Source organism: Onychomys torridus, chromosome 6 (genome assembly GCF_903995425.1).
Source record: "Onychomys torridus chromosome 6, mOncTor1.1, whole genome shotgun sequence".
Classification (NCBI taxonomy): domain Eukaryota; kingdom Metazoa; phylum Chordata; class Mammalia; order Rodentia; family Cricetidae; genus Onychomys; species Onychomys torridus.
This window is the reverse complement of record NC_050448.1, coordinates 32,692,217-32,753,164: the sequence shown is the minus strand read 5'-3', so window position 1 is coordinate 32,753,164 and position 60,948 is coordinate 32,692,217. Positions and strand designations below refer to the sequence as shown.

The 60,948-nt window shown below is 44.5% G+C and overlaps 2 protein-coding genes across 3 annotated transcripts; one reads left to right on the top strand and one right to left on the bottom strand.

Annotated features, from left to right (window-relative positions):
- Positions 1-349: 349 nt before the first annotated feature.
- Positions 350-24,493, bottom strand: Proser1 (proline and serine rich 1). Its single transcript, XM_036191079.1, has 13 exons — positions 23,854-24,493; positions 21,100-21,165; positions 19,248-19,316; positions 18,448-18,542; positions 12,879-12,972; positions 10,486-10,596; positions 9,077-9,160; positions 7,926-8,004; positions 7,138-7,233; positions 6,854-6,898; positions 2,503-4,183; positions 2,052-2,202; positions 350-1,598 (listed from the first exon to the last, which is right to left on the bottom strand). The coding sequence occupies exons 1-13, from the start codon at positions 23,896-23,898 to the stop codon at positions 1,476-1,478; spliced, it is 2,739 nt and encodes a 912-aa protein (XP_036046972.1). The 5' UTR covers positions 23,899-24,493; the 3' UTR covers positions 350-1,475.
- Positions 24,494-24,845: 352 nt separating this feature from the next.
- Positions 24,846-37,009, top strand: Nhlrc3 (NHL repeat containing 3). Of its 2 annotated transcripts, XM_036191149.1 has the most exons (7): positions 24,846-25,118; positions 25,699-25,851; positions 26,391-26,538; positions 29,627-29,827; positions 30,839-30,930; positions 33,832-33,944; positions 34,335-37,009. In XM_036191149.1, exons 1-7 carry the CDS (start codon positions 25,035-25,037, stop codon positions 34,585-34,587), a joined length of 1,044 nt encoding a protein of 347 aa, XP_036047042.1. In that variant the 5' UTR covers positions 24,846-25,034; the 3' UTR covers positions 34,588-37,009. The 2 variants fall into 2 exon arrangements, with proteins under 2 accessions (XP_036047042.1, XP_036047043.1); XM_036191150.1 differs by lacking the exon at positions 26,391-26,538 and having other exon boundaries at positions 25,706-25,832.
- Positions 37,010-60,948: the final 23,939 nt, after the last annotated feature.

Sequence of the window (60,948 nt, the reverse complement as noted above, 5' to 3'; positions counted from 1 at the left end):
GAGAGAGAGAGAGAGAGAGAGAGAGAGAGAGAGAGAGAGAGAGATTACTCATTCAGTAACTTTCTTAAAGGCCAACACATATAAGACTGATACAATCTTGAATGTGGGCTTGAAAAGGATAAATGATAACTTGGTATTGGTCTGTGCTTGAAGAGACTTGTCTATTCCAAGTGTTGGTCATCATGTGAATTTTATATAAGATTTTATCTAAGGGCCTGGGCAATCAGTATGCTAAATGGAGTTTCAAATAAATTTGGACAAAAATATTCAATATATTAGCCCTAGAAATTAGAAAAACTAAGCAGCCTATCTACTTAGCATAAAATAAAACATGCCAACATCTGTCATATCCATAAATTTATTTTAAAAAATGTTAAAAACTAACCATACGGGATTATTCAATATACTTAAAAAGTTTGTTCCCCATGTCGAAGGAAAATACATGTGCAACATCTTCCAGACACCGTCTTTATAAAAGCAGAGCTTCTAGATGTTGAGCTGTACGACAGTAGAGTCTATGGTTTACATTCTTTACTTCCCCTCCCCCTAATGTGGCAGACACTGTTCAGGATGATGGTGGGTCACACTCCTCCACCACAGGTCTGTGATGCTCACTGCACTGACAGAGTGAGTCTCCTCTATTGCTGTACAGTTATTTCAGATGAGGGTATGAGTAGAAATCCATCCCATGATTGTAAACATTCACCAAGAGCTTCCAGGGTACAAGGAGCAATAGTGGTGGCCGGGGGATCACTTGTGGCCATTACTGTTGAGATCATGAAAAATGCTTTGCAAAATTATTCTAAGCCTCTCTTACTTGTATATCTGTAAGAAGGTAGTTCTGGGTATACACTTTTGGTTGAAAACACCTGAAAGTCATTCTGAAGACTACAATAAGTTTTTACTTTCTTGGAATATATTGAGTTAAATTCAGCAGTATGTATGATTATTAATAACAAATTAAAAGTAACAATGTGTCTCAAGTTCCCCTTTGTGAATATATATTGAGTATTGCATTCCAGCTGATGCTAACTGGAGCCCACACATGCATCTGTAGAATAGCAACTCCCCCAGGGCCACATGAGTGAGGCACAACTATCACTTCTGTCCATGGAGGCAATACGAGCAGATTTAAGGCTGTATTCGGCTATGAAGAGTTCCATCTCCTCTTTAATAGTAGATCACACATGTAATTCAAAACTCTGTAGGATAGGAGGTGAAAAGTCCCCACACACTTTAAAATACTATTCTCCATACAATTCATTGTCAACATATTTACATATATAGGAGTGGGGATACTGATAACTTACAACCTCTTTAAAAATGCAACCTGAACAATTCTAAACTCTGTCCCAGTATCCCTAAGAGTAAGTACTCTCTTTTAGACTACTGGTCAATTTCATATGTCAGATTGCTCATTGCAGTTCTTGGGCAAATTTCATGTTGTTCCCAAGAAGAATAAACATGTTTAAAATTCACTGCCATCCACTTTGGGATAGACCTGGTTGCAAAGAAAATGGTGTTCCAGGTGTGGAAGGATAGTTAGGGAACCCGTCTGGTTGGGCTGGGTAGCTCTCCAGAGCAGACGCCGAATGGACCTGCAGGAAAAGGCACACATAGTTAGCAGAGCCACAGTTCACCGCGCCTGGACCGGCTCCCACCCACATACAACCAGACAAAAAGGGATGAGTGGACAAAAGACTATTTAAAAAATGTTAGGAGGTGGGTTTTGTAGCAACAAGTTGCCTTACTGATCATTATAGCTTAAGTATAAGACAAATTAAATTGTAATTGTCCTGACTTCTCATTTTAATAAGTCTCCAAATTGAGATTTCAAAACAAAACAAAACCTGGAAATGGGAGAAACAATTCACTCATTTGGCTCCCACTATCTTTGTTACTTCTGAAAGGAGATAAGTAGAACTTGTGAATTTGGGGAAAGCTCACTGTTAATCACACCAAACTCCGACGTTCTGGTAAGTCCCATCCCTGTGCACACTGAGCTGTCAAGCCGGTTCACCCCTTACCATCTTCCTCCAGACACTGCATACCTGCTGTAACAGAGCCGACTGTGCGGCTGCGCTGTGCTGCAACTCTTGCAGGGACGACTGCGAAGGAGTCTGGGAAAACCCAGGGATGCCTGGGAGGGACAGAAGGCCTGGAAATACAGAGCTACCCGCAGCTTGGAGTCCAGATGACAAGCTGAAAACAATCAGGAGAAAAACAGGTCAAATTGCAGAGAGAAGAGGGAAAAGCTGCTTTGTTAAGAAGCAGCTTGAAGATGGTAAAAGCAAGCAAACAAATCAGCTGACACTCCTGTGAGACAGAACCTCGAAGTGAGCCACTCACTGCCGTAAAACTTACTCAGCGCGGTAACACTTTAAGCAAACCAAGGGATCGCTCTACGGAACATGGCCGAGGAGTCATGGAACATTCTGGGCACTGGTCTTCTATCCTCCCACCCATCCGTGACCTGAACCTGTCTGCAACCCAGTCACGTACCCTGCTTGTGCCACCAGGGCGGAGTTGAAGTTGGAACTGAAGGCCGAAGCAAACCCGGGGAGGACAGGCGCAGGTGATGGGGCCGAGGCGGCCACCGGCAGTGGGGTGACCGCTACTGTGGAGGGCGCCTGCAGCCCCGGGAACGAGGGTAGCGCGGGGGCACCACTTGGGGCACTGGAGACAGGGAAGCCAGGGTAGGAGGGGTTAGAGGCGGGCAGCGGGCCCTGGGTGACCGCGAAGAGGGAAGGCACCGCTGTGGACAGGTTGAGTGGGAAGGCTGCAGGTGAGGCATTGGAGGTGGGCAGCACGGGGCGCATGGTCGCAGAGCTGGGATGTGCAGCTGCAGATGTGGTGGTCGACGGTCCCGCGAGGGACACGGCAGGATTGAGGGAGGGACTGCCGGGTAGAGGGAAACTGTTGGTCAACGAAGTGAAAGGGGGAAGGGCAGTGAACACTGGAGCAATGGGAGTGGAGGATGCATGTGGGGGAAGGGACATAGAACCAGCCAGGGGGTTGCTCAGGCTGGAGAGCCCGGACAGTGCAGGGTTAAGGCAAGTGGACACACTGATGGGCACTGAGGTCGTGGGGTATCCGCGGCCCAGAGCACCTGACAAGCTCAAGGTACTGCGAGCAGGAGTCCCGGGATGAGCCGGGCCTTTGAAGGCCGAGGGAGGGGGGCTCGTGGGCTCACTTTTGATCATAACGGGTACAGGTGCTGCAGCAGGGGTGGATGAGATGCCACCTGCATGGGGACCGTGCAGAAGCGAGCCTGAGGAGCCACAGCTGACTGGCACTGCTGTGGAGGAGGGGGTAGCCAACGGAGACTGTGCAGGCAGAACTGGAGCTGCAGAGGTGGCGCTGGCCACAGGGGACTGCAGGCCCGGGAACATGGCCATCCCTGGGGTGGAAGACCTCTGTGCGGCTGCAACAGCCGCAGAGGCATAGCACTTGTTAGTGGCTGAGGCAGGAGGATCCGAGTTTTGATTGGGAAGAGAGGATAATGAAGCCAGCCCACTTGTGACCGCGGACGACAAGGCAGAGGAATTGATTAAGTGGGTGTCGTTTGATGTGAGGAAGCCTTTTAAGGCAGACAGAAGAGGGCTGTTTACAGCATGTGGACCTGCAGCACCGGCAATCACGGAAGGAGTCGGGGTGGCTATGCCATGGGATGCCGGCGGGAAGGGCAAAGGCAGACCCGCAAAGACCGATGACAGGGAAGCCGTGCTTGGGTTACTGGCTGACCCAGCGGTGGAGCTGGCTGAGGAGTGGCTGGTGAACGGGCCACAAGTGGAAGCAAATGTCTCACTGGACGCCAGTGTGACCCGTGGTGTCGAGTTGGCCTGAGGGGACGGGGTGGGGGTGGCAGAAGGACCTGGCAGTGGCACTAGGCCAGAAAAAATGGAAGGGACAGGAGCAGGTGTAGTGCTGTGGGCGGAAGTAACAGGTGTCCCGGGCACCGAGGGAGTCCGGATCACAGTCGGGTTCGGTGTGGATGGCTGAGGCACTGGGAACACCGGAAGAGCAGTGTTGGGAGCACTCATTCCGGCCCCAGGGGCAGCGGCTGACGCGGATGGATGGTTTACTGCCTTGACTGGGGACACAGCAGGGACAGGAGTCGCAGCCGGAGTCGAAGGATTGGAACCATGAGGGGAGAAGAGCTGACTTGCTGGAGTGGGAAACGCTGGGGAGAAAAGAGGCAGGGTTTACGCTGTGCTGGAGCGTCCAGTTTCAGAGAAACATACCCACATACCGGAGAGAACCACCGCAGACACGAACCTCAGCTAGGTGCCCTAGCCCAGCCTCGCTTTGGAGCTCCTGTGATCGGGAGGACAGCCATGCCCTGCCTGTGCCAGCCCATCAGCGAGGAAGCCTGGAGGGGCTCGAAATCATTGCTCTTCTACATTTCTGCTTTATAAAAGCTGGAAGCACTTGGAAGTGATGAGGCACAGGCTTCACCCTGGAACCCTCACTGTGGAGAGTCCTTCTCCAGAGGTCTGAACACACGCACGGTCTCCCACCTCAGGACCTGTGGGGCCCACCGCCTGTGTTTGCACACACTGACCAATGTACACCAGCCCCTAAGCCTCACTCAGCCTGTCCTGGGGGCTCCCTCAAGTGTGACGCTGTGTCTAATTCATCCTCTACCTCAGGCCTCTGTGTTTTAGTAAGTTTGTGTCAGAGATGCATACAGGACCACCTTAGAGGACAGCTCCCAAACCACCGAAGAACTTGTTCTCAATATTATTTTGTGTTTGCTACACCATCCTTATTCCGATAAACCCTATGGATAATTAAAAGAAGGACTTGGGGGTGATTTGTTCAACTCTGTGATGAACAAAGATGAACTCAGGATGAGTTCAACTCTGTGTCCGAGGCAACCTAGACCATTCCTCCCTCTATAGTCTAACTACTTTCTAGGGAGTGAGACAGGATCCATGTGGAAAGCAGACTCTTGACCTGAGGATGCTCACATCAGTGTGTCGATGGCCTGGTGGAGGAGGCACTCAAAGGAAACACCAGAACCAGGCTACCGCTCACAACTTGAAGTGCAGAGAGGCCGTGCAGTTGGACTGGGCAACCCTTGACATGCTTTCAGAAAAGCACCATAAGAAAATTAACAATCTATAGTAGGAGAACTGCAAATTCAGAGCGACACCATATCCATCTTTCTCACTTAGGGGTATTTTTTTTTTTTTTTCCTGCTGGTGTAGGGGCTTAAACTCAAAGCCTTGCACATGTTAAGCACATATACTACCAGATCCATGTTGTAAGCAGTGATTTAATTTCATGAAAATAAGACTTATTTTAGAGTCACCATGAAAACGGATCTGTACTGTACTTTCTGTATGTGTTTTGTAAGAACTAGAATCATTAGGAAAGAAATATGGGCCTAAGTCTGAGTCTGTAAATAACACATCCATAGTGACCAGCAAGCATATGAAAACTCAGTCTTTTCACTGATATGCTGAGGACCACATACTTAATAACAAAGCTTGACTAAAAAGCAAGCAGGCCTTCCTACAGTTCCGGGGCTACTCCCACTGGAAATCTCTTAAACCACAAAGCAAAGGCTCTGTGTCATTAGCGTTTCCTGCAGTAAGCTACAAAGCAAAACCCCAATTACATGACAAATCATACATTCCTGTCATCTAATGTGGCTACTCACCAGCACACACACTCTCTCACACCTCACACTAGGTCAGTTATGCCCACAACCCCATCTGTCCTCACATCAATCCTCAGACCAACAATTCCATTTTATATATAAGTAAACTGAGGTTTGGTATGGCAAAGCCAGCATTTAAAGATCATATAGTTAAGCAGCTTCATTATAGAGAGCATATGTTGGCTGAATCCCCCGACATAGCAAAAACCACAGCACAACAAAAAATATCACAAGGCAAACACAAGTGATGGGGACCATGGTCTTACAACTACAGAGGTAGTCTTTATTACTATCTAGTAGTTTTAATAAGGGGGGATTTTTTTTTAATTATAAAACTAAATGTAAAAGTTTTAAAATTATTTCCAGCTGGGCAGTGGTGGCGCATGCCTTTAATCCCAACACTCAGGAGGCAGAGGCAGGTGGACCTGTGATTTCAAGGCCAGCCTGGTCTACAGAGTGAGATCCAGGACAGGCACCAAATCTACACAGAGAAACCCTGTCTCGAAAAACCAGAAAAAAAAAAAAATTCCATAAAGTTAAATGATTTGTTTACAAAGCTAGGTGGCTCCACAGTGACGGTGAGAAATACTGACATTTGTCTGGTTCACTCTGCACGTCCTCACCTTCACAGGGAGGGGGTGTTCCCACAGAGACTCCCCACCTTGGCATGGTAATCAGGTTTCAGAGCAGCTCTTCTCCCCGAGAATTCCAATTCCTTCCTCTGCAGAAAGCATCTCTTCCTGTGGCCCATCCATGACTGGGGATGAAGCTGCCACCAGGAGGCGCCACCAAGGCCACCTGTGTTCAGTCCCTTAGCTGCTCCAGAGCCCCTTAGCATTTTCCACATTAGGACTTACCAGACTTATTATCTGTCAGAAAGGATTATCTTTGTGTGCACATGAAAATCACCTTTCCCATATCAGAATGCTAAGTGAATATGGATGTACTTGGCACGTGACCGTTACATTTCAGAGTCTTGCAAACAGGACACAAAGTCACAAAATTAACTTAAATTCAGATAATATATGCGTTTTTTGAATGAAAATCTATCATATCAAGTCACTCTTAGCAGGTACGCATTACTCTACACATAGGAGCCTCTCCTGAGACACTCCAACATCCCAGCGAGGAACGGCCAACAATCATGACAGACAGCAATTGTCTTTGGGTCAGCTTGGTACTTACTTTGACTCTGTGTAGGTTTTGACTGACTGGAGAGGTCTTCATTGTCTATATAAAAATAAATGATTTCAAGCTTTAGTCAGATTATTCCCCATCATAATCACACATAGATATCAAAAAAGAAAAATCAAGACATAAATAAATAGACACCACTGAGAACACTGAAGGAAAAATAGAGGACACAAGAAAGACTCACATAACAGGTTGTTACCGTAGAGACACATTCACAGATAAATTAAGTGCACTAGGTGACTTATTTTAAACAGTCTGCTGCAGCAAGCTTTTACCTGTTCCTACCGGATTCGGAGTGTACGGAGGAGGAGGAGGGACACCTGGAGCTATCACATTGGCTAAGGGCACCAGACCTGCATTGTTATAAGCACCTAAACCAAAAACAGAATAGGAAAAGACAGAGAACTTAGTATCACTGGCTTCCAGTTAAATCTGTGCGAATACAGGTGTGCAGTTTATTTTAGACTGTCATGTCACAGAGATGCACCTCACACGAAGACAGTTTAAGTGAAGGCTGAGCAAGGGGAAGACAGGCCCTGCTGTACGTCCATTCTAGACAGCCTCTCAAAGATGAGGTGGGCTGAGCCTGCCCCACGGAAGTCAAAGTACATATACTTGACCTTTTCTAAATGCATTGATGATAACTCTGGAAACCAGCTAGGGCATTTAAAGCCATTTATCAAAGTGAAAATCCCTAATAATAAAGTGATTAAAACAATCTGCAATTAACTTAAATAATTAAACAATTAAATTAGGAAAACACCCTAAAAATAAACTATATTGCTGGGTGGCAGTGGTGCACACCTTTAATCCCAGCACTCAGGAGGCAGAGCCAGGTGAATCTCTGTGTGCTCGAGGCCAGTCTGATCGACATATCGAGATGGAGGACAGGCACCAAAACTACACAGAGAAACCCCGTCTTGAAAAACCAAAAAAACACCTATATCTTCAGCAGCTGGCCAGCAGCCAAATAAACTCTAAGTAATGAAGTGCTGCCCATTTCTCAAGCCTGTTTAGTTTCATGAACAGCAAGAAGAAACAGTGAAAACCAGAAAGTGCTTACTTGGTGCAATAGTTGCATGTGGCCGGCAAGGAGGTATCGGGTAGGGGACAGGTTTGTGTGGATTGTACGTTGAGGGAGGCTGGAAAGGGAAGCACAGTGGTTAGACATCACTAAGAAACATCTCCTGAAAAAGAAATACATGGTGCCTTTCGAAGCACCTTATCCTAAGAGGCTCAAGAAGCCCCAGTTAACAAAGCTTCCGACTAAGGAAGTAGGTTCTTATTCAATTCCAAAGGTATAGCTTGCCAAGCACGCTGTGTTCTGTTTATTTTAGCAATCTATCATCCTTAATCATCTCCGACAAAGGTAGACCTGACTCTGAACAGTAGGAGCCTTTCTGGTCCAGCCTAGGCCAGTCCCAGGAATTCCTATCTTCACTATGAAAGCATACAGAATCTTTAAAGTTTGGTCTCTCTGATACCTAATGACCTCAAGGGCAGTGTCCTCTTAACTTCATTGGAAACTTAGCACCAAGTCCAGCATTAGCACCTGGCCATTTGACATTTATTACACAATGAACTAGGAATTCAAGTGTTTGGTTCTTCTGAAACCTATAGATTCACAAGTACTTTCCTTTACAGTTGATGGCATTTACAGAATCTCAGGTATCCAAAGCTATACTAAACACTGTGTTCTACCCAGAGCGAGGAAGCAAGCAGGTGTCATTGGGCAAAGGGAGACACTGGGGAAGGGACCCTCTCCTCCCGGCCTCATGAACAGCCACCATGGACTCTCCTCTCAAGTGAATGGGTGGAGAATGCAAGGCCCCTATGGAGGCCACTAATAAGTACTTAAGCACCTCCTCCACTCAGGAGATCCCATTCTCTTGCTCCCTTGAAAGGACGAGCCCTGCTGTTTCACTAACATTAACCTAATTAGCTGACAGAATCCCACCTAAAATAAACACTACACTCCAAGCTTCGTCATTTGTAGATGACTGTGGCTAGATTATTTTAACTTTAAAATAAAACTTACCCTCCAAAGAGCCTTGAACACTACTAAGTCTTTATACTACAGACCCTAGGCCATTCTCTCTGCTCTGGAATTTCTACTACATTTAAACTTTGCAGCACATAAAAAACCTAAACTTTATACAGCGAGCTACACAGACAGGAATTAACACTTGTTTCCTCTTTTATTTCAACACATACTGGTTTGGATGGTCCAAGAATCCGTGCCGCTATTCCTTTGCCTTCATTGGTACATTCTTCACCGTCCTTTTTCAGAGGAGTTCCCTGTTAAAATACAATAAAGGTAGCTGAGACCTTAGACAACAACGAACAGCTAGCTGCTTGACCTCTCTTAACCCTTACACACACACACACACCAACTTTAATGCCAGTGTCCATGACTTAGAAGCTGAAAGAAAAACCTGGCAATCAAGACCCCATTAGAGACTGCTCTATAGACCAGAACAGAATAAGCTTATTCTGACCTATTCTATGTAAGCCTGTCCTCTCAGGCTGTGTCTTAGGTAGATGGCCCCACTGGTCCTTGCCCCCCACCCCCCATCCATCTCAGAATAACTAGGGCTGACTTGTGTCACTAACATGACATTAAAGAATGGTACTGACTCCCAAAGCCAAGTCCTCAAAGGCCTTCCTGCAGCTGGCCCTGCCTCCCCTTGGTTCCATGCACTGTGGAAACTGGCTACCATGTATGTCATGAGTGCTCAAGTCCTTGTGGTGAGCAATAGAGACTCCTGAGGACAGGCAACATTAACTTGCCAGGCATTTAAGTGAGCCTGGAAAGAAAAGAACATTCGTGTGTGCCAGTTAAGCATCCGGATGAAACCGAGCCAGAACCACAGAGCTAAACCACTCCCAGCTTCTGAATCACGAAAACTACAGGAGTACAATGTGATGGTTCATGCCTTTAATTCTAGCAATTGAGAGGCAGTGGTGGGTGGATCTCTGTGAATTCCAGGCCAGCCTGGTCAGCTAAAGCTATGGAGTGAGACCCTGTCTCAAAAGACCAAATGCAACAAACAGACAAATAACAACTATTGGAAATAATAAATGTCTATTTAATCCGCCCCCCCCCCACCCCCCGGACAGGGTTTCTCTGTGTAGTTTTGTAGCCTGTCCTGGATCTTGCTCTGTAGACCAGGCTAGCCTCAAACTCATAGAGATCCGCCTGGCTCTGCCTCCTGAGTGCTGGGATCAAAGGCATGAGCCACCACTGCCCAGCTTAAAGGTAACAACTTTTGAAAAAGGTTATTTTCCAAGGGCTCTGAGGACCACCCACTGGTAAACAAACACACTTCTTACAGGGCTTCATCATGCTGTTTCTGACATGGGTTCTCAGATACACAACTGTCAAAAATGCTGAGAACAATTGGAAAAGCAAAATCATCCTTTGTCTGGCATGTTCTGAAGGTAACAGTCAATGGCATTTACGCATGAACTTTCAACTATCAATTAAGTTGAAGACATGAGACTGCCTCCCTTTGTAGAAGCATCATAAGCTGGCATGTTCTCGTATGCAGCACATAAATGTACAGATCTGCTACAGGCACCCTTAGTCATGGGAAATTTCATGTATGTAAAAGCATACTTACAGGGAAAATCCCATTTATGCGGCTGGGTTTTCCTTTGGGATAAGGGTTTCCTGGGATGGTTCCACATGAAGATATCATGGCATGAGGTGCTTTGCAGCCAGCTTTGAAAGCCTGTAATGCAAAAAAGAGGATAGTGATTAACAAAAATCAAACTCATCAAGTCAGGTATTCCAGATAACAGGAAGTCTAGCTAAAGTCATAAATTAAGGAACAACATGGCGTTCACACATTAACCCATTAATCACCACAGACCTACATGAAGGGTGTGTCCAAAGAGGTCAGAGTTATTACGGTCAAATTATTACCATGGTTACATTACCAGACCACCATCACGAGTACTATGAGCAACAGGTTCAAGAGAAGTCTATTATTTAGCAGCAGGGTATGGTACACACCTTTAATTGCAGGACCCAGTAGGCAGAGCCAGCAGATATCTGTGCATTTGAGGCTAGCCTGGTCTACATAATGAGTTCCTGTTCCATTTCTTTGAGATTGCTCTGAAAATGTTTATTGCTTAGTTGAAAAACACACACACAAATAATGGGGGTGGGGTGGTTCTGCTATTAAAAAGCTCTTGCTGCTCTTGCAGAGTACCTGGTCCCAACACACACACTGGGCAGCTCACATTGTTACTGCCACTCCAGGTGATCTGGCACCCTCTTCTGGCCTTCACAGGCATCCACATGCATGTGCACATACCCAGATACCAAAGTAAAAATAAAACAAATCATTTTTTTTTCTTTTTCAGAGCTGAGGACCGAACCCAGGGCCTTGTGCTTGCTAGGCAAGCACTCTACCACTGAGCTAAATCCCCAACCCTAACAAATCATTTTTAAAAGCTTAAAAAACAATGCTAGCCAGGCGGTGGTGACACATACCTTTAATCCTAGGACTGGGGAGACAGAGCCAGGTGGATCTCTGTGAGTTGGAGGCCAGCCTGGTCTATGGAGTGAGATCCAGGACAAGCACCAAAACTACACAGAGAAACCCTGTCTTGAAAAACCAAAAACCAAACAACCCTAAAGAGCCAGACTACTGAAAAGCAAGAATGACTTATCACAGTGTTCAGTTGTGAGACACAGGGGATGGATTTAGGTCTATGGTGTTTACATGGCACCCTCAGCTTCTAAAATAGCATCTTAGACACACTGAACTGGTGCTCAGTGCTTTGTAAGGCAAAAACACTCCAGTGGATATACACTGTATTATAGGAATACCCAACTGCACTTAGATAACATATGCACTATACACAAAACAGTCATATTCGTATCAAAATACTTACAGGGATGCTTTTTGTATAATTATTTTTATAAATTCCCAACACACACAATCACGTTAATTATATAATCCAGCCTAAAACCTTAAAACACCTCCAACACCTCAAATTTAAAAAAATTTTTTTTCACCTCAATCTGGTCATAACAAACTACACTGGGCCAATGCCCTTACATATAAATTTGTATATTTCTACTTATTTCCTTAGGACAAATTCTTAACAGTAGAACTTTTAGACTAAAACATAGGAACAATTTAAATTAAATCATTTACATTACTGTGTTCCATTATACAGAACACATGGTCCCAGAACATTTCTGAACCAAAGAGATATGCATGAGAAAAAAAAAAAACTACATCTCTCTCCCTCTCCCTCCCTCCCCCCACCCCTCTCTCTCTCTCTCTCTCTCTCACACACACACACACACACACACACTACCCAACACTGTGTCAAGAAAACCAATGAGAATGCTGTTAAAGCGATGTGAGGGGAGGCTCATCTCTGCAAGGAAACAACTCAGGAGGCAGAGCTGCCCTTCCTGAACTCAGGAGTCAGAGCTGCCCTTCCTGAACTCAGGAGGCTTTAAAGATAACCCAGGCGAACAGCAGGGCCCTCAGAGAGCATGCTGTACCTGTCAAGCAGGCTTCGACTTCTATGGAGAGGCAACATGATCTTAGGAACTTACAAGTGTGAATGCCAAGTCAAGGTTCCAATGCTTGGATAGATCCCCTGTCCCTTTTAGAGATTTTGGTTACTGATGTGGAGTTCTGTCTTTGTATTCACCTCCTATGAATCTGATTACTCTAAGTCTGCTAACGAAACAAATGTGAAGTTATTGTTCCTAAGCATGTGAGGATCGAACGCTTGGCACCAGGGCAGAGCTCCACAGGGGAACGATGCAGGGGCCCTGCAGGATGAACCACTGCTGGACTTGCACTCCTGAGTGACCTCAGCCCCCAACAGCTTCCTCTACAAGGCTTTACTTGTGCACCCTGGCTGGCAAGAATGTCTGTGTCTAAGCTAGTCCCCAACACTACCACAGTGAGGCAAGTGCTTCAGTACTACTCACAGACACCCAAATCCAGCACAGCATCTGCACAGCAGTTGTGAGGATTACCTGCTCCAGGACTCTTTTGCACCGTTTCTTCTCTGACATGTTGATCCTGAATAAATCTTCAATGGGACGAGAGTTCTGTGCATCCACAATGTTTCTGTCAAGGAAACACGACTTAGCTTCTGTGTGAGGATCCAGGCAGATACACACAAACGTCAGAAATGTCTTTATGACATGCTTGTGTTTATGGACATACCAGATTATAGAATATATTCTCTGTGAATATGCAACTTGTCCACCTTTAAACTTTGCTTAAGGATCCCTTTTCTTCAATTTCATGCTTACATATGGTTCTCAAAAGTCAAATGAGAAGCCTTCTATAGCCTACATCACTCTATCACTTTTGTAACTGAAGGGTCTGAGGTACAGGTATCCTGCTCAATAAATAGCCTATATTTTTATCAGCTTGCCTTTTGAGTTACTCAGGATACGAAGGAGGTGTGGTTGATATATTATGCACCCCAATAAACTTATCTGGGGGCCAGAGAACAGAATAGCCATAATATTAAACATAGAGGTTAGGCAGTGGTAGCACACACCTTTAATCCTAGCACTACAAGGAGGCAAAGCAAATGCTGAAATGCAGGGGTGTCAAACAGCCCTTAGACTGTGAGCTATGACCACAGATATAGGAAGTACCTATTCCTCTGTGAGCTAATGACCACATACATAGGAAATACAGGAGTACTGACTGTTTTGGGAGGCCAGCTCCCACCTTTTACAGGGTTCCTAAGAGGAGGAGAGAGGCATAAGGAATTAGTAGATACAAAAATAGAAGAGATGAGACAGACAGAAACACAGGATAGCTTCAGGAGGACCATGATCAAAATCCACCGGGCCCTTCTCTCTCTCTTCAAAAGGGCTTTTTATAACAATGCCAAGGGGCGGAACAAAAGCCCCCCCCCCCCCCCCCCCCCCCCCCCCCCCCCCGATCAAAGCATACTGCACAGGCCAAGTGCAGACCCTTCCAAACATCTGGAAAACACGCTCATGGTCAATCCATCTTCTTATGCAGCCCTGCTGGGTAAAGTAAGCTCAGATCTCACTAGAAAACCTCTGTGGGCTCCCACAGGTCCTCCCTCTTAATATAATAAAGGGTCCCCCAGGCCCCTCAGATAGGCTGTGCCTGTCTTAGGTCATCCTTCTTTACTAAACTTCCTTACCCATTGTGGAGATACACTTTCTATCAAACACACTTTCCATCAAGCATACTCTGGCTTAGGTTGGAAGCTATCAAGAAGGAAGTTGCCTGTCCTTGACTACCAGCCTCTGGCAGGAGGGGGTAGAGAGCTTAACTTAGCTCTGACTCAAGTCCCTACTAAGAGCTTGCAAATAGTTGGAAAATCCACAGCATTATCCAGAGCTGCCACACCCCCCATTAAAGGAGTAGAGGATGATAAAGATGGAATGTTCTTTTTTGAATGGGTCTTAAGATGTCTATAACAGCCTTAGCTGTACCAAGCCCCTTTCTAAATCAAAACTCTCAATGCAAATGCATCAAACAAACTGTATCAAACTTAAAGATTCCCTCACCTTTTATCAAACCATGGTTCATTGTGGGAGCCCATTTTCAGGTTCCTCATGGCTTTACCCAGCAGGTCCGCATAGAGGATGATTAGGGCCATGGGCCTGAGTGCAGGTGTCTGAAATGGTGGACAGCACTTGGCTGTGCTGGGGGAGGAGGTCTTTTGCTACACCCCTTGGCATCTCTATAAATACCCTGGAGCAGAGACAGTAGGGGCCGTTGGAAAAGGTTCCAGGCTCTCTTGAGGCTATCCTTTATTTTCTATCTATCTATCTTCGCAATATAAATCCTTCTAATATTTCCTGCTGCTCACACTCAAGAAAACTCTGGGGAGCTGTGGGGTTGGTGGGTAAACCCTCCATAGTTCATAAATAAGTTAACATAATTCTAATATGAACATTACTATACATATTTACAACATGAATATCACTATACTCATTTATACTTTTTATAAGCATATTCAAAAGGAAACTCTATAAAACTATACAAACTTTTATAAACTTTAGCACACATCTAGAAGAGATTTCTTAAAAGAACTATTTACATTTTTTCCAACAAGACAGAGTATATGAATTGAGAATCACCACAGTTAAAACTGCAGGTGAACTCAAAACTGCTTCATTTTTGAAGTTCACAGTCAATTTTGATAACATCCTTAAAGTTCCCCCAACTGTTGAAACCAAAGCCTAACTTGTCAGTAGCTCTAGAGTAGTTGTATCCGACGCCTGGACCCTGGGATTCAGTGAGTGCTGCTGCCAGGGGCTACAACACTTGGTGCTAGCAGGCTCTAACACTTGCTGCCAGGGGCTCTAACACTTGGTGCTAGCAGGCTCTAACACTTGGAGCAGTGCCACCTCTCCCACCAGGCCTTTTCAGCCATTCCAGAACTGGCAGAAAAGAGGCCAGCGGTGGACAGTAGCCTGTCAGGGGCTGTCCCTTACCTCACTGCAGCTCCCCTGAGTGCCACAGTTCAAACAAGCATTGCTGCAACTTCACTTGTAGCTACAGCAGCACTTTATGGCACTCTTTCCCCCAGAACCTTGCCTCAGGGCAAGGATGGAATTACTGTAAGGCTCTTAAAAAAACTTCCTGCACAGCTATTAGGAACCATCTTTCTCAAAGCAGCTTGCACTGAAACTGAAGCGGTGTGGCTCCAGGTTCTGTGTCATCCCAGCTTTTCTGGAGAAATGTCAGCAGCTACGGTATTATTAGAGCTGACATTTCTTCGTTCCACACACCTCACCAAACTCGGCAGCCAACAAGCTTCATTTGGTAACTGAGAGTGCAATTTTCCCCCTTCTTAGAAGTTTTTTGAAGCTGTTTTTTAAGATTACCATGAGCTCTTTTAATGATGCCAATGTTTCTCTCCTGCATTTCAAGCACAACCCAAGTTTTTTATTTGCTGGTAGGTTTTTTCCTTCTGGTGTTCATTAAAATACTTTCCCTTGCTTTCTAAATGGTTTCAAAGTGGCTTGTTGATAAATGGCATTAACATTTTCATTGCTTCCAGACTTTGATCACCTCCTTCTCCTTCCCAAGAGGTAAACTAAACTTTCTAACAGCACTTGGAAAAAGCAGCATTTTGAGGCTGAAAAAGCAGTTTTTGGTCAGTGCAGTACCGGCTCTGTCTGAGCTTCTCTCCGGGCCTGCTTAAACTGCCAGGCTGTTACAAACTACATTTCCAAAGCTGTCTTTCTGGGTCCAGGACAAATCCCAGCTGAGGGGCATTGCTTCTCCACCTCTCCAGGTCAATGAAAAGAGTACTTAAATAAAAGCTTTTTCAGGGAGATTTTTTCCTCCCCAGATAGATCCTCTTTGTCCTGGCTTCTCCCCTCCCCCAAGATGCAAAGTCCCTTCAGGCCCTACACCAAGAGCGCCACTCTTCTCCCACAGCTGGGCCCAGCCAAGTGCCCCGCAGCAGCTGAGCCTCCTCTGCACACCCTCTGCACACGCTCTGCCCCTCGCTGCTTTTCTAAGACTGGCTTGAAGGGGAGGCAGGACTAGCAGAGCTAGCAGTGAGGGTTTGCAGTGCTCTAGGGGATTTTGTTCCCTCGGGGTGAGTCTAATTTGACCCTCAGAAAGAAGAAAGGTCTGAGTGGGAAAGACCTGAACAGCTTCCAGTTTTTAAAAGAGAGAGATTACTAAGTTTTTCTCAAGACTTCTGTTCCCTTAAATCTGGCTTCATGGCAAGAAGAAACTAATCCTAATTAAGTGGTGTTATCAGCAAGTATTTTTATCCAATGGCACTGCAGTGGAGGGTTTTGTCTCATCTGAATCCGCCTCAGGGAAAAAATTTTCCCCTGTTGATTAGGACTCAGATATAAGCTGTCCACAGGCCAAAAGCTTCCACAGGAATCTTTTTCTGCCTTGTTTTCCTCATAGTACTTTTGTATGACTCCGATTTGATTCTTCCCCAGGAGTCTGCATTCAGAGTCTCAAAAACACAGCTCCTCTGTCTTGTTGCTTTTCTTACCCTGAGTTTTTTTTCCTACACTATATTCCTATAGTCTTCCTTACCCTAAGTTTTTCCTAATTTTAATAGCTAGAAATTAAGAGAGAAAGAAAGAAACCTAGACAAAGAGATACTCGCTGCAGCCTCTTCCTTCCTTCCTTTTTTTTTCCCCCGAGACAGGGTTTCTCAGTGTAGTTTTGGTGCCTGTCCTGGATCTCACTCTCTATGTAGCCCAGGGTGGCCTCGAACTCACAGAGATCCATCTGGCTCTGCCTTCCAAGTGCTGGGATTAAAGTCTAATTATGTCTATACTGTTTCATATTTACAGTTACAGCTCCCGAAGAATAAAATACCACCGCCTTTACCCACAAAGCAGACAAACCCAACGCTTCCTCGGGCTCTTTCCTACTCTCACTGAACCTCCTCCACACCCAAGTCCCTAGTTCTGACGCCATCCGTGGGAGGCCAGCTCCCACCTTTACAGGGATCCCATGAGGAGGAGAGAGGCGTAAGGGATTAGTAGATACAAAGCGGAGATGGGACAGACAGAAACACAGGGTCGCTTCACGAGGACCTGGCTCAAAATCCACCAGCCCCTTCTATCTCTTCAAAAGGGCGGAGTAAAAGCCCGCCTCCCTGCTAGATCAAAGCACTGCACAGCCCAAGTGCAGACCATCCAAACACCTGGTACCCATGCACATGGTCAATCCATTCCCTTATATTATGATATTTTATTTGTGCTGAAATGTGATTTTATTTGTATGTTAATAAATAAAGTTGCCTGGGGGTCACAGCTAATAGCAAGCCATAGCAGAAGCCGGCGGTGGTGGCACACACCTTTAATCTCTATCACATGACAGGCAGATAGATCTCTGTGTTCAAGGATACAGCCAGCATGGAAACACACTCCTTTAATCTCAATACCAACCATCGAAGACCTGGAGGTCTGTATATTCAGGCAGTGACGAGGAGGCCATGTGGTTGGGTTTACAACCAGTGAGAAGACAGAAGAGAAAGTCAATAAAAAGACAGATACACAGGAAGTAGGTCTCTTTTTGAGGGGAAGGACAGCAGCGGCAGTGAAGGGTAAGAAAGGGTTTTTAGCTCTTAGCTACTGCTCTGACCGCTTGGGCTTTTAACTCTGCCTTTGGCTCTGTGTTTATTTAATAAGACTGTTACATCTACACCTTTATGCAGCCCTGCTGGATAAAGCAAGCTCAGACCTCACTAGGGACCTCTGTGGACTCCCACACCATGTAAAGATACTAGAACCCAGTACCGTGCTTTCAGACTGTGGGCATTTGAGTTTGTTTGGAGATGGGTTCTTACTGTCTTACTCAGGGTCCTCTGCTTCAGCTTCCTAAGTTCTGAGGTGCCAGAAGTGTGCCATCACACCCAGCTGTTTTCACAGATGATTTCATTAGAGTTCTGCTTCCTTACGTGGATACATGAACACAGATCGTTTTTCATAGACTATTCCATCAGCACTCTGCTGCCTCTTGTCACTGTCACGTTAACCCAGATCAGTGACTTTAACAGCAGGTAAGCTTTAAGCTTCCAGATTTGAGCAGGCAGTAAAAGGAGGGAGTACTCACGAGGCCAAGAGCTCCAGAGCGGCCAGTTTGTCTTTACTGAAGGTGAAACAGCTGAGGATGCTGACCACTTCCGCTGGGTGGACAGCCACCATTTTCTATCACAAAAAAATAACGTGTTTCAACATGAGACTTTTGTGCCGGACCTTACCCACTTTGGCGAACTATAATGAAATTGTTCGTAAAAAACATTTCAGGACACAGCCTACATCTTAGCTGAGAGGACACAAGCAAATGGTAAGCTCCAGCAACCCAAGGGAAATCCTAGAAATACTGAATTAAACTTGGACTCTTTAGTATAATCATTTCAGAAGCAGGTCTAAGTTCTACATGCATGTTTTCCTATGTGCTCACCTGCAACAAGTGTAAGTCCCTCTGCATGGCCATCTACAGAGCTGCCATTTACAAGGTGACTCAGCACGTGGTGCAAGGCACAGGAGTCACAGTCAGGGCAAGGACTGAGCCTCAGTTTTCCTTATGACAGGGCTCCCTTTAGTCTAAAATGATGCATGGTGGAGATGCTGCAGAATCAAAATCCTAAGGGTCTAAAGCCCAGGAGCCTGCACTGCAATGAACATATTCCCTCCATTTGCCAATTAGGACTGGTACAGAATTTAACAGTAGCACAAAGCAATTTCACACCCTGGAAAGCTGTAACTTTTAACACAGTTATTGGGAGTATCACAGTACAACGGAATTTAGGTTAGCTCCTCCAATACAAACCACAACTTGATCTGGATTATGCCAAGATGGGGGAAGGCAACACTGTTACTCTGCACATGGGAGAGACAGGAGTCACTTACATGCTGTAGTGCTTTCATGGCCTTCAGCTGGGGTTCTGCCCAGGAGAAGTACCTCAGGAGGTCAACCACCTGCAAGAAAAGAGTCGCTTCATTCAGCTCTGATGACAGTGTCTGCACACATTTCTTGAACATTGATTTCAACATTTGGAATTCTCGTCACCATGTGTGGGAGATGAGCATGGCACTAGAGTCTAACGGTGTGGCAAAGTACAACCATTTTAGTAAAACGGAAAACTTGTTTCACAGCAGCACAGTCCTCATGTCACATCATGTGCTTCAGAGTCACATGATGCCAACAGCTTCCACAATGGATAATGTGGATAAAGAATGTCCATATCACCATAGAACCTTCTACTGGACAGCACTGGTCTAGGAAGAAAGAAAAACATACAGGACTGGCAAGATGGCTCGGTGGGTAAAGGTAATTACCATAAAGACTGATGACCTGAGTTGGATGCCAGGGACCCATGTGTTAGAGACAAAGACACCCACAAGCTGTTCTCACATTACCACATGAATACAGCGTCGTTCCCTGTCCATTCCCTCAATAAATGTCTTTCCCTTCCTTCCTTTCTTCCTCTCTCCCTTACCCTCCTTCCCTCGCTCTCTCTTTCTTTCTTTATCTTTTTCAAAGAATGGAGACATACAATCTAGAGTTGGCCTGGTAGTACAGGACTGTTAACACCAGCTAGGCAGGAGGCTGAGGCAAGAGAATCTTAAGTTCAAGGTCAGTCTCAGCAACTAAGCAAGTCTCCATTTGAAAATAAAAAGTTAAAGAAAGAGGGCTGGGATGTAGCTCAGCGGAGAGGCACTTGCCCAGCATGTGCAAGGCCCTGGGGTTTAATCTTCAGTACCACAAAAGAAATTATTTAAAGAAATAATGAAGAAATCCAGGAAATGGTGTATACAGAAAGGACAGGACAAGTTAGATGGAATGTCAGCTTGGTGGTGTGAAAACACTACAATTGGAAAAGTACACAGCAAGGAAGGGGTGGCAGCTCGGATCATTCACGAGGCTGTGTGGTGACTGAATGAAGGTCTGCAGCTCTACTTCTGCCCTTGGAGTTGAATCCTTAGAGCACATGACAGTCAGTCACAGCTCTAACTCAGTACTCAGTACAGGGATCTCAGGGCCCCTACCACCACCCACAAACAAAGGCTTTGAAGCAGTCATGAAGACTGCATGATGCCAGTCAGGAGTGAGCAGAGCACTCAGAGTCCCTCACCACACTGTCTTGAAGGAGACCTCCAAAGAGCATGGAGGGGTCAGTCTGTTGGCTGTGCAGCCAACAGTTCAGCATTTATTCTTGTCTTTGTTGGCCATACAGTGAATTTCAGAACTGCTATAAATACTATACAAATTTAGTAAAATTTACAAATCCATAAACTCAAAACTTGTTACTACAGATTAGGATTTATGTGTATGAATGAGTGTTCTGTGCACGCACCACACATGAGCTCCAGGAGTCCAGAAGGCATCAGATGCCTTGGAACTGGAGTTTTGGATTGTTGTGAGCCAGCATGTGGGCGCTAAGAGACAAAACGAGGGTCTTAACCACCCAGCCATCTCGAGCCCCAAGTTCATAAACTTTTGATATTTTTTTTCCAGATTAGCTAACAGTTTAAGTTGCTCTTTAAAAAGATACTATGTTTTTCAATTGCCTTAGAGTAGCATAGCACATAATCTACCCCTCATGCATATATTCTGTAAAGCTTTCAGCCTGAACTAAGAGCTTCTGTAGCTCCATAGCCTAGAAGGCAGCCAAGTCAAAGCAATCCTGAATGCAGCCAGCAGGTAAACAGACACTAACCAGAACTCTAGTCTAAAAGGGCTTTGAAAAATGATAAATACCTGTTCACTGGAGAAGTACCCATGAACATACTCAATTGCTTTCAATTTATATTCTGTCAAAACCGCCTAGAAAGGGGGTGAAAAGAGTTAATATACATCAGCAGCATGTTAATATGCAGTTACCCAAATTACATTACTCCCCCCACCCACCCCACCCCCACAGCCTGATAGGGGCTGGTCTCATTCAGCTCCGTCTGGGAACAGCAGCAACCAAGGCAACAAGAAATCCTACCTTTTAGACCATCCAGTCTCCAGGAACACTTACACAAAGGGATTAACATTGTAAGAGTCAACACTAGTAGAAATTATGTGTCAAATTCCTGAATGTCTAAAGAGTTTCAATTTGATACAAATTGCTATGCCTTTTCCTTTTTCTTCCTAGAGAGGTCTCACTATGTAGCCCAGGCTGGCCTGGAACTAGCACTGGGGCCCTCAACCGGTACTTTAGAGCTTGCTTCCTAATCATAAAGGGGAACCCAACCATAATCCTCAACGAGGTATAGTGAGCTCCTCATAATCAGAGAGCTGACACACAGCAGGTGTTTGATGTATGGCTTCTTTCCTCTCTGGGACCTTTGACTTAACACACTAGTCAGGGCTAACGGAAGTCAGGTAGACTCCTCTCAGAGATGAAAGACCAAGCAAACGACCAGAGCTTGGAAGCCACTTGTCATAAAGTACTGACTAGCCATTTTCTCCTCACTACAAAACAACTACAACATTTTTATTTCCATATATATCACTCTACTAGGAGGAAATGCAATGACCAGGCAAAACATTCAGAGTGCTCAACAGTTTGACTTTTACATGGCACTCTGGGTAACGCACCCTGGATGTGTGACCATCATTACAGAGACAGTCGAAAGCAAGGTTCAGGACCAAAGCCTGGCTTGAGCTGATGACACCAATCAAGTCTCAAACCTCCCTTCATGCTGGAGAGGGCCAGCTGTGGCCCCACACACAGAAGATGGAGCTCAGGGTTACAGTGGTTAATACCAAACTCCTGAGGGAGCATTAGCTACCTAAGGCAACTTGGCTTGCCAGCTGTAGATTTGGGACTACAACACCTAGCTCCACAGATTAGGAAGCTGAAGTCAAACAGGAAGTGCTTACTAATTAATAGCTCTTATTATGTTATTATTATTATTTTGGAAAAAAAATGCCTCTCCTATTTTCCCCCAAGTGTCTTGTTAGATGTCTCTACTTTATTTTTTTAAGATTTACTTATTTATTATGTATACAGGATGTTTGACTCAGGCCAGAAGAGGGCACCAGATCTCATTTTAGATGGTTATGAGCCACCATGTGGTTGCTGGGAATTGAACTCAGGACCTCTAGAAGAGCAGTTGGTGCTCTTAACCACTGAGCCATCTCTCCAGCCCCCAGATGTCTCTACTTTAAATGACAGAGTTTCAGCCAGTTATTATCTTGGATGTCCAAAAGAGGTGACCTGATTTAAAGTGACATTTACAAAGTCTACACGCAATTCCTAACAATTCTAGCACCACCCCTCACAAGAAATGTCTCTGTTTTATTCCACTATAGGAGACTAAGAGCGCCAATGTGCTTCTCCATCTGGCAAAGCCAACCAGCAGCACGCTCTGATTTAAGGCCGGAAATGTGAACTTAAAGACTGCCTCGGATGAGCAGACTTTTGTCTCCAGAACCTTTCCAAGTCCCTCATTCATATTTATTACCAGACATTTTTACAAGGCTGAGAGGGGAGAGGAGATACACACGGATGTCTGCATTGCTCCAAAGCAGAAGTCTGCGTTCAGGTGTACTTTAACTTTAAAATTGGTTTTCTCACAGAGCGGTTAAAAAATCAGCGCAGGAACCAAGTGGGGCAAATTCTAAGTACACAATAAAGTGACATTTCTTTCAAATTTTAATTAGACAAAGGGAATCTGCAACAGCAGAAGTCTATTTGAAGAGAAAACAAAAATCCAGTACCAGCAAATATGAGAGATTAATCCCATTAATTTGAAAAGAGGGAGGTCTTGCAAAGAGCAAAGGAGAACCATAGGCCTGGTGGCAATTTTTGCAGTGAGTCTTACACGCTGAAAATAAGGATATAAGTAAATAAGGATTGCAGTGTATGGAAATAAATCTTCTGGTGCCAGTTAGGGGCACCTGTTTGAGATGCCAACTAGATGCAGACAGCCCAGTGCAAGCTGTGTGGTGGTGGCTCATGGTCACAGCACTACCCTTTCTGTCTAATAGGCCACTTCTTATTTTTGCACTTTTAGACTCAACACTACATTCTAAAATTCTTGCTGTCTGGGCTGGTTCCTCCCAGAAAACAGGAAATAATAAAACTATCTCAAAAAGCAGAAGGAAAAGGAAAGCCAAGGCAGGGAACACATTTTTGCCCAGCTTGATATTTGAAAAGAAACTTTCCAGGTATTGCTTATTACTTCCACTATGGAGTCAATCCTGTTACTGAGACATGGAAACCTTGAATCTAATGTCATTCAACCAAAAGGCAGAAGGATTTACAGTTGGCTCCGGAACCGTGGGCAGTCCAAACATAATTCCCGTACCACAATGATTTCTCAAGGTTATCAGTCAGGTGGCTTATCTTCTATTTGAGCCATGCAATCTACCAAGATGCAAGCTCTTACATTACACAGGAAAGTTGAAGTACCTTTGGCGATGCGATGACTTATTTTTGCATCATCTACACACAACATCTCAAACAAAGTAAGCCACTTCAATTATCTCAGAAGATTGTTAGGGATCAAGGTCAATTACCTTTCGAATTTCATCCAGCACCGTTTCAAAGGACTTTTTGTCCATCTTGAGTCCTATTCCGACGTGGCTTCTCACAGTTCTACTTGCAATTACGAAACGCTCATCCCAGGTCCGCCCCGCGGACAATAAATACACCAGGAGGAAAAAAAGGAGGCGAGGAGGTAGAGAGTATTGCAAACTGGCCCGAAACAAAGCAAAAATCCCCAAACGGAAACTTAGAAGAAGTTTTTATTTAAAAACAGACTTCAGTAGGTTCTTCGCACAAAGCTTGAGCAGCTCGGAGCAGAGAGGGCTGCGGCGTTTGCAGAAATCAGGGCTCCGGAGGGGGCTGAGGGCCGGGCGCTCCGAGGGGAGGCCGCTGAGCCACGCACCGCTCACCGAGGCGATCCCGGACACTTGGCTCCCGAAGGTGCTCAGCCCCGACACTCAGCCCGACCCCGGGGTCCCGCGGCTCCGGCGGCCGGTAGCCCTGCAGGTTCTTTGTTACCCGTTTCCGTAGCTTCCGGGAGCGGGCCGGCGGTCGGGGCGCACTAGGAGCGGGGCGAACGGGGACGCAGCCTCGTGTAGGTAGACCCTCGAAGACCGCAGCGCGCACACGGCCAGACGCCCCACAGGAGTACCCCTAGACGCCCCCACCACCTCCAGGGGACCTTCGAGACAACGCGTCGCGTCGATAAAACGCAATTGCGCACACGCCAGTATGAGTCGCTATTGCCCAAGAGACAGTAGTTGGGGTGAATGGGTAGGGTCCTAGTGTGGGAACATAGGCATCCATGGCAGACGCCTGAATGCTTTTGAAAGAGATGTGACTGAAGTCCTTTCCAGAGCGTCGAAGCCATTGTTTGGGAGTCATGGTCCCCTTAGTCTTGAGTTTTGTGGTGCTATGCCTTGATTATGGAATGTGAATTTACAAAAGTGGACGGCAAACGGATCAGGAAGATCTGCGGGCGCCGCCATGCTAGTGACTGCAAGAAGCCCGGGGCCAGGAGCGCTTCCGAGCGGGAAAGTGTGGTCACTGGGTCACACTCTGGGCACCTGACTTAGGGGCGGGAGCGGGGAAAGGAGGAGCAAGAGACCCGGAATTTAAGAGTTTCTCTGGTCTAGTTTTCCGGTGCTTTAGGCTTTTACCGCCCTAGACGCCGTTGCGGTCTCTGCCAACCTTCGGCCCCAGGACCCTCAGGATGGCGAGAGCCTGGGTCTGCGTGGGAGGCGCCGTCTTCCTTCTTTCCTGTCTGGTTTTGCATTGGCGCTTCAGTGGCTCTCTGGTGAATAGCAGGGATGGGGCTGTCGGGTGTGGGTGACGCCGAGGGGTGCAGCCCCCGAGGCACCAAACCTGCTCCTGGGGCTCAGCAGCTGATCACTCGTCTTCTCTTTTAGTATTAAAAAGTGTGTGTGTGTCGGGGCTGGGGAGGTGGCGCGGAGGTTGAAAGCTCTTGCGGGGGAGTAGGGTTCGATTCCCAGCACCAACTTGACGATTCACTTCCCCACTGTAATTCCAGTTCCAGTGGACCTGATGCCCTTTCTGGCCTTTGTGGGCACATGGTGCACATAAACTCTCTCAGGATCACAACATACGTCTAAATAAAAAAAAACATTGTGTGTGTGTGTATACACACACACATATACTGGATTTCTTCCCAAGGTCTTTCTATACTCTCGAGTCATTTGCAGACGTTTGTTGTGGTTGTTGATCTTTAGATACAAAACCCTGTTTCTTTAGAGTTATTCTGACTGCCTTCTGGTTGTCAAGGTGAGCTGTAAAGCTAAATAAAAGATACACACGTATATACTTTTTTTTAAAACACGGAAAGCAAACAATCTGAGGTTTATTTTATTTTATTTGAGGTTTCAGGGACATTTGCTTTTTACATACCCTGGAGAAAGGAGGATGTTCTTTTCCGGCTGGATTTGGATTGGCCCAAGTATTCAGAATACTTCACTGGTTCGACGTTTTCTGTTGCAGTTGACTCCCTTAACGGGTTAGTTTACGTAGCTCAAGTAAGTAGAATCAGTATTTATTATATGTAAGCCTGTGAGCTCCAGAGATCAGGGTGTGAATGTGGAGATCTGAGGACAACTTTTGGGATTTGGTTTCCTTCTCCTATGTAAGGTTTCAGGGATGGAACTCAGGTTGTCAGGCTTACTTAGCAAATATTTCTATCTGCTCAGCCATCTCCCCAACTAGAGATTTTTTTTTAATATGCACATTCATTTGATCACAACAAAAAAAGAAAGAAAAAAGAACAGTTAACCTGAGCATGACAAAAAGGAAAAAAAAAACAACAGTAAGGGAAGAAGTGACTTACCACCAGAGATAGCCAACTGCATTTATATTATTTATTACATTTGTATTATACTAATTATGCAACTTATTTTTAAATTTGTATGTGATAGATGTTATTGTTAAGTTTCGAAGTTTGCTTTTTACACTTTACGAAGTTTCTCAGTTATCCTTTCATTTTGATTTCTCTCTAACAAAAGTAAAGATTAGCATTCTTATGAAGAGATTCTAAGCAGTTATTTTTGTATGCCTTCAGAGAGGGGATAACATCCCCAAGGTATTAGTGTTCACAGAGGATGGATATTTCCTACGAGCCTGGAATTATACAGTTGACACACCCCATGGTATGTTTGTCTCCAGCACACCATATGAACAGTCCGTCTGGATCACGGACGTAGGAAGTGGTATGTGTAGTATTGTCTATTAAATTGCCTTGCTAGATGGAATCCAGATCTTTGCCCATGTTCTTGCTTGTGCATTTTTAAGGCTAACATTGCTAAATCTAATCATAATTTCTTTAATATTCCACAAAATCATGTGTTTCTACAAACTATATCACATTCCTGTTGAATCAAAAAATTCAATGATGCTGTAATCATTATCTTTAACTTGTCAAGGGAACGTGCGTGCGTGCGTGCGTGCGTGCATGCGTGTGTGCATGCGTGTGTGTGCATGCGTGTGTGTGTGTGCATGCGTGAAGGAGACGTAGGTCAGAGTGTCATTCCTTAGGGCTATCTATCAACCTTATCTTTTGACACAGGATCTCTCCCTGGCTTGGAACTCACAAACAGGCTAAGTTAACTGGCCAGTAAGCACCAGCGATCTTCCTTTCTCCCTGTCTCAATGCTGGGATTACAGTGCACACAAACATACTCAGTGGGTTGTTTTTTTGTTTGTTTGGTGTTTTTTAAGATTTATTTATTATGCATACACTATTCTGCTTGCGTATATGCCTGCAAGCCAGAAGAGGGCACCAGATCTCATTACAGATGGTGTGAGCCACCATGTGGGTGCTGGGAATTGAACTCAGGACCTCTGGAAGAACAGCCAGTGCTCTTAACCTCTGAGCCATCTCAGAGGGTTTTGTTTGTTTGTTTGTTTTGTTTTGTTTTGTTTTGCTTTCTTACATGGGTTCTAGATATGGAACCCAGGTCCTTGTGCTTGAGTGACAGGCATTTTCCTGGCAGACTGAACTATCTCACCACCCCCCCCCCAGGTCTTCCCCCACCCCCCCAGTTCAGGATCTTTCTCCTTTGAACCTTCAGTTGCTCTTCTCAGGCTAAGTCTCTACCTCCTTTGTGAAGTCAGATCAGATGTCAGTATTTTAAAGCTGATCAGTGGATGCTTAACTCCCGTTTATACCAGTTGTCTTTTGAAAGACAAGAAGCTGCCCAGAGAGAAAAGATTTGCCGTTGACTGAAGCATGTCTGAAACCTTCCTACCGTCAGATGTTTTCAGTAGACAGTGTTGAAAAACAAAATAGCCTTACAGCTGCAGGGGAACTTCTCAGAGACAGCATGCCACCTGTGCTGCTGGTGTGGCCTAAGCAACAGCAGAGACTGCTTCTGATACCTTGTCAGTGCAGCAGGAGTGGGATCATCTGGGCGGGTGTTGCTAGTGTCCCTAGGTCTGGTCATGTGCCTGACTTGAAGGACATTCCGCTTCTCCAGTGCCTGATAATTCACATACCATTGTTTAGAACCAGTGAGGCCTGGGCTTTGATGAGTACAACTGTTGTCACACTTGTTCACAGGATGCAAAAGACTTCTGGGCTCCGGGCAGGGAGCATGTGATCCACTTCATTTAGTCTTTATTTTGGAAGGTAAATGTTGGTTAAGCATCTCAGTCGTTGAAGCATGTTAAGGCTGCCCACTTCTTGAGTCTACTCAGGAAAGCATAACTTTTCGTCTTTCTTCCTTTTCTTTTTTCTCCTCAGATGCTTGACAAAGCCTAGCCATGCTTCTCTGAACATCCCATTCCACCACGAGGCTGCTGACCAGCTGCATGGCTTCCTCACTTCCTCTTCTCTGTTTTCCTCTCCCAGGCAACTGTTGAGATTTACAGCTTGGCTCCCCTGGCGTTTTTCTTTTTAAGTCCTAGTCAAACTTGCCCTGAACTTCAAAGTAGATCTAGGAGCTGAAGAGATGCTCAGTGGTTTAGAACATTTATTCTTCCCAGGGACCTGGGTGCAGTTCCCAGTATCCATATGGCAGCGTACAACCATCTGTAACTCCAGTTAGGGGTAAGGAGAGCTGACACCCTCTTCTGACCTCTCTGGGTACTGTACACAAATATACACGCAAGCGAACACTCATATACAGAAAATAAGGTGAAATAAAATATCTATATAAAAAACTCTTGAAAGTATATCTGAGTTTACACAATACTGTTATGAAGTTTGACTGTTTTCTCTCTCCTCTGTCCCTGGAACTCACTTGAAAGACTTCTAATTTATTCTGTTCACATCATCCTTTAAAAAGAAGAAAAAGAAAAACTTCCCTGGTTCCCAGAAGTAATTGCAGCACAGATGATCTCATTCCTTCCATTGTGTCTTGTTTTCCACCCTCATATCCGAGAAACTATTTTTATGCTCTTCCCATTTTTCAAATGAATTGATTCCTTCAAATGAAGATTTGGCTGCAAGTCAACCACTTAAAAAAATTATAAGTACTCTATCTCCCTTTCCTAGTCTTTAGAAACTTTGAAGTGTGCTTTCTCCAATGTATTGTGTTCTCTGTGTCTAAAAACTTCAACTCCAGCCTTCAGGTCGAGGGCAGTAGTCAGGTCGCTCTCCAGGTAGACTTGTAGCGCTGGCTGACTCACGTGACTTCTGGTAAGCCTGGTGCGTCAAATCAGCCTTTGGATGCCCGTCGGCGATTTGGGCCTTCTGTGCCTTCAGCCCGGCCTCTGCTAAACTGCTTCATGATTTCCCTTATTTGCTCTTAATTCACTTTATTCTTTACCTCATAAGGTCATTTTAGCACCAAGATTATTTTTCTCTCAAGAAGTCATCAGTGTTGAATTTGTTTCTGCTGGGAGAACATGTCATTTGTGGGGGGGGAAAAAATCTGTGTTATTTATAGAGAATTTTTTTGTTGACTTAGAAAAATTTTAAGTCTGTACATGGATGATTGAAATAATAGCGTTGAATGTAAGTTGCTTGTTTTCTAGTTCCTTCTTGATTTATTTTACAAGCAGTGTGTTTTAAAAGAGAAAAATATACAGTTATCCTAAGCTTTTTATGTGAATGAGCCAGCGTTTTTGCGTATTCCTTTGTGTTTGAAGTCCTGATTTTGGAGTGATTACATATTAATTCATCACCAGGTTTGTGCATACGTTATGAAGGGCTGCTTGCTGTCTCCTGTCATAGTTATATGTGTGAGAGTCTGTGGCTTCTGTCACCGTCCCAGCCTAGTGAAAGATTTGCCTTTAGCTTTTAGAAGCTGTGACTGCTGAGCAATGCTGGTAACACATGTTTGTCTATCTCCGCAGGATCCTATGGTCATACTGTTAAAAAATACAACCCCCTGGGTGATCTTGTTCAAGTCTTGGGTACCCCAGGCAAGAAAGGCACTGGCTTGAATCCACTGCAGTTTGATAACCCTGCAGAATTATATGTAGATGACGTGGGAGAGATTTACATTGTGGATGGAGATGGGGGACTGAATAACAGACTGGTCAAATTGTCCCAAGGTAAATGCTTTATCTTGCTCTGATCATAAGAACATTATTTTATAAGCTGGATTGGATTTGTTTGCTGCTTGGCATAATCTAGTCATATTGCACATGAAGCTGTGTGTAAAGGGCTAAATACACAGAACCCAGTCGGTGGGCTTGCCAACAGCATGTGATTCTGCTCATGGGCCTCATGTTCACTGGGGTCAGGAGATGCCTCACAGGGACTGGAGGTGGTGTGAAAATCGAAAGGACTTCTGAGACTTTCCTGTCCTGTGTGTACTGGGGAAGCCAGAAGCTGAGTCCCTGCAGGCCTCCTGCAGCCATGACTATGTAACTCTGCCCTCTTCACGTCATTTCCTTCCTCCATGTGTCTCTGACTCTCGGACCTCCCTCCTACAGGGATCCGGGGCCTCCTGTGAATCCAAGATGATCTCAAGATCTCTAGTTTAATTTTCTCTTTAAAATCCTGCACCCAAAGGCCACATTCCCAGGTTCGATGTGTTGGGAGTGGACCGGTCTTGTTAGAGGAAGCATACAATCTGCTAGTGACTTCTTCCAGAGACTGTAAAACTATAACAGTGTGTGTGCTGGTACACACCTGTGATTCCTGCACTCCAGGAGGAGGATTACTAAGAGTTTGGGGCCAGCCTGAACTACATAGTTCAAGGGCAACCAGGACTACATAATGTGATTCTCTGTCCCAGGAAAAGGAAAAGAAATTTGAGCAAAAAAATGAACTTTTTGTACTGAGGGAACTAGTTTGAAGTAAACAGTGCAGGGACTCTGAACAGTGCATTAGAAGTCGTCAGAACAGTTCAGGCAGAGCTAATTAAAGCAGTAGATTGTTTGAAGGAACACATGAACTAGATAGATGTAGATAAAGCCAGGAAAAAATACTCAAGTCCTCAATGTGTAGTACTTTTGTTTTGTGTTAAAATGGTTTTGCAGTTTGTAAGACAAAATTAACAGGTAAATGCATAAAGCATTCTATATGTTTCACTGTTCATATCTATTTACCATTTATAGATTTCATGATCCTCTGGCTGCATGGAGAGAGTGGAACAGGATCTGCCAAGTTCAACATACCTCACAGTGTTACACTTGACTCACTTGGTCGGGTAACAACAGTCTCCTTGTGTTTGGAACAGCATGCATGTGGGTGGGTGGGCATGCCTTGGTGTAAGTGTCTGGGTGGGTGGGCATGCCTTGGTGTAAGTGTCTGGGTGTGTGGCATGTCTTGGTGTAAGTGTCTGGGTGTGTGGCATGTCTTGGTGTAAGTGTCTGGGTGTGTGGCATGCCTTAGTCTAAGTGTCTGGGTGTGTGGTATGTCTTGGTGTAAGTGTCTGGGTGGGTGGGCATGCCTTGGTCTAAGTGTCTGGGTGTGTGGCATGTCTTGGTGTAAGTGTCTGGGTGTGTGGCATGTCTTGGTGTAAGTGTCTGGGTGTGTGGCATGTCTTGGTGTAAGTGTCTGGGTGTGTGGCATGTCTTGGTGTAAGTGTCTGGGTGTGTGGCATGTCTTGGTGTAAGTGTCTGGGTGTGTGGCATGTCTTGGTGTGTCTGGGTGTGTATCATGTCTTGGTGTAAGTGTCTGGGTGTGTGGCATGTCTTGGTGTAAGTGTCTGGGTGTGTGGCATGTCTTGGTGTAAGTGTCTGGGAGTGTGGACTTGGGTATTAGTAGGGTATTCGGTTGCTGTGATAAATAAACAAACCTGATGGAAAGCCAGGTAGAGAGAAAGAGAAGTCAAGGCAGGAATTTCAGACATCTTTGCTATCATGTCAGCAGCAGAGAGGAATGAATGTATAGGTACATGTACACGTGCTGGCTTGCTCAGATTTACATTATTATACAACTCTGTACCATTCCTGTTAGGGGATGATGCCACCCACGGTAAGCTGAGTGTTCTCATGTCAATTAAAGCAACCAAGACATTCCCACGGGTCAGCCTGCTGTAGACAGTGCTTGTTGGTGCTCTGTACCAAGGCCGTCCTAGCTTATGTCAGGTTGACAGTCGAAGCTAACCACACACAGTAGGCACGTCTAGGAAATGTCTTCAGAATTGGCTGTGCACACTTACTCTTAAAATGTTTGGGCCCTATTCTGAGGAACTTCTCCAAATACTTAGAAATGAGAAAAATAGACGTCTGTGGTCTTTAAATGGCAAAAGGAACAGGTAATGAATCCAAAACCTGAAAAGAGATTTTGCCTTCTACTAGGAAAACCGAATTGTAAATGTTGAAATGACTCTAGTTCACAAGGAACTGCCCTGGTGGAAAGGGGGCAAACTGAGTGCCGAAGCTACCCCTGAGAGTTTGGGGAGAGCCCTCTGCACACCCGTGCTCTTCCTGCCTCCACCAGGGAACAGAACTGTCTCCCTGCTCCCCATCCCCAGCTACTGCCCCCTCAGGCTCTTCCTCACCCTTTAAGCAGAAACACTGCTTTTGGGGTCATGGGGTTCCCTTCCAACAGGCAACCGTGTTTACGTCTCCATCAGTGCTCCCTGTTTGCTGTGGCAGCTGCGCTTTGCATTGCCGCCACCATTGCCGCCACCGCTGCGGTTCTGGTGATCACAGCGGCTCCTCTGGAGAATGTAGCTTCCTGTGGGCACGTGCTCAGCGGGGTTTGCTTCATCTCCACAACTAGTTCTGAGGGGTCACACTTGTGCTAGGTAGTAAACATTTGCTGTGCAGGGTCTGGGCCAGCCGCCTTCCTTGATGCTAGTCCTGCTTACTATTTTGCTTTAAAAAGAATTCCGCTTTGCAGTTCATGAGAGGTCTAGATGCAGTCAAATTCCCCATGGTGAGGACAGTTCTTAGGGGCCAGCAAGATCGTTTGGAGGAATAGCTAGAGATTGCCAAGTGGGGGCAGATGACACCCCATTCCATACATACTTGGGGTCTTGCTTGTCCGTTGCTGCTGTGGGGATAGGACCTTTCCCATGCCTGGAGAGCATCGTCCTCCTGAGCTGTGCCCTAAGCCTGCACCTCATGTTGTGTAGCAGTGTGGTGGTGGTCTGCGCTTTGGGTATGACTCATTTCATCCCCACCATAGTTACGGACTTCCTGTTTCCTAGAGAGGCTTTCTCTTCATCACATGTTGAGTACTGAGAAAGAAAGGAAACAATCTAGACTGTCCTTCAGTCCTGAGACGTGACTGTTTCTTCCTTGGTCATCTGTCTGAGGCAGTAATGCCCGATCCCTGAGCAAACCCATCTCAGATCAGGAGGAAGCTGGAGACGTCCGCTTGTTTGGGCATCAGCCTCTCACACCCTCGTCCGTGTCTGTTTGGAAAAGGAGTCAGTGGCTATCCACACGCACCAGGGAAGGTAAAGTCAGGGTCTCTCTGGGCTACACAGACCTGAGAAATCCAAAAGAGCTTCAAGGGCTGTGGTCTGTGCTCTAAGGTGAACCTAGAATGGTATAATTCGTGGATCCCTATGAATGCTATTGAGAATAATCCGAGCCCCCTGTTTTATTTCAGGAGTGTCTTAGTAACTCATTACAGTCTATAAAAACAGGAATTAAACCCATTATGCTTTATGTGTTTTTAGCACACCCAAGCTTCTTCCTCTTCAGTGAGTCTGTACTTTGGACCCATCCCGGTAATAACAGATAGAGGTTTAGAGATGGGAGAGACCGCCTGAGCCTCCTGGTGGCAGGTCTGTTTCTCTCTGTCTTGTGACGTGGCTTAGGCGCCTGCTCAGGTGTGCAGTGATGGTGAGTGTTAGAGGGCTGCGGGGGTCTGCCCCGTCAGTGTCTTTGATGTGCACAGTGGTGGAGGACTCCGGACTGCATTTGCTTGCACATTTAATGTGACTGATGGCCCTGTGCGCTTTGTGCAGAGACAGATGCACAGTAGACTGTGGCATTTGCACTTGTTCTGCATTCCAGACAGAGTGGAGTGATACCATCTTCTTTAGGAGCCTCCAAACACGGACTGAGACAACCGTGTGGAGCTAATAAAACAGTCACATTTCTTCCTCTGTGCGTCTCTTCCAGCTGACATGATTTTGGTTTCTCAGGTGTGGGTTGCCGACCGAGGAAATAAAAGACTCCAAGTATTTGATAAAGACACCGGAGAGTGGTTAGGAGCATGGGACAGCTGTTTCACAGAGGAGGGACCTTCGGCTGTTAGGTAACTATTGCTGTTGATTTTAAATGCTTGTTTTAGCTGGTTGTGTGCTCCACTGCTGAAAGTTTCCAGTGCTCATTGTCAATTTTAAGGAGGGGGAAATGGGAGGAAACAAATGTCCAAAGACTAGTCTGTAATTTTCTAATCCTTTGCAAGATTTCCAGTCACAGAAGGAGGGTCAAAACTTGGGTCCACAGTGTTGGACCTCCCGAACTTCTCATTCTCCATTAGTCATGTTGTGCTTGTTCTAATGTAGGCACATCGTTAGCTTCATCTACGGTCACAGACCTCTGCACCAGTTTGAATCCTTCAGGCAGCGGCAGCCATTGCTGAGCCTTGCAGAGGACACACACATTGAAAGAGTGCTCATTATTACTGAATTCTTCTTCCTAGGTTTACCCCGGCTGGGCAGTACCTGATTGTGGCCCAGCTGAACCTCAGTAGGCTGTCAGTTTTGGCGGCACCACCACCTGGAAGCATCGGAGAGTGTTCTGTGGTCAGCACCATCCAGCTGGCAGACCAGGTCCTGCCGCATCTTCTAGAAGTTGACAGGAAGACCGGCGCAGTCTATGTGGCAGAAATTGGGGCAAAACAAGTCCAAAAATACGTCCCATGGCACAGCCATACCCCTGCCTTCGGAGCTTAGTGCCTCCTTCCCGGAGGGGCTTCAAGTAGCAGTTCAGAGCCGCAGAGTCACTGCGTTTAAAATCATCAAGGCACAGGGTCATTTTTACCTCTTCTACCAGAGAAGTGTGTTGGTGTGTCATTAAGGTCATGTGTCTCTTGTGGTTCTTGGGACTTAGTTTTACAGCTAAGTGGGTAAGAGGTGGTTTTTTTTCCTTTTTGATGGTGTTGAACTTATTGCCTCATGCGTGCCAGGCTGCTGCCCTAGCACGGAGCTGCATCTTCACATAAGCAGCTTTTAAAGAAGTGCAATTCTAAAATGGGGTTATGACGGGATACTGTGATTGTAACCACATTACTTGTGTGGGTTGATGAACTCTCTCTGGGCTCCTAGGGTAACCTTTTGATTTCCTATGAAGAACTGGAAACTACTGGTTTGTTTAACTTACGTAAAATGGACTGTGAGAGATTGTGGTTGCGTGGTCTGCTCAGTAATCTGAGGCATGCAGAGGTCTAAAGTGAAGCAGCAGCAATTTCTGCCTCCTGGTCCAGCAGAGAGACAAGTGGGCATGGAGACAGATGGGAGGAGCCGTGCCAGGTGGATTCATGCAGACTCCAGGCAGTGGCAGCATGGGCTGAGATTGGCCACGAGATGAATGAGAAGGCCTAAGACTTACAGACTTCCCATGGATTCTGAGGGAAAAAAACCAAGGTTTTGGTCTCTTTTAGCTACGAAATACTTAATGTCACCCTTTACAAGTAAGATTGCACAGCCAGCATCTCAGCACTTTACTAAAATGAAGATTTTATTCCAGTGGTATTTTGAGAGTGAGTGCTAGCAATAAGTCTCCTCCTCAGTATTGCCCATTCCGTTTTTTAGAATAAACTCACTTTGCTAGTAGCGTTAATCTACCTCCAAGACATTTAGGGGAGTTAGAACCCTTCACATGGAAGTGTGCCAAATGCTTTGAGGGATCACAATGAATCTCCCTGTCTCTCCCACTCTCGTCCTACCTGAATACTGGCCTTCACATGCAGGTTCTGTGCTTTTCAGTTTGTTCTGGTTTATTCTAGGTTTCGATGGACCCTTTCCCTCTCAGGGTCTTTTGCTCGTCTGTCCCCATCCCTCACTGTCCCAGAGTTAAATGGTGACGTGTGCAGCACCAGGGAAGCCTAAGAACTCTGCTCCCCACCCACTACAACTGAAGGGGCTTGGGTCTGTTTAGGAGCGTGGGTCACATACAGTGCGGGAGGCAAGTGAGCTTCCTGTTGAAATGTGCTGCATCCCAAGGCTCTTACATGTGTCCCCACTGCTCACCAGACTGTGATTCAGAAGTCACCTTAGAATATCATTCTTTCCTCTTCACTGTTGCTGTGTGGGTTGGATATGTAGCAGGCACAGATACCTGGATCCTGGAGTGCATTACAGAATGTTCTGAGATGGCCTTCCAACTGTCTTTGTCATTACATCACATGCCATTTGCCTGACTGTGTTCAAGGAGTCTGCAAAACGAGTCTTCATAGGGTTTATGCATTTGCTAATATGACCAGTTAATTTGGATGAAAAGAAAAGTGTAAGCTTGTTTTGTTGGTGAGCCGGAGAAGAAATGCAGCTGCCCCTTTGAGGGGAGTAAGCTAGCTGAGCTGCCCTTGTTATCTCTACAGTATTTTCCTCTGCCTGTTTCTATAAGCAGTGATTTTATTGAGGATTTTCTACGTAGATACGTCGTGTTTTGATTGAATCCATCCTTCATTCTCTCCCTTTCAGCTCCTCCCCATCCTCCATCACATTTCTTCCCAACTTCCTGTGCATATGTACACTTCGAATGAACTTGGTGCTGCCTGGTCGTGCATGGGTATAGGACAGTCTACTGAAGCAGGGGTAGCCCTTTAGGAAACATGTCCCTCGAAAGATTCTCCCTCCACCAGTAGCCATCAATTCCCAGTAGCTAGCTTCTCGGCTCGGTATAGGCTCCATTGAGCCCCTCCCGCTCTGTGCTGGGATTTTGACGGGTGTCATCTTATGCGTGCAGTCATAGCTCTTGAGAGTGCTGTGTGCAGCAGCTTTCGTGTCCAGCACACGATGCTTCGCTGTAGAAATCTACCACCGCTGCCTTCTGATCCCTGAGGGTCCTGGGGTGTTGGAGGTGATGTAGATGTCCCATTTAGGGCTGACAAGTTCACGGTCTCTTATTCTCTGTGTTTGGACCGTGGCAGAAACAGAACCTCTGGAACTATGAAAGCTAGCCATCGGGATGAAGTTTCCAGGCCAGTACCAGCTTGATTTCTTCTTTACCCATTCTTATAAAACTTGCTGAGAATATTGTTCCTGTTTGTCTAAAAAGACATGCTTATTTGATCGATGTACTTGCAATCAGAGTATTTTACTCCTTGCTTTTGGATCAATTAGTTAACAAATAAGAATTGTATTTTCTATTGGAACATTAAAGTTTTGCAAAAGAAAAATTATAGAACTTGGTTACTTATTTTAAGATTTTTTTTTTTTTATAAATAATAGAAGAATTTCAGTGACCATAAGATCCCAGTTTGGTGAGTCTGGGCATCGTGATATACGTCTATAACTCAGCACGATAGAGGCTACAGCAAAATCTTACAGACCAACCCAGCTATCGGCTAAAATTTGCTGCATAAACCCAGGACTAAAGACATTGCAGGAGCTAAGAGAATTATGTGTCTCCGCTCTCATAACACATGCATTGATGCAGTGTTTCAGTTAGGATAACCTGGGCTCACAGGGATGTGTGTTCATGCCCTGCTTCTATGTGGGTGGGAATTTGAACCCAGGTCCTCATGTTTACCCAGAAGGTGCTCTAACCCATGGAGCCACCTCCTTAGTGTTACACAGTTGACACATTGTTAAAGATAGATTTTTATTATTTTCACGTGTGTATCCATCTCTGTGTGTATATGTGCACATGAGTGCAGGTATCTACGGAGACAAAGGCCTTTGTTCTACCTGGAACTGGAATAGAGGCAGGTGTGAAACCAAACTCAATCTGCAAGAGCAGAAAGCTCTCAACTTCAGAGCCTTCTCAGCCCTGGGAGTCTGTATTTTGTTGTAGATATGGAATTTCTGGATGCCTCTGCTTCCTAGGTTTTTTACTAGAAAACCAAAGGCTGTGATATTTTTCCTTCCACTCTAATAAGAATGAATGAATCTTTAAAATGGAGTACTTGTCAATCAGAGAAAACCTGGTTATAGTCTGAGCCGAAAAACACCGTGCATGTACAGTCACTAATGGGTCATGTGCCATGGCTGCTGGAAGGCCGGGGTAACAGAGAGACTTGCTTTGCTGCTGCTTCTGGTTTTTAGAGGTTTTAGAGTTTGATTGTGTAGCTAGTGGAACTGGGAACTCTTTAAAACTTTAATTCTTAGACTCACTAAATTAAATCAGCATTATTAAAGAAAAAAAAAAAAAGCCCTGAACTTACATGGGTGGATTGTTTTATTTTCAACTACATACTCTCAGCAATAATCAAAAGTTTTGATGTTAGAATTTATCAGCTTTATTCATTTTACAAATATCTGTTACAATGTGAAGGTTTGGAGACTACTGTCCATGAGAACAGCCAGCAAAATGTGCCTGGGAACACGGATTTTGTATGCTCATATGCTCACCTTGAGGAAATGCCTCAATACATTCTCGTTCTCTCTCTCTCTCCCTCTCCCTCTCCCTCTCCCTCTCCCTCTCTCTCTCTCCCTCTCCCTCTCCCTCTCTCCCTCTCCCTCTCTCTCTCCCCCTCCCTCCCCCTCTCCCTCTCCCTCTCTCTCTCCCCCTCCCTCCCTCCCTCTCTCCTCTCTCCCTCTTTCCCCCCTCCCTCCTTTTTCCCTGCCTCCTCCCCCTTCCTCCCCCCCCCCTCATTGCCACCTGTGTGTTACAGCCTCTACCCAGAAGAGGGCAGTAGAGTTCTGCGTATGATAGTCATATCTTGAACTAGCTGGGGGCAATACAATGCCAGGCTTCCTTGTGCTCTTGATTTTTTTTAAAATTAGAGCTACAGTATCGAACACACTGTAGTTTCCCTTTGTTTCTATAGCACACTTATATCCTGAGGAAGCTGGTAGCTTAATTTGTTTTTCTACAATTAAAAGGAAAAAAGTTTAATTTGGTAATTAAAATAAAATAAAAGTAGTAAATAACGTAACATTAGTAATTCAGACTAACAGCCAGAAGGGAATTATCCATCTTCCAGATAGTGAGCTTAGTACATAGGGATTCATGGGGTGAATGTGCTGATTGGGTCTGTAATTGTTGGTTATTTTACAAATGAGAAACGTGAATTGCTTATTTAAAAGGCCAAATTCATTTCTCTACCTGGCCCTTAGCCACCATATGAGCTTATGGCATGAATTAATGACCCAGTTGCCTCATAACATGTAGCTCTTCCTTCTGAATGCAAGCGTTGAGTGGAAGTTGCTCAGTGTTTACTCATGGTCACTATTACTGTGATGAACACCACGACCCAAAGCAGCTTGGGAAGGAAAGGGTTTAATTGACTGATACTTCCATATCATTGAAGGAAGTCAGAACAGGAACTCAAGCAGGGCAGGAACATGGAGGCAGGAGCTGATGCAGAGGCCATGGAGGAGTGCAGCTTATTGGCTTGCTCATTACGGCTTATTCAGCCTGCTTTCTTATAGAACCCAGGATAACCAGCCCAGGGACTGCACTACACACAATCGACTAGGCCCTCCCCCATCAATCACTAACTCTGAAAATGTCCTGCAAACAGGTTTATCTACAGCACAATCTTGTGGAGGCAATTACTCAGTTGAGGTTCCCTCCTGCCAGATGACTATAGCTTATGTCAAGTTGACATAAATACTAGGCGGCAAAATTGACCCTTTGTCAGCTTGACACACAAATGCATTGCTGTGAAGCCATAACCTTTCCTTTCTTGTTCACCCACAATAGTGCACATTAATATCACAATACAAAAAAATACAAACTTATAAATCTCGCAGTCTTTACAAACACTTTAAAAGTTGTCTCTTTAAAGAAATCTAAAGTTTCTTTCTAAAAACTCAAAATCTCTCAACCATGGGCTCTTGTGAAATCAAAATAAGCTTAATTATTTCTTATTCCAAGAGGGAAGAACCAGGGCACAGTCACACATCAAAGCGGAACCAAACTCCAAAGTGTGAAAACTCAGTGTCTCATGTCTGGATTCACCCACAGTGTTCTGGACTCCTTCAGAGGGCCCAGGTCACTTCTCCATTTCCACCCTCCACAGCACACACAGCTCTGGCTGGCTCCATCCCACTGCTGCTGCTGTCCTTGGTGCTCATCCTATGGGACTGCCATCTCCAAAATGCTGGGCCCTCTTGCTGCAGCTGCGCTGCGCTTTCACCAATAGCCTTTCATGGGCTCTCTTCGGGGACTCCAGCCCTGCCCCACAGTATGAAACCTCAGCTATTCTCCACGACCCTTCATACCTTTAAAACCAGTGTTACTGGGAAGACTTACACTACCAAGGTTGGCTGCCAGCAAAAGGTGCCTCTGCAACACAGATTCTGTGTGCTCACCTTGTGCGTGCTCTCTCTCTCTCTCTCTCTCTCTCTCTCTCTCTCTCTCTCTCTCTCTCCTCTATCTCCTCTCTCCTCTCTCCTCTCTCCTAATAGAAGGAATCATTTAATTGGCCTACAGTTCAAGAGGGTTAGAGTCCATTATGGTCGAGTGAAGGCACGGATCTAGGAACATCTGGGAGCTCACATCTTTGACTGCAAGCAGGAGGCAGAGAGGGCACACTGAGAATGGCAGGTGACTTTCAAAACCCTCACAGCCTGTCCCCAGTGACACACTTTCTCCAACAAGGCCAAACCTCCTTCTCAAACACTTCCAGCCCCTGGGGACCTAGTATTCAAATCTATGAGCCCATGGGTTCCATTCTCACCCAAACCACCACACACACGGTGTGTTATTCACTCATTTCCAGATGAATGTCTGGGCTGCTTCCATATAGGGTTGTTGAAAATGGAACAATGTGCATAAGAGTGTAACTGTCCCTAAACCATACTGGCTTAAGTTCCTTTGGGTATATAGCCAGAAGTGGGTTTTCTGAGTCACATGGTAATTCTATTTTTGGTTTTTGGGGTAACTTCCATACATAGTATTTCATATAATGGTCGTTATAATAACTTAAATTCCCACTTGCATGTATGACCTGTGGTTTTATTTTCTCCACATCCTTTCCTCCTTTTTTCCAGCATAACAAGGCGTAATGATTTTCTTTTTGTACAAAGAAGGAATGCATTAAAAATGGTAAACTATTTTGTATCAAATATGTAAAGCCACAACGAAGCCATGTGTTATCAAGTATTACCCACTACACACAATTGTGTGTGTCTCTGGCCACCAGCCCCATCTGTTTCTCTCTCCTGCCTCGCTATTGTCTGTTCAGCTCTTTATTAGACCATCAGGGGTTTTAGACAGGCACAGTAACACAGCTTCACAGAGTTAAACAAATTCAACATAAACAAAAGTAACACACCTTAAAATAATATTCTACAACGTTGTCTCATTTCATCTATGTTTATATTTTAAGAAGCTTCTATTGTATTAGGTTTTCATACTATCCCTCAAGTGGCCCTCAATTTCAGTTGTCTTTCCCCAAATTTCTTGCTTCATCTCCTTCTCCTGTACCCATTTGATTCTTCCATTCTAACCTCACCCTCTCATCTATCCATACTATCAAGCCCCACCCTCTCATCCATCCATAACAAGCCCCACCCTCCTATCCATCCATAACTATCAAGCCCCACCCTCTCATCTGTCCATAACTACCAAGTTCCACCCTCTCATCCATCCATCCATAACTATCAAGTCCCACCCTCTCATCCATCCATAACTATCATGCCTCACCTTCTCATCCATCCATAATTATCAATTCTTTCCCTTTCCTAATGAGATCTGTCTGTCACCCTAGTCCCTTACTCTATACCTAACCTCTATGGTTCTACAGGTTATAGATCTTACAGTTATTATCTATAGTAGTTAATACATAACTTATTTGTCTTTTTGTGTCTGGGTTACCTCTCTCAGGAAGACTGTTTTCTAGTTCCATCCATTTACCTGTGAATTTTATGATTTCATTCTTTTTTAATTAGCTGAGTAATACTCCATTGTATAACTACCACATTTTCTTTACCCATTCTTCTGTTGAGGGACATCTAGGTTGTTTTCAATTTCTGGCTGTTATGAACAGAGCAGCAATGAATGTGGTTGAACAAGTGTCTCTGTGGTCGGATGGAGCATCCTTTTGGTGTATGTCCAGGAATGGTATAGCTGGATCTTAAGTAGATCAATTCCCATCTTCCTGAAGAATCACCACACTGATTTCCATTGTGGCTGTACAAGTTCACACTCCCACCAGCAATGAACAAGTGTTCCCCTTACTCTATGTCCTCACCAGATGCTGGCCTCTTCTTAATCACAGCTGATTCTTCAGCTCCCGAGGACCAGTATTGATTGTCCTAGCAAAGCAAAGGTTTCACTTCAGTGACGCTGGTCTCTTGTCGTGTTTGTCAGGAATCAAGGTTGTTTCCTCAGAACCAGTTTACCAGAACCACGGATTCTTATTCAAAACAGCCTCCCCTTAGCCCTATCATCACACTTGTAAACAGTGATAGCACTGTTCTTTAATCCCATGGTTGATAAAGAAACTAGCATGTGTTAGGTGAGCCAAGTCTTTAAAAGGACATGTTAATTTGCCTGTGTCATGGCAGGTTGATGTCACAAGCATGCACCTCAATGTTTTACCTACTTTTCTACTTTATTCCCGGGACAGAAAATGGTCTTAACTGGAGTTAGTTACTATAGTTTTGGCCATGAAAAGAAAATTTCTACATGGTGTTTACATACACATGATCACAGCCATCAAAGCTTAATGCTTTGTAGCATCTTTCATCAAAACCAAGAAGGAGGCCCAGTGGCGGTGGCTCACGCCTTTAATTCCAGCACTCGGGAGGCAAAGCCAGGAGGATCTCTATGAGTTTGAGGCCAGCCTGTTCTACAGAGTGAGATCCAGGACAGGCACCAAAACTACACTGGGAAACCCTGTCTCGAAAACCAAACCAAACAAACAAACAAACAAAACCAAGAAGGAGTTAAATGTTGGATACTTATTATACTGAAATGAAATGTGTGTTTTAACTTAACTAATTGGACTTATGAACAAATGATAAGATAAGAAATATTTAAAAGAAAGGAATAGAGCATGCTTTAATTTGTATCCATTTTCAATAAAAATTCTTCTTTACAGGGGAGTGCACGCTGGTGGTGTGAGGTGGGTCTGCAGAAGATCAGGCCTGGGAATGGGCTGTGAACCTCATTTGGATGCTCTTGGGAATGCCTTTCTCAAGAGGCAACAGCACATCAACACAGGGAAATTTTCCTTCTTTGGGGATATATATGTGTGTTAATATGTGTGCAAGTAATGGTAAGGGTGTTAGCCACACAGAACAGAAAAACTCATACAGACCCTAAGTCTCATGTATACATTCAAAAATTCATGAAAGGTGAGGCATATTGGTGCCAGCCCATAAGCCCAGCATGTAGCAGCTGAGGCAGGTTCAGAAGTTGGAGGTTAGTCAGGCCTACAGAGTGAGACTATGTGAATGAGGTATGATGGCTGGGGATTCAGAAGTTGGAATTTAGATTCAGGTTAAGCTGGATTCTGATCATACGGCAGGCTGCATCAGTTTATCTCAGGTGAAGTGAGGATGCTCATGTTTTCTCTAGGGTGTGATTGTGAATACCGATAAGGGCATGGACATCAAGCCACATTTCTGACATGGTCAGCACAACCCACCTTGAATAATCTCTTTAAGAAACTCACTGTAGAGTTACAGCCATAAGTCAGGGCTATGGCTATGGCAGTATATAGTATATATGGCACTAGCAATAACGGGGGAGGTGTTCAAATTGATTTTGATTTTAATGGAAATGCCAGTATTTCGTCAACTAACGATGATTGCTTTAAATTTAGGCAATTGCATGTAAAACATTCTTTCAATTTCCTGTAATTTTATTAAGATTGCTTTCACAAATGCTGCTGTGGGGTGGTCTGTATGTCAAATGTGCTGCTCTGGTTGGTTAATAAATAAAACACTGATTGGCCAGTAGCCAGGCAGGAAGTATAGGCGGGACAAGCAGAGAAGAGAATTCGGGGAAGTGGAAGGCTGAGAAAGAGAGACCTGCCAGCCACCACCATGACAAGCGAGATGTAAGGTACCCGTAAGCCACAAGCCACGTGGCAACTTATAGATGAATAAAAATGGGTTAATTTAAGATAGAAGAAGTAGATAACAAGAAGCCTGCCACAGCCATACAATTTACAAGTAATATAAGCATCTGAGTGATTATTTTATATGTGGGTTGTGGGACTGCGGGGGCTTGGTGGGACCTGGAGAGAAGCTCTCCAGCTACAAAATGCCTTTGGCATAGATGTAGACCATGTGCTGATGTTAGGCGTGTTGAGACAGCGCCTTGTTTGGAGCTTTTCTCTTTGAAACAAAGATGGCAGTAGAGTTCTGTCCTGCTCTCCAAAAGGAATTTGGGTTTCCTTCCTATAAAATATTTAGAATTCATTAAGATGGAGTGAGTCATGTCAGAAATCGTATTGGGAGATAAAAGAATCTCTTCTCGTAACCCAGATTAATCCTGTAGCAGTGAGTAGCTGTGACAAAGAAGGAGGTGCAAATGTATGATCATCACCCAAGGAAAGCAGATAGATCTAGTCTCTGGGAAGCAGAAGCATTCGTTTGTTTTGCACACATTCTTATGGGTGACTCGAAGAAGCACATGTTCAAGCTTCAATACACCAGGAAGGGCGGTGTGTCTTTTGTGATGAAGAGTCAAGAATGGACGGGAAGGAGGGTTTTTAAACAAGGTAGAAAAATAAGAACAAGTGCACACATTTGACGTATGTGATAGTTGATACTGATTATAAGCTCGACAGGATTTAGGGTCACCCAGGAGGCAGGCTTCTGGGTAGGGCTGTGATGGTGTTTCTGGATTGGAGTAATAGAGATGGGATGGTCCACCTTAAATGTGGACACTGCCATCTCCTGGGTTGGGGTCCTAGGCTTTACACACATCACTAATTGGATGCCTAGTCTTTGGCACTACCCAATAAAAACAGTGATACTAATGTCCTGTGTCTCTGTCCTCCAATGTGGTGGCTCCTAGCTTGTGTGTTAGTGAACACCTGCTCTCCAGCCTGTATGCTGGGGAGACTGTACTTTCTGCCATATTTTTAGTTCAGTTTTCATGCATGGCCGCTGGCTACTGTGCTAGACCCCATAGCAAATGGTTCTTGGTTTGTCATTAGAACATAATTTGGGGGCTGGAGAGATGGCTCAGAGGTTAAGAGCACCAACTGCTCTTCCAGAGGTCCTGAGTTCAATTCCCAGCAACCACATGGTGGTTCACAACCATCTGTAATGAGATCTGGCACCCTCTTCTGTATACATAATAAATAAATAAATCTTAAAAAAAAAAAAAGAACATAATTTGGTTTTCCTCAGTTTCTTGGTAGGTAAGAGTCATCCAGGTGCTTCTGGTTTAGAAGGCATGAAGGGGCCATAGAGAACAGCCAAGGCATCACACTGTGTGGCTGGGCTGGAATCCCCCAAGAGAGCCCAGGAGAGGCTATTGGTGATAGTCAGTTACAGCAAGGGATACCAGCATGTTGGGGTTGCCAGTACCCTGGGGCAGCACCAAGACCAGCAGCATCAGTGGAGTGGACAACCAGAACGCAGAAGGCAAGCTGTGTGTGTTGCAGAGGCCAGAGCCCAAGGAGTGGAGGAGCCTAGAATATTGTGAGTGGATCCTGGACATTGGACATTGAGTTATTTATACAGTTGGAGTTTGGTTTTGCTTTGATTTGATTGTGAGTGTGCCCTGGCTCTTCCCCTTTGAAATAAGAAAGTTTAAATTTTTAACATTTTTTTTTAAAAATTTTGTTTTATAAGAACCCACGGTTGAGAGACTTTGGATTTTAAGAGACTCTGGATTTTTTTTTTAAGAGACTGAACTTTTAAAGTGTTTGCTATAATACCAGGACTTTTTAAGTTTGAAAATCTGCAGATGCTACCAGGGCCACTGTGGTGGGGTTTGTGTGTGTGTGTGTGTGTGTGTGTGTGTGTGTGTGTGTGTGAGAGAGAGAGAGAGAGAGAGAGAGAGAGAGAGAGAGAGAGAGAGAGAGAGATGTGGATATTAATGTGTGAAATTGTGATTGAACAAGAAAGGCACAAAAAAAGAAAAAACACTGATGTATTTGTGTGTCCACTCGACAAGGGGTCAGTTGTGCTGGCTAGTTTCATGTTAGCCTGGCACAAGCAAGAGCCATTTAAGAGGAGGAAACCTTAATTGAAAAAATGTCTTTGGTCTGGACAGATGGCTCAGCCATCCAAGGCTAGTCTCACAACCGAAAGACAAGAGACAGTGCTGTGGGCAAGCCTGTAGTGTGTTGTCTTATTTAGTGATAGATGGGGAAGGGCCCAGCCCGTTGTGGGTGGTGTCATCACTGGCTGGTGAGTCTATAAGAAGGCAGGCTGAGCAAGCCATGGCAGGCAAGCCAGGGAGCAGCACCCCTCCATGGTCTCTGCATCAGCTCCTGCCTCCAGGATCCTGCCTGCTTGAGTTCCTGTCCTGACTTCCTTCAATGGTGCTCTATGTTGTGGAAGTGTAAGCCGAATAAACTCTCTCCTCCCCAAATTACTTTTAATCATGGTGTTTTATCACAGCAATAGTAACACTGACTAGGACAGTCAGAGTGAAAGGGCTACAGAGATGTACATAGCTGAACGAAGTGGCCTCTGGGTGGGTTATTTGGCACATCCTTCACAAAGTATCTACGTGTCAGCTCTGGTGACTGTCCTTTTGACATGATTAATATTGGAGTCCTTACTACTGAGAGTCATTATGCGACTAGTTACTGCCTGAGTCTGTTCTTTGGATGGGATTATAAAACCGTGTTATCAGATATAGGGAAGAGAAATTTTGTTCGAGTCAGATGGACAGACAGACAGACACACACACACATACACCGAGAGAGAGAGAGAGAGAGAGAGAGAGAGAGAGAGAGAGAGAGAGAGAGAGATTTGCACATGACTGTGCCAAGCACTGAGGAATTGTTTTTCACACTCCCCTATTTTTAGTAGTGAATTATTAAACTTGCTATTCCAACTGTCTTTAAGTGCACATTTCAGTGGTGTTAGCTGTGTTCACATTGCTTTATTCCAGAGCTTTGGGGTCTTCTTGAGGAACCAAAACCAGTCATTACACAAGAACCCCCTCCAGCTCCAGGCAACTAGCATTCTCCTAGCAATCTTCAGGATTTCAGCTAGTCTCTCCTCTCTGCCCTTCTCCCCTCCACTCCCCTCCTCCCCAATCTCACTCTCTCTCCTGCCCCACCTGTTTGAGGAGCACTTGGCTTGATGTCGCCAAGCTTCATCTGTGTTACGTGTGCTAGGATTTCCTTATGTTTCCAGGCTGAGTTGCATGTGTACAGTACATTTAAAAATCTTCGGTGGGTTCATTTATCATGGTATCTCTTTCCTTGTTCTCCCACTCTGTTCCTGATCCATCTTGAACCTCCCACTCCCCTAAGCTCTCATTCCTCTGTCCCTTGCCCTCCATTACCCCACACACACACCTCCAGTTTTCTCATGTAGGTCTCATCCATTTCTCCATCACTGGGCGATCCCTGTGTCTTTCTTAGAGTCCTCTTTACTATCTTAGTCTCCCTGGAGACGTGGGTTGCAGTCTGGTTATCCTTTGTTTTACATCTAGTATCCACTTATGAGTGAGTACACACCATGTTGGTCCTTCTGAGTCTGGGTTACCTCACTCAGGATGATATTTTCTAGTTCCATCCATTTGCCTGCAAATTTCATATCATTGTTTTTCTCTGCTGAGTAGTACTCCATTGTGTATACATACCACATTTTTTTTTTATTCATTCTTCAGATGAGGGACATCTAGGTTGTTTCCAGGTTCTGGCTATTACAAATAATGCTGCTATGAGCATAGTTGAGCATGTGTCCTTGTGGTATGATTGAGCATTCCTTGGGTATATGCCCAATGGCTGAATACCCTAACTGTCATCATAGAACCTTTATCCAATGACTGATGGAAGCAGATGCAGAGATCCACGGCCGGGTCCCAGGCAGAGCTCCAGGAATCCAATCGAAGAGAGAGAGGAGGGCTTCTATGAACAAGAGATATCAAGACTGTGTTTGGAAAGAGTACATAGATGACTAGTCAAACTAGTGGAGACACATGAACTGTGGACCAATAGCTGAGGATCCCTCATCATACTGGACTAGGCCCTCTGGATAAGTAAGACAGCTGTTTGGCTTGAACTGTTTGGGGGACCCCCAAGCAATGGTACCGGCACCTGTCCCTGGTGCATGAGCTGGCTTTTTGGAGCCTAGTGCTTATGATGAGATACTTTGTGCAGCCTTGGTGCAGGAAGGAGGGACTTGGACCTACCTCAGTAGAGTGTACGGGGCTCTGCTGACTCCCGATGAGACCTTGCCTTGGAGGAGGTGGGAATGGGGGGTGAGGTGGGTGGGAAGGCTGGGGGATGGGAGGAGGGAGGGGGAATCTCTGGTAGATATGTAAAATGAATAGAAAATCTCTTAATAATAAAAAAAAAAGATTACAAAACAAAACAAAAAAATCTTCAGTGGGTAGTTGGCCTGCTTCTCAGCTATTATAAATAAGGATAGAATGGACATGGGGATGCTGTGGGATGTTCTGTACGTTACATGTGGTGTGTTGCTCTGATTGGGTAATAAATAAAACACTGTTTGGCCAGTAGCCAGGCAGGAAGTATAGGCAGGACAAAGAGAAGAGAATTGGGGGAAGTGGAAGGCTGAGGAAGAGAGACCTGCCAGCTGCCGCCATGACAAGCAAGATGTAAGGTACCAGTAAGCCACAAGCCACGTGACAACGTATAGATGAATAGAAATGGGTTAATTTAAGATAGAAGAAGTAGATAACAAGAAGCCTGCCACGGCCATACAGTTTATAAGTAATGTAAGTGTCTGAGTGATTATTTTATATGTGGATTGTGAGACTGTGGGGGCTTGGTGGGACCTGGAGAGAAGCTCTCCAGCTACATGGGGATACAGATGCCTCTCTTGAGATCCAACCTTCAGTTCTTGAGAAGATGTGACCGAAGTGGGATTCCTGATCATATGGAGAGTCCACTTCTCAGTTTCTGATGATGTTCCACATTGCTTCCCTCTGCAGCTGCATTAAGCACAAGCCCCCAGTGGTGCACAGAGGTTTTCCACATTCTTAGCCACACCTGTGCTTTCTTGGTTTCTTTGGACGGTGGTCATTGTAACTGGTGTATCTTTGAGTGTTAATTCGAACTTTGGAGCTAGTACTAACTGGACCTCTACATGGGGACAGGCCCTACAAGTACCAGCTGACCTTTGCTGAACACAGCTCCAGGCAAACTCTTCTCTAAGCACTCAGCATTGGCTCTGAAAGCCCTCACCAGGGCCTTTGAGGTCAATAGGAATATCTAGATGAGAGAGCTGTCACAGCCACTGCGAGCAGCTGTGAAGCTACGGGGGGTTGGGGGGGTGGAGGGTGGGGGTGGGATTCAGCATCAGGGACTGAGCTAATCTGCCTCTCTTAAGGACGCATGTGTGCACAGCTTACAAGTGTGCTGAGGAATAGTGAAGCCTGTGGTGTCTGTCAGCTAGAAAGATCTAGAATTTACAGTTAAAGGCAGCAATGGAGAATTGTGTGGTTAGGGGTTGGAGGGATGATTCAGGAGCTAAGAGCACTGGCTGCTCTTCTAGAGGACCTTAGTTCAATTCCTAGCACCCACATGGTGGCTCACAACTGTCTATCACTTCAGGTGCAGAAGGTTAGGTGTCTATTCTGGCCTCCGTGGACACTGCACACATGGTCTTATAGATACGCACACATTCAAACTACCTGTACACACAAAGTAAAAATAAGTAAATCTTTAAAAATAATGGTTTGGGGGTTGGGGATTTAGCTCAATGGTAGAGCACTTGCCTAGCAAGCACAAGGCCCTGGGTTGGATCCTCAGCTCCCCCCAAAAAAAGGTTTGTTCTGCATAGATCATTTTGTGGTTATTAAAACTGATGATTAAGAAGCCAGCATGGAAGATGATTAAAATAAAAACAAGAAGTGGGAAAGATATGTAGGAACACAGGGCTATGATATTCCTTGTAGTTGTGATTAGAGATATATAGCTTGTACAATATTTTCCCCTTACTCTGTTTCTTTCTTAGCATCTTTTTCTACTTTTGCCTTTTTGAGTTCTCCAGGCTGCCTTCCCTCAGGCTCTGGCTAGTTCTTGCTTTCTGCCAGTGTTCATCTGCTCTACTGTCCAAAGAAATCAGTTGTCATCCCGGTGCTAATAAATTCATTAACATCTGTGGTCCAGATTGCTCTTCTGTGCTCTGGATGTGGATAGACAATTACCTCCTTGACATTTCTACTTGGTCATTTAGTGGTTATTTCAAGTGTAACATGTCCAGGAAAGCTATTTGTTTCCTTTCTCACCATCTTGAAGAGATTAGAAACTTTGCTATTCTTTCAGACATTCCAGCTGATCCTCTGTCACCTTGGAATATCCTTGTACCAGGCTTTTTGCTCAGATTCTGCTCAAACACGACCTCTTTAATAAACTAGGTTCATTTAATGTTGCGGTTTGAATCATGACTGTCTTCCAAAAGCTCGGATGTTAAATGTTTAGTGGAACTCTTGGTCAGTGGTGGTACATTTAAGAGATGAGGTTTAGTGTGAAGATAGGACACCAGGGGCATGTCCTTAAAGACGTTATCATGACGAGACATGCCACTTCATGTTTCACTCTCTGACCTCAGGGGAGTGCTCCCAAGGTCATTCATAATCACTATGGTGCAGTGTGGTACCACAGGCCCAGAGCAGTGGAACCAGGGGCTGAAACCTCTGTAAGAAGTGTGTCATAAGCTTGTACTGTATGGTGTACCAGAAACATAGATGAGCACATTTGTGCCTTTCCACAGTGTCAAGATGAATAACAACAACTCTACAGTGTTTTGAGGATACGATGACAGCAGTTTGTCATATAATCCTGTGCACTTCACTAACCCGGCTGAAGAGAGTGCAGGAGCTTTTATTCCAATCTTAATTACTAATATAAACTCTTATCACACAGAACATAGCAAATATGTCTATAAATCTATCTGCATGATATATATAGTCCACAGAATGAATACTAGTTAAGGAGACTGCGGCTGAGTTGGAAAGGTTTCAGAGGTGGGCTGAGAGAGTCTGTATTGATAAGATAAGGGGCCAGACCACTGGCCTACTGCTAGAGCTGCTGAAGTCAGGGTTGAGAGCAAAGCTACACAGTTGAGCTGCTAGACAAAAGGCTTAATGGTCCAGAACAGAATCAGGTAAGGAGTGGGAAACAGTGGGTCAGGCCCAGTGAACAGGTGGACAGACCGTCAGTTACAAAGGCCCCATCAACAGCAGGGGGCTGACTCAAGCTGAAACTCCATCATTTCAGGGGTCCATGTGAGGGAGTTCCAGTCTTTCCTTGTTGTGATAAGTCCAATAAGTTATGAGGCCTGCATTCTCTGATGTAATTTTAATATGCCTGTGTGCCCCACAGCCTCAGTTCACTCGGATAAACTTGCAGATGGCTCCCTTTCTATCCGTTCTCTAATCATAGCCTGGCCTCAGTATGCACATTATGCTGAGCACAGGAAGATGGAAGTAAGAGTAAATACCCTATGATTCTATTTATCTGAAATTCTAGAAAGGGAAAAACCATGATAAGAAAAAGATCAATGTTTTTCTGAAGCCATAATTACTGCAAGATATTGACAGGACAATAAACTTTTTACATAATTAAAAATAACTTCATTTTAGTGATGGAGTCATAAACACACACATATATGTTGTGTGCATATATATGTACATGTCAAAATTTGTCAAACTGCATTTGAAATGCATATTTTATTAAAAATTAAATCTCAACATTTTTGTTAAAAATGAAAACAATATTGGAGAATGGGAGGAACAAAATAGAGGACTAGAGAAAGGAGAAGAAACAAAACACTAATGGACCTTGAGGTGGACAAATGGCAAGAGAATGCCTGCTCCCTAACCTTGGCCTGCGAGGGCCAGCAAAGGGGGCTGCCCCCACAGGGGAGAGTCGGTGAGTTCATGGCCATCTGGAGTTAGCGGAGGGGTCGCCGTGCCAGCCCTCTCCAGTCATGATGTTCAGGTCGGAGAAAACAGAAATAGGAGTTGTGAGGATGAAGACTTCTGGAATCACATGGTCAGGTGCAGGGGAGAGCGATGTGGATGCGGCTAAGCAGTTTAAACAGGATCACTGATGATGGGAGAGCGATGTGGATGCAGCTAAGCAGTTTAAACTGGATCACTGGTGGGGAGAGATGGAGCAGAAGTGCTAACCATCGGGAGAGGCCAGGCCTACAGGGAAGGTGGTGAAAGTCACAGGAGGCTGAGTTGAAATAAGAACAATTAGTTCCCATCTTCAGGAGATACATTAGCCAATTAGAATAGTAATGACAGACAGCTGAGGCTGAAAATATAAACCTCTTTACCAGGCATGGATTTACAAGGAGTTCCTCCCCTTTCTGTAGAGAATAATCTCCACAGGTAACATCCTTGTCATCAGTAGCTTTGGCACTCAATACTTAGCACCGTACTTTACTTATGATTCCTATGGACGTTTTTAAAGTGATTGTCTTATGCCCAGCCTTTCAGTTTGTGGTGGTTACATCTGTGACATAACTCTGAGAAGGAGGTAGTTTTCTGTAGACAACAGTATGGACTAGAGTGTCTTTAGTCTCTCAGACCTATAATGGGGCTGCTGATGCATAATTCGACATGAGAAGAGGGGGACAAGTGGTCTCCTAGTTCCTCAAGAAAGTGACTAGAGTTCATATTTAAAGTTGACCTTAATTTGATTTAAAACAGTGCACAGAAAGTTTCTTGCCTTCCCTATTCAAATATCTCAGACATAACTATAGAGGCAACAGCTTATAATCAACAGCAAAAATGAATGTCACTTTTCCTATTTAGAAGAATATACATGGCAAATTTTAAATAGATTTGATATTGTCTTCATTATGAGTTTCTTTAATGTAGATTTTGATATTTAAAAATAATGCCTATGTGGCTGGAGAGATGGTTCAGGGGTAAAGAGCACGGATTGCTTTTGTAGAGGACGCAGACTTTTTACCCGGCACCCACATGGCAATTCACAACCAGTAACTTTAGTTCCATGGGATCCAACACCCTCTTTTTGCTTCCACAGGTATCTGCATGTAGAGGGTGCACATAAATTCATGCAACACACATACAAATAAAGAGTCTTAAAGATGAATAATAATATGTATTATTTATCTCAATTGCCACATTCTTAACATCCTATTAAATTATGTGCCTCTCATCCAAATGTTAGCTTTGGGAAGAAGGCTGAGAGAGTATTTTGGCTGTGAGAAGTAGTCCTGGGGCAGGAAGCTGCACTGAGAAATACTAGGCCAGGCTCCCTCTCATGCATTGTTTCATTTGCTCCGGACAGCCTCCCACAAGGCAGCTGTTATCATTATCATTAACATAAGGAAACTGAGTGCCAACACTTTTTGCAAGGGTAGAGAGTGACCAAGCTGGGCTTCAGCCAGGCTCTCCCTTCTCTGGAGCCTAGCTGTCCCGCCCAGCTTAGGAGCAGTGTTAACATCATCTCAGGCCACAGACTCTGCTCATGAAAACAGGAGCCACAGAGGGAAATTTGACCAACTGACTTTCAAAGCTGCCTGAAATTTAAACCACAGCTGTTCTTTAGCTGATGTTCTTGGATATGTTACATCCTGAGTCACTCATGTCTGGTGTTCATCAGGGAGTGCAGATGGTAGGGGTTTTGATGGACTACACCCTTTATGCATGTAACATGTGCTGCTGTGCTTGACTGGCGGACTGTTTGCTGTACCACAGCACATGTGGAAGAGAAGAGCAGTCATCGAATGGATTCAGGCATGCTTTCCGCCTGTGCTACAATTCCAGTCAACTGTTCCTGGGAATTCAATTCTGTGTGCAGTGGAAGGAGGGTACTTTCTGAGTTTTAAATGCAATTAATTGCTGTATAGGGTTTTAAACATTCAATTTATCGTGTTTATTTTATTTTTAAAAATAAGTATTAAAGATTTATTTTTATTTAAGTGTATGTGAGAGTGCATATTTGCATGTGAACCACATTCATGCCTTGTCCTCATGGAGGTCAGAAGATGACAATTTATTGCCTGGAACTGGACTTACAGATGGCTGTGAGCTGCCATGTGGGTGCTAGGAACTGAACCCAGGTCCTCTACAAGGATAGTAAGTTCTATTAAGTATTGAACCATCTCTCTAACCCCAAGTAAGCTTATTTTTTTTAAAAAAAAGACAGCATAAAACTTTGCCTTATTGGAGTCACTGTGATCCCTCAATGAAGACCATTCATTGTGATTTCTATGTTCATATCAGGAACCTGGTTCTGTGGAAATTCTTCACTATTGTCAACTGTAATTAAGGGATTGGTCTAATGAATGATTAAATAGATCAATAAATGACTGCACATAAACCTGGATCCAAAGGTTATCTGTTCATTCTCTTCTGTTGTAGACACTCTTGGTGACTATGACAGTTTGGGCCCCTCTCCATACGTAGAGAACCACTAAAGAGGCATTAGTGTAGCTTTGCTTGTTCTTACTATCTTGCAACAATAGCCATTTATTATCTAAGATATTGCTTTTTGGCTTCCAGAAACTCATAACCTGTGAATAATTTACAGTCTAGGCTTAACCATTATCATTCAGATACAATGAATCAAATGGCTCTTTAATATGCAGCATCATTCCATTATATTTATTTCATCTTTGTATATTTAACACCAAGCATGATGTGTATGGCATAAAATAAATGGATAAATAAATAAAATTAATATGACACTTGGTTCTTTATGGCAATCTCTAGGTAGTTTGCTTGGTTTTTGTCTCTGGAAAAGTCCAATCCTGTGACCTCTAGCTCCTTCAGAGCATCAGCAAACATACATACCCTTTAACAAACGATCCATTGTTCTAGATTCACTTCTGCTGTGATGAAGCACCTGGGCCAAAAGCAACACTGGGAGGAAAAGATTTATTTGGCTTACACTTCTGGGTCACACATTCTAGTACAATCTCGTTAGTTTCTACACATGACACGTGTCTTCTCTGTCTCGTGTGGAATTCCCAGGCCTTCATCCCAAAGTCACGTTTACTTTCCTGGTATGTCCTATTTGTTTCTTTAGGAATTGCATCATTTTCTATATCTTCCTTGAAGTTAACGTCAACATCTTTAAAGAGAAAATAGGTTGACCATGATGGCACATACCGGACAGCCTAGCACTTGGGAGGCTGAGACAGGAAGATTGCTATGGATTTGAGGCCACCCTGGGCTACGTGATGTACACTAGGCTATACAGGGACATATTGGAAGACCTGTCCCGTAAGGAGTAGAGCTACCTGCCTCCTTTGTAACTGAGAATTGAAGCGAAGGCATTGCTTGGCTTTTACTTCATTTTATATCCTGATGGCTGCTACATGCTGAGTGGATTTGATGTCCACATATCACATATCTGGCCACTTACATCTTTGTTTTTAAGAAACACAGTAAAGGAAAAGAAATTTGATCTGTGACCCACTATACCCCAGGGTTGCCTCAAGCAGGTCTATTTGTCTCTCTGGGTTTCATTTTCCTGATATCCAAAGTGAAAAGCTAAACCAGGTTATCTCTAAACATCCTTCTAGCTCCTAATGGCATGCTCTGTGACGTCTTTCCTGCATTTTGGACCTTGCGGTCTGAGCATCTGTATCTACTATGCTAAACTATGCTAAACACTATTGCAGAAAGCAGGAGCAAATCCTCAGTTGCAATAGGAGGTTAATACGTTCCTGTACTTGGCCTCTTAACCACATTTTTCTCTCTCAAATTACGAAGAAAGTGGTAGCACTTTCCAGAGCAACCAGATAATGTTATTCACCTTTATCTGCTGTTCTTAGAATATGTATTTATATATATAAAACCTTCAGGAGTGTTAAAGCACCAGAAGTAATTGACTCATTTAGTGGATTGTGCCACTGGCTGAATTTTTCAGCCCCTGAACTCCGAGGTTTGTTCAGTGGTCCTTGTGACTTTCATGGTTCAATCAAGGGCCACAGATGTGTTAGAAGAGGAAGGAGCTGCTTCCAGGAAACAGGAAGCCCTTGGGAACAGTAACAGTGCCTGCTTCTCCAGGAACTTCCTGTGTGAGTTGACTGTGCCCCTAACAGTGGCTTATCACTTCCCGAGTGTTTCAGTAAGTGGGAAGGAACACAGAGACGGTGCCCATATACCTCCTTCATCGCCTTGTAATTGAAATAAAAAAGGAATTCCTGTCCACTCCTCAGAACTGAATTCAATAAGTTATTACAGATAGATGTAGTGACGTTTTTGTGTTTTCCATTTCATCTTCCATGGTTCATTTTTCTCTAGGTGCATTTTGTAACTACAGTGAGGTCATAGGGTTTTTTTTTTTTTTTTTTTTTTTTAAGGGTTTGATTTTTAAGGGTTATTTTTATTTTATGTGTATGAGTGTTCGGCCTGCATGTATATACGTGTACAACATGTGTACCTGGTGCCCTAGGAAGACAGAAGAGGGCATTAGATCCCCTGGAACTGGGCTTACAGGTGGTTGTGAGCTGCCATGTGGGTGCTGGGAATTGAACCTGGGTCATTTGCAAGAGTGATCCATGCTCTTAACCACCGAGCCGTCACTTCAGCTCCTGACCAGTTAATTTTTAAAGATAATTTTGGTCTTAAAGAATCAGGCAAACAGCACAGAGTCCTAAGCCTTTCAGCCTGTGCTAACATCTTCCTTAGCTGCATACAGACAGCTTTGTTTTATGTTAACATTTCAATCACAATATGCTTTTGAAAACAGCAATTGCAGCCTTACAATGCTATCATCCAAAAAAAAAAGACACAATAAGAGAAAACTTACTCACTCCCATTTCGTGAACTTTTGGTTAGTGTCTTGTTATCGCTCTGGGACCCAGTCTGGGACCTCACACTTCATTGACTGCCATAACTTCTCTGTTACCACAGTCTGCTTGGCTTGACTCCTCACTGCTTCTTTGCATTCTTTGACTCTAATACTTTCTGAGAGTGTGGCTCAGTAATTTAATGGAATGTCCCTCCAATGTGCTTTGTCTAATGGTGTGTGTGTGTGTGTGACTCAGAGATCATGTGTGAGTGGGGAGAGCAGGACAGAAGTGATCCATTCTCCAGGTGTCCTATCTGGGCAAATGAGGCCTAGATGTTAGGCCTTGGTATCTGAGTAGAACTGGTTTCCAGACCCACTGTGGATGCCACACTTCTAGTTGCTTATAGAAAAGGTCACAGTGGCCGCTGTTGATCTGCGAACATCCCTTCACAGCCCTCGAGTCATTTCTGTGACGCTCACAATATCCAATACCACACACGGGCTTTCATGACAGTTGTCTTCTGTTCCGCTTAGAGATATGCGACAAGAAAAACATGTCTGCCGGTGTTAAGTATAGGTACAGTTTGCTTTCTTCAGTGTTTTAGGTGTGTAGTTGGTTGGGTTCATGGCTTGAAACTGAATGCAGAGGGCTGCCTCTGTCTCCAGGTTTTAGTCACAATCTGTTGGTTAAAATGAAGCCAGCCAGGATGCTGCACTCAACGTTCCCTGTTTTTCCTGTGTAAGTACTGTGTATCTAGAAGGAGTTCAGTCCATAAAAATACCCTGTTGTGCCAGGCTACCCAATGTCCAGACTTCTCGGGGTATAAGACAGAAGCTTTGGGGCTATTTAAATTAACAAGCGTCTTCCTTGCTTCCTCAAAATCTAGGTTCAGCTTTCCAAGCTCACCTCAAAGGTTTTTCTGCTTCATTTTAGCCCCATAGGAATTGCTTTGTGCTGTTTCACAAGATCAGTTGGCACAGGTAACAGAATGTTTGCTGTGTTTTATTCAGTACTTTTTGTAGTATAATGGGAGTCCCCCCACCCCTCAGCTGAACTATACGAACATCTTGTTGAAAATGACCTTGGTTTCCACCTTCCTACACACACTATGTAAAGGACCTTCCCTGATTTGTGAACTCTTTTTATGTGAAAAGACAAGCATCAAAATTTAAATTCTTACACTGAGAAACCCTGTCTCAAAAAAATTAAGTTATTTTATCCTATCTTTAGTCAGTCAGTCAACAGTCCTCTTTGAAAGCATAAAATGATATAAATTGAGTTAATCACAGAAAATGTTGGGCATATGTTGTCTGTTCCCATGGCTCATTGTTCAACCTCTCCATCTCTGAGCAGGGCACAGCTGCATCTGTGGACCACTGAGCTCCACTGAAGATGAGGGAGATGATGTTTATAAGAGAAATAATTGTTTTCAAATGATAGCTACACAGTTTACAAACCAGTGCTTAGTACTCCTTAGAATCTGATTCTAGGGGCTGGAGAGATGGCTCAGCAGTTAAGAACACTGGCTGCTTTCGCAAAGGACCCAGACTCAGTTCCCAGCACACACTTGCTGGCTCACCATTATTCATAATACCAGTCCCAGGGGATCATATGTTCTCTTCTGGCCTCTGTGGGCACAGCATACACATGGTGTACATAGATACATTGAGTTAAAGCACCTATATACATAAACATAAATAATTTTTAAAGATGAGGTTGGTTCTGTCATATGCTGTTTTATTGCATTGCCTGAGTTTGACTTATATACTGACACCCTTCCGGATTATTTCCTTCCGTGAAGGATATTTTCTTTTTCTTTTTTTTTTTTTCTTTTTCCGACTGCTGCCATCTGTCATCATAATTCATCTTCTGTACTGCCTGTCTTTGAATGTGATGAGCTCTGGCTTCTGACTCTCATGGACCTCATCTGTCTCCACCAAAAAGGAGGGTCTCCCTGTGACTGCAATCGGATCCCCGACTCATCTGAGTTTCCTGCTAAGATTAAAGCTTCACATGGAAAGCCAATGAAGTGTTTCCTGTTTAGGTTAGGGTAGGGTGTGTGTGTGTGTGTGTGTGTGTGTGTGTGTGTGTGTGTGTGTGTGTGTGTTGGAGTGCACGTGTGCTCATTTGGAGAAGCCAGGCATACACTGCTGAATCCCATTGCTCACTAAGCAAGGAACAGATGGTGCTGTCAGTTTGAGGCACAGGACAATCACACACCATATGAGCATTCCTAAGCAGGGCTGCATATGCAAACCCAAGCTGCCAGCAGTCCCTCTGATATTCAAATCCCCAGAGCTTCCAGAGAGCATATTGCACTGCATTCCACTGAACAATGAAAGTCGCTTCCCATTCTCCTTCCCTGACACATTCCTTCCCATACCGTGCTCCCCAGGGCAAGTTAGAGGAGCGATGAGCTTTCGTGTTTTATGAAATCAAGTCTTTAGTCATTTGTTCTATAAAGCAAAGAGACCTGGACACGTGGTGATTTTAGAAATAAAAGAGTAAATTCATTGCAAAAGGTGGGACTGGCAATTATACCGTATACAATTCCTGCCTTCAAACCAATACCGTCTCGGAAGAGATAAGACACACAATTGACCAAACACACATGGGGACACGACACAAAAGGAAAGTCTAACTGAACAACATCCCTGCTAGTTGGGAGGGTTAAGGAAGCATCCTATGAGGAGATTTGAGTTGGATTTTGTGAAAGTCATCTTAAATTGCCGGGCCAGGGGCTATAGTTCACTAGTGATGTAACAAAGCATGAGGAACCACCATCTCTATCAATGATAGTCCTTTATCCCATGAAAAATGAAAAGTACATTAAGCGACTTAGGGATCTAGGCATCTTCTTCTGACTGGAACTACAGTACTTTCGCTTTGAAACTTAATATCCAGGGAGAACCTGCACAGTGCTTCTTGAGTATAAACAGGCACTACCAGTTTGTGAAGTTGGTGCTGACCATCGTCCTGTGCTATGTTCCAGTGAATCCACTCACACCTACTGACCAAAAGGAATATTCCACAATACGCAGAGTGGCACCTTCAGTCTATAGGAAATGTGTGTCATGATTATTTTATATCATTGGCATATCAATAATAATCTTCTAAAGCATGATAAGAAAGACTACAAATGTATTGATGTAGCATTCATGTATTCTGCTTTCTACTCTGGACTGAGCCATGTCCCCCCTCCCCCACTAATGATGAACTCCTAACCTCCATTGTAAAGGGGTTCAAGGCGGGATCTTTGAGAGGTAGGTTAGGTAGATGATTCTGGAAGAGGGACTGGGTCATGAATCTCATCAGAATTAGCTACTACTGTTTATCATTGGGAACCTCTCTGAAAATATATGCAATATTTCTCTACAAGTTATTGCTTTGTCTTGATTGTACATTTGAATTGGCCAGCAGTTGCCACTAACCAGGCCACAATCAGTCTGTGATAATGTAACAATAATGAATGAAATCATGAACCATAGCCACTTATCACCTGCAAGGGAACCGAATACTCCCACCTATTCCTTCCAGAGCAGAGTCTGCCATGTCTATATATTGAGAACACAATATCCTTATGCCATATTTTAATTCCTTTTTTCTAATTAGCTGCTAATATGGTAACCAGTGTTTTTTTCCCTTTTTATTGACTCATAGAAAAATGTAAAGCTTTTCATTTATTCTATCACATATAATTCACTTTGGAGCTAGGGATCAAACCCAGGGCCTCTTGCATGCTAAGCACATGTTCTCCCACTAAGTCCACACTCTCAGCCTCCATATTCACTTAGGACATATAGAATTACAGTTTTAAGAATCCACAAGTAGCACTAGCCACGCAGCTCAGTTGGTGGAGTGTTTCTCCAGCAAGCACTAAGCTCTGGGTTCAACCCCCACCTGCAACAGTCTAAACCTGGGGGTGGCACATGGAGAGAACTCAAGCACACAGGAGATAGAGGCAAAATGATGAGAAGTTCAAGACCATCTTCTGCTACACGGCGGGTGGGAGGCCAGACTGAGACATACAACATCCTGTCTCAAATAAAATAAAATCTGAAACCGTTCACTTGGTGTGTTTTTAGAAAAACACAGTCTAAAAATATGTATCTTGTTTCTCCCTAGAGAGGATTCAGCTGGATCAGCCAGCTGACACAGCCAGAAAACAACTGGAGGCTTGCTTTTTAATTTAAAGGTTTAGCTTTTATATCTTTAAGCCCAGCACATGTCCGAGGAAGGATGTGCAGGGCAGCTGCATGGACAGCTACAGTTCCCTGGACTACAGCCAAGGGTGCAGACTCC

Coding starts and splice junctions, on each gene's coding strand:
- Proser1 (XM_036191079.1), bottom strand. CDS start 23,898: ATGGACAAAAAGTCCTTTGAAACGGTGCTGGATGAAATTCGAAAG. Junction 12,973..18,447: donor GCTCTGGAGCTCTTGGCCTC/GTGAGTACTCCC, acceptor TTTCCTTGACAG/AAACATTGTGGATGCACAGA. Junction 1,599..2,051: donor AGTCGGCTCTGTTACAGCAG/GTATGCAGTGTC, acceptor CTTTTCCTGCAG/GTCCATTCGGCGTCTGCTCT.
- Nhlrc3 (XM_036191149.1), top strand. CDS start 25,035: ATGGCGAGAGCCTGGGTCTGCGTGGGAGGCGCCGTCTTCCTTCTTTCC. Junction 25,119..25,698: donor GGCGCTTCAGTGGCTCTCTG/GTGAATAGCAGG, acceptor ATTTTATTTGAG/GTTTCAGGGACATTTGCTTT. Junction 25,852..26,390: donor GGTTAGTTTACGTAGCTCAA/GTAAGTAGAATC, acceptor GTATGCCTTCAG/AGAGGGGATAACATCCCCAA.